Raw genomic sequence first — 60,948 nt, forward strand, 5'->3', positions numbered from 1 at the left:
AAGCGCATGAAAATAATTTACGCCTGTGAGGTTCTTTTGTTTCCGTCAGATTCTCAGACGATAAGAGCCTGGGGACGGAACTTAACCGGGTGTTTCACCAACACAACTCCTCAGAAGGATCAACTCGCGGGCCTTGTTACGCGGGCTTTCCGAAGGAAACGCCCGAGGTATAAATTCGGCTTGGTTTTTTTTTCTTTTTTTTTTGCATTTAGTCACAAAACGCAGTTCCATTACAACGCATGCGTAGAATGAACCTTAGAGCGTATGGTTTTAAGCAATGGCTGCCTTATTGGGCAATTCCTTGCTTGATGTACGCGAAAGAAATTCGATGGCTATAACGCTCAATATTCATACAAAGTCACACACCGTTCGCGGTAGACCCACACTAAAACTTGTGGAGCGTTTTGGAAACGGGTCGGTCCGCGAACTTTACGAGAGATCAGTCAATTTACGAGCGATCCTTTACGAGTGAACTTTCTATCGAGAAATATCAAGCGAGACCTGCTATATCAAACGAGCTATCTAACATTACATAACCGTGTTTACATTACATAACCGTGTAAATATTATGTTTACAATTACATAACCGTGTATTTGGACGTGATCGAGAACCCAGTAGAATACCAGAAGCTACCCTAAAACGTCTCAGAAGAAAGGGCAAAAAACTGAAGGAATTTGTTTTTGAGCGTATTCGTCCAAGCATACCGAAGTCCTCTTGACTACGTCGTTTTGTAAAGGTTATAAGAGTTACAAAGAATGTTTGTAAGCTTAATACGAAGAGGGTAATATTAAATAAAGTGACACAACATGAGAAGAAGTATTTGTTGCATTGTTCTGTGAGGGTATATCAAAGGATAATTAAATTGGAGTGTAGAGCAAGTCGGTATTTATCAATGTTCTCTTGTAATAGAACTATGTGTCTTAATAAGAGTCAGACACACGTATCAAACTATTGTAAATTTCTACTGAGTTCAGATATCGAGAAAAACCCTGGTCCTACTCCAATGTGCATTGACCCTAGCAAAACAATAACGGCACCATATAGCCAATCGAATGAGTTGGTATTAGAACAAAATTCAGGACAACAATGTGTTGCAATGAGTTTATACTCTTTGATTTACAATAACAAACAAAGAATCAATTCTGCTGATGATCTCGTGTCAATAATGAATACTGGAAATCGGTTGTATTCAAGTTTGTCTCAGTTGACCAGATAATCATTTTTAATGCAGACAGAATTACCCACACTATTAAACGTGTTCGAGACTGACTATGAACTTCAATACAGTGAAAGCTACACTGGTGCTATTCATCAAGAAGCTACAGTAGAAGGATACCAGTACTGTACCTCCTTAGATAGAGCCTTTCAATCACTTATATCCGAAAATTTCAACAATTTTGTATTGACAATAGGATGTTCTGCAGTTGCTATCTATTGTAAAGGTAATGTGGGCATTGAAAGTCCTTGAATGTCAACCTTTGGCATCTGTAGGAACCTACTCCTATATGGTAATATATTATTTTGATTGTTGTCTAGTACCATAACAACATTCATTACACTCCAGCGGACAAAAATAAACACAAGTAGACTTTTTCATGACCGGCAATGACGAAATTGCGTGACGACTGTAACAGTGGCAATATAGCAGTCCCTAAATATACCTCCAGATGTGCGATATTGAAAGCCCGAGTTCACGCAGCTATGCGTCTAGTTTGAGTATAAAACGAAGCTTCCTGTGAAAGTCTTTTGTTTCAGCGATCGTCAGCAGCCGTAATAGATCCCGGTCTTCGCGCTGCCAGCGATTGTTCCCCAGGAAGAGAGCCTCTAGAAAGAGTTTTATCGAGTTTTCCCTCATCCGTCCAAATATTTGTGAAGACAAGAAACCTGTTTTTACACTACTCTGATCCGAAATATTCTTCCTCTCTTTTATTCTTTCCTTCACCAGATTTTGGTAACGAAACGAATAGTTTCCTTTGCAACTTATCTGTTTAATGTCTGAATAAACCGAAGAACGTTCACTGAGGGGACCTCAAAACGAGTCGCTCTCTCTAACCTCCTTGTAAGACTTAATCGGTAGAAGAAGCACTCATTTCCACTCACGGTTATGTGCTGTGTCGTGAAATGATCTTTGCTACTAAACAGACAATGGTTTTCATGGTTTTGAGCCAAGAAGCGTATGTAATTTCATCTCTTTAGGACAGTAGCTCAGCTTCCACCGGGAAGAGTCTGGGAGCTACTAAAGGGTGTGTTTATGCGCCGGGTGTGTGGTCTTCCTATTTCATGCTCATCCTTGCAGTGGTCGTGCTCGGCTAGAATCAAGAGGGTAATAAATGTTACATAAATACATCAAATTGCAAACCTCGATTCTCAAAACCAGGTTTGATGGCATTCATATGATTTGAAGAAAATGAGCCTCTCCTTCACCTGTTGTATTCTCCAGTGAATTGTTAAGTTTTAGGGACATTTGACTTCCTCCACTTAACCCTTTGACTCCCAAGATCTGATTGATGATTCTCCCCTTTAGCTGCGACACATTTCCTCGTAAATAAGTTAAAAGAATTTGGTGTTTGATCAAGTCAACTTCTACTTAATAAGTTTTAGTATTCTCACCACCATTTTGTTGGATGATGTTTGGATATGATAAGGAGAAATTCAAAGTCAATCACCCCTGAGAGCGAAAGGGAAACTAGCTCCCATCAAATTGCAAAGGAACAAACCCTTTCAATAACACCTCTAATGGTGTTAGTGAAGAGGGAGTAATCAAGCTGTTTTGAACAAGTGGGAATGAAATTTAGTCAAGCTTTCATTTTCTTTCTCTTTCATATATATTAGTATTGTTTTAAAATGTACCTTTGGCTTAAGAGAGTAATTAAAGATAAAATAACATGTATTGCACACAATAGCAGAGCAATGTACTCTTATGGCAAGTAATTCAGTGTTAACAGCTGAGTTAAAAATGTAAATTGGCCACCGCAGAGAGTAAAAAAGCTGACGTTTCGATTGAAAAAGGGCTAACGCTCGAAACGTCAGCTTTTTTACTCTTTACGGTGGCCAATTTACGTTTTCAGCTCACTCACTAAATTACCCGCTATAATCTCCCACCGACGCAGCACCACAGTTCCTTTAGAAACTTACCCCCTTTATTCAATGTACTTTTATGGTCTAGTTTCAGCATATTTATGAAAGATAGCTGCTGTGCATATAGAATTTTTACGCAGAATCCCAATCAATATTATAAGACTTCAAGGAGTTATTTGTAACATACCATTAACTAAGGTACAGGCGAATTTATAAACATACTGTGTAGCTCAACGAGTCTTGATTAGCTTATGTTGCATATCAATTTAGATTAGAACACTGATCATTCAACTCACTCTCCACTATTAATATGAATTAATAATTAATCTATAATTATTTATTAATCAATTATGTTTGATACTTTGATGTTTAATAGTTATGTTTAATACTATGACAAGTAACCATTTATTTAAACATAAAATCGTTCTATTTTCTTTGTCCATGTCTTATCAAAACATTCTTCATTGCAATGCCAAGCTGTCAATTGACTTTTCAAATGAAAAAACTGTTCATCACACCACATCTCGCTGGAAGCCTGGACTCTAGTGTCCCATCTACTGTGTCCACTGTCCTCTTGCTCAGCAGTATGACCTTCTTTCTTCATCATTACTTGCCCTTGTATGTGAACCTTGGCTGAGCTTGGATCCATTTCTTTAATTGTGAAAGTTTCTGTATTAATCTCATCATAAGTGGTGTTTGTATCTTTCAGATTATAACATCCATTGTCCAGGGTGACAGTCAGTTTGTAATTGTCAGAGAGCTGGCCAATTTCAAGATCCCTTGAAAAAGAAAATAAAAAGTGATTACAGCAGGAGTAGGAAGAGAAGGAACCTTCAGAGCAACAAGAAGGATTGTTACCCTACCCTCCCCATGCCCCCCACTTCTCCCCCCACCCTCCCAAATGCAATCCTTGTCTATCCCAAGTAACTCCCCACATTTTCATCAGGTCTCTTAAAGGGCTTAGAGCAATTACTGGGGATTTTAAAGTATCCTAACTGATAGTTTTCTTGATCATTTAAAGAGAAGGAATCTGGGTAAAGGCTGAACACAACTACTGTTATCCCTCTAATAAAGCCTTCTGATAGTCCAAAGATTTAGAGCTAAAAATCTGTACATTCTAATATCTTCAAGGAGTGCATGGAATGGTGAAATTTTCATTTAGCAGCAATTAACCTTATTTCATTACAGTCTTCTCACTTTTATTCCTAATCAGGAGTTATGAGATTACCTTCCCTTATGAGGCATCCTCTGCCATTCAACAGGAAAATTGATGTGTTTATAGTCAGGCAATTCAAAGTCTTTTAGCTGAGCATCCTTTTCACTAACTTCTTGATTTGCAGTTCGGACAGGAATTACTAGCTTGCTCCTACTTCCTGTCTGTATTGATAGACATGACACCTGTGGAGAAGGCCAAACATATGGCCAGTGAACTGAGGAGAGAGACAGGCGAAGTTTATGTCCAGCAGCAACAGTGTAGGCTGTAGAGTCAAGCTTTAACAGTGCATGATAGTTTTTATTAGACTGAAGAGGCTGAATATCTTCTGATGAATGACCGCTCATATGGGTCAAATTCAACACTCCTGCAATAAAGACAAATTGTACTGGAGATAAAGCACCTGGACTTCAAACTTTTGCTCAGTTTGTGGGGAGTTGGGCTAAACTGTTGCTTGACATTCTGCCCAAGAGAGCTAGTTAAACAGACATCTGATGAAAGGCTAATGCTCTAAATGTCAGCCTCAGAAATTCTCTATGGTGGTCAACATGGTTGATGGTACCCCTCCAGCTTCAAAGTTTCTTTTGAACTTTATCCCCTTCAAAAAGCAGTGACATAAGTAAATTATGGTACAGTGGCATACAGAATAATTGTTTCCATCTTTCAGCCAAGTAATATTCCCATATTATCATAAAATGTTAGACACCTCCCATAAATGGCTGGATCTGTTTACAGGCACTCTGTGATTCGCCAAGAATGATCAAGTTACTCTTTCAATTAACCTATAAAATGCATGACAAGGAGTGCTCTAATCAGATTTGTGTTGTTCACTATTGCTGTGAAAGACTGAAAGAATTATTCTTAAAAAGCTGGAAGTACTTGGTTCTTCTTGGTCTGTTTGTTTAATTCATTCATTGAATTGTTTGTCTGGAAGGTAGATAGTATACCTCTTGTGATTAGTGCAGATTCGCCGTTTGGAAACACATCACATAGCCTGGCAGCTACCAGAGCACAGGGCCTGTCAGAACTTAGCTGCAGATGCACCTCAGGAAATCCCACTATAGCAGTAGGTTTATTGAGCGTCACTGTCTCCCAGCACTCAGACAAATTGTCCTCAAATCCCTGCTCAATTGGCAGTTCATCGAGACTAAAAGCCAATGGCAGACCACCCCATGATCCACTAAGAAATGAAGATTTGACAAATACATTGGATTCCACTGATTCTTGGCCAGTGGCTTGTTCATAGTTCTCTGTTGTTAGTGCCAGTCTTTGGTCATTGTGTAGTATGAATTCTTGTAGCTGAACATTGGGTGAGGGCCAGCAGTCTTCGGCTACCCACCTGCCCGGCCAAATATCTTCCTTGTGTGCCATTGAAATTCCTTCAAGAGAAGAAAGCAACAAGTTTTCTCACCTCCAAAAAATCAATATTCCAAATTCTGTATAGACAAAAGGATTAGCTTCATAAATTTGAATAGCTGGCTCGTAAAAAATAAAAATTGACTAAAGGACAGTCAAAACTGTTGGGAGCCTAAGACATCATACCATCCCTCAAGAACATCCTTATTAGAGGTTCCTTCATGACATCAGTGGAAAGGCCCTTTAAATGACAGTCCCACCACCTGACACACTCTTTAAGATGATCTATCCGAGGCCCTGGTGAAGAATCTGCAGGCCATGCATGGGACCATGGCCCTATGAGAGCGCGGACAGGACAGTTAAGATGTTCCACCATGCGGAATACTGCATCAGTGTAAAGATCACTATATCCACCAATCAGAAACACAGGACATTTTATTGAGGTGTAATCCTCAGCTATGGAACCATGCTTCCAGTATGCATCACGTGACTGATGTGAAAGCCAAATGTGTATCCAGGGTTCACTGGATTTGTTCAGACGATCTAGCCACATTTGTTTCCATCTGTGAATTTAAAGAATATAATGAAGTTGATTCTGATATATATATTTTTTGAGTCAGTATACTTCTTGCTTATTTTTTTCCAGCCCCTGACAATTCCCAAATGAGATCAACTTAGGCCCTACATTTATAGGAATACCAAAGACATTGGTCTTTAAAAAAATCACTAGGCTGAGCTAACTTTTTATAAACCAGTACAAGCTTATATCTTATTTAAAGGAGTACCAGTATGACATAATTTTTTTACAAAGGGGGAGACTAGGACAAGAGGGGGGCATCAAGACATGAGGTGAGCAGGTAGCAAGAAGAAGACCACCAAGGCTGAAAAAGAGAGGTTATGAAGAACTGGGTGGAGGGCATAGAATGAAGTGGTCATAGTTATAAAGGGTAGAGCAAGCTTGAGATAGCAATGGAACAGCCCTATTCTCTACTAAGAAAACAAAACCATAATAATGACTCTTTTCGATAGCATGCATGTTGAAAGCAAAAAAACGATTTTGAAAAAAAACCTTGGGCCTAAGCTGTCTGGATGAGGAGGACGTGCATTCCATAGGAACATGATGTGAGCCCAAGATAACATTTCCCTGCCAAGGACACAGCCACCACGGTAATGAATGTCATCAGCATATCGGTCATCAGTGGAATATGTAGAGATGATGGTCTTGAGTGCACAGGGTCGTCTGGCAGCTACCTGAAGTCCATTGAATCCTCCCCAGCTTTTACCATACATACCTGACAAAAACAAAATTAATTGTGAAAAAGCAGCACACAGAAGCAGCCAAGCGGATGTTCTTTCCACATTTTGACATTTTTTGCCATCTATTACTACACAGGCCCTGGAATTTACCAACATTTCCAGTACACCATGGTTGCTGTGAAATCCAGTCAATAACATCACAGCAGTCATCTTGCTCTTGCTTTTCATATTCATCATAATAAAATCCTTCTGAGTCCCCAGATCCCCGCATATCCACACGGACACAAACATAGCCATGAGAGCAGAAATATGAATGGTTTTTTTCATCCCTTGCAGCAGTCCAGTCAATGCGGCGATATGGAAGAAATTCTAGGGAAGGAAAAATTTTAATAGCTGAAATTTGACCTCCTATTTGCAGAAGACATTTTACAATGTGCTGACAAATTGAATGCTTTGAACAGTGCTTAAAAATCCTGACCTAGTACGGCTGGATATTTTCCTTCTTCTGCAGGTAAGTCAGTTTTATTAATTGGTTCTGGAATCCACAGTTTAGCTGCAAGTTTGGTTCCATCTTGCATTGGGATCCACTCTAAGGGTATGCGCTTCACAGTATAGAACATATTGGTTTATGGAATGAAGATTCTAAAATAACTCCTGAAAGTGATTAACATATAAGTTCTCCCTATAATATCCATACATCATTCAACTAACAGGTAACGAGAACACTCAAACTAATCAGGTAGAAGTTGTTATCTTGACTAAACATCAAATTCTTATAACTTATTTACAAGGAAATGTGTGCAGTAGCTAGAGGGGAGAATTAACAATTAGACCTTGGGAGGGAAAATTTTGGTGAAGGTTAAAGAGGTGTTGGAGGGAGGGGGGGTTGGGAGAGGTGACCTCATCAACTGTCCAATTTCAGGCAGGGGCTTAGTAAATGAGCCAGGCCTGCATTTCTCAGATTGATTGAGTGGTGAATCATATTAGATACAATACAGCAATAGAAATAAAATTTGGTTAAAAAATATATCTTTCAAAGAAAATGTTTAAAACAAACATTGCAGGAAATCAATTGAGTCCATAAATTTGAGATCTAGACCAACAAGTTGAATATATTACTATATACGTAATCAAATGGTTGCGAGATCAAGAGCATGCAAAATTCAATTTTCAGAGAAAAAAAAAAGCACTCACCTTTACGATGGCTCTTTCACCTTTCTTTAGTCTTTGAATTATTTACTTCAGCTTATTTTTGGCAACTTTGCTCAAAATAATTTGATTACATTTACGAGATGTCTTGATTTGAGATTACAATATCAGAAATCAGAACGACCAATGTCTTGCTGAAATTCTCGGCTGAGAGGATATAAATATCGCCAACTGCTCCGCTGGTTTTTAGCAAAAGTGAAGCATGTTTATCGGAGAAAACAAAAGTACCAGAAGTAAAGTATTTTCACTGGTCAGTTTACTTCCAAAGATCTCGATCCGATTATAATGGGGTGGAGACTGGAAACCACCAGTTCTCTGTAATAACCATTCTCGTTCCCAGAGCCACTCGAGCACTTTGAAGACCAGATGAAGGTGTAGTGTCATGTTGAAATAGATATTTTCGTATTGCGAAATCTATGTTTGTTATGCTCCTGTGAGCTAGATTAAAATATATGTGGGTGCTATGAGCCACAAATTTGGTTAACAGAAGTAGGCTTTGGCCATCCTTAGCAGCATGTCTTCATGGCAGACTTATGAATGCCTTATTTTGTTTGTCATTGCCTTTTCTTATCTTTTCATGTGTCCTGGAAGTTTCTCTGGATTGTTAAATACACCAGAGCCTGTAAGCATGTTCTCAATAGCGCTGTGGCACTAGGGGTAATGCCTGCGAGAGGTCTGTAAGGGGGCCTGGACCCTGGCACACTCACAAGGCTCCACCGCTCATGCCGCTGGGCCAATCAGAAGTCTGCTCACAGGATATGTACAATACAAACTGACAAAGTATAATAGAGCCTCTGCCATTGTCAGTCAACTCATTGATAGTAAGGATACTTTTGTGTCCTGGCAAACAGTGCCCTTTATTGCTGACATTGATAAAGGCAGTGAATTTTTTCTTTATGTTGTGTAAAACAAGTTGAGATAGAGCATACTGAACGCATGAAAAACTAACAGTCTTGTTTTATTTATATCTTAATAATCTTGAAGATCACAGCACAATTACAATCATTAATTACATTAGAATTTCACTTGTTGCTGGCTTTTTGTCCGTCAGTCTTTTTTCCTGAAATACAAAGATACGATAATCAGTTGATTTCAAAACAAACACAAGATGTGTTGCCTTAACCTTTGTACAGTGCTGTCCAATCCTGATAAATAATCCACAACCCATGAACCAAAGAATACCCAGGGGTTCATTATAAGAAAGGTCGGGTATGGGGAAAGAAATGGACTTAATGTTGACCTGTGAAGGCTGTGAAAAAAATTTGTGTGGTATAAATGAATGCTTAACTAACTTTTATCCTTGTGATTCCAAGACAACTTGATGGTTGAATCTTGGCCTTATAGCATTCAGAAAAGAGCATTTTGTTTTCAATAAGGATATTTTAGCCTCCTAGGTTTATAGCAGCCATAAGTGCATTGTATTTCATAGACTTGTTTGGTTGTTTATTCCTTTCCCACATTAATCAGATCAACATTCGTGATCTCAAAGGGTTGCAGTGAAAAAAGATCCTTCATTAGACATTCAAACACTTGAGTAGAGCTATCAATGCGTAGATATACCACTCATTTCAATTCATTCAGAATAAATTAGAGTCAATTTTAAGCAGCAATTACCTTGATTCTGTTTCTTCCCGCATCCTTCGAACCTGTTTCATACCTACACGTTTGGCAAACCTTAAAAAAATAAAATGTACAGGAGTTACTTGCACAATATTGTACAAGTATCATAATTTTCCGAGTAGAAAGGAAAGTAAAACATTCCAATGGACAGTTTCAATAGTGAAAATCTCATGGTGGAAATCTATGTGCAAGAACAGCTATGGCACCCCAAACCCTCCCCCCTTCCCCCCCTTCCCCTTTCTTTCGCAAGACACACTGACTTACCAATCATATAGTACAGGACAGTACTGACTGATGTAGATAAATAGCAGGACAGGGTTTGGAGAAATCCACACTTCATCAAGCTTGTTAGCCATCGCCACAGTCATAAGGTGAGCACATCTTGCTGGTTGCATTCTCTTACTGTCCCGTTGAACTGTTGCTTTCTCTTTAAATTGCTACACAGACAAAATTTACCGTTTCAATTTAGTTAACAGATGAACCCCCAAGCTCCCAAGAGTTAAAGAAAGAAATTTCTGTATACCATAACAGTATATATCCTCATAGAAAGGTGATGAGAAGAACTGTTATGTCCACTGAGGAAAATGTTAAATTTCACCCCATATTCCCAGAGACTCAACCACAAAAAATTTAAAGCACAAAGATAATTGACATGGAGATCTTAAGAGTACAAGGTTTAACAGGCTTGTCTGCAAGGAAAATTTTTACTTCTTACTACCTGAAAAAAGAGATTATATATCTTAAAACAACAGAGAGAGAAGAAAAATTCTTGGTTGAAAGAATACCCTTTGCTGTTGCTTGAATCTTTCAATTGCTCTCACAAAGGGCTAATACTTGAAGTGTTAGCTTTTAAACTCTTTATGGTGGCCAATTTTAGTTATCAACTTAGTTGATAACACTAAATTACCCTGATTCTTTCATACCTTGTTTACATCTTCAGTGAAGGCATTTGCCACAACATCTGTTTGAACAGGACCAGGGCATACCAGTGTCACACCAATGCCATGTTCATTCACCTCCATGCGTAATGTGTTGTAGTAACCCTGGCGAGTCACAACAGTAACCATCAATAATCTTTACCTCAAGAAGGATAACTTTACTTACAAAATATGCACCTGTTAAAGCTTGTTATAACCAATTATTTTTTCACAGCATTAATCACCAGCTAGTCAAGGACAAATTTCATAAATACCAAAACAAACAAACCACCCCCATGAAAGTAATAACCCTAAAAAGTTGACAAAAAGATTTCCTACTCTTAGCAATTCCTAGAGGAAGCAACCCTTCAACCTTTTGTTGGGCTAAGGACCCTTCAACACAACAAAATATTATTTACTAAAGGAAACCTGATATGGTGCCAAGTGATAAGAACAGATCATTTCTGTTTTCTCTTTATGTGTAGGCCAGACAAACTACAGAACTATTAAGCCAAACATTACTAGATTCTTGAACTTTGATCAAAGCTGTTGTAGGTTTGTTAAATGCAGGAAGAAGCAAGCTGAAAGTCCCAATCCCTGTGAAAAAATTATAAAATCTAAAAGTACAAAAAGGCTCTTCATTTAGGTAATTTTTGGTTACCATGATTATGTACAAACCTGAATAGCATATTTAGTTGCACTGTATGTAGCTTGTCCTGGAGAACCTGTAAAATAGGTGTAAAATAAGAGGAATAGTTAGAACAACAACCAAGAGCACAGTAACCAATAATTATAAAAATATAATATAATTATATAAATATAATATAAGATAAAAATCCAAACCTTGACTGACAATTCATTTGTGACTCTTATGCAAAAATATATCCCAAGTGAACAACATTAACAACTGCTATACAGGTTATCATGATTGTCACCATGGGTCCTCTTTATAACAATATTTTCACTGCTGGCATGAGATCATCATTTTCCTTAATGCATCTACCTCAGTAATACAAAAAGTAAAAATTGTGACACAGTGAGTAATAATATTTATCACATACCAACTTTGCCAGCCACACTGCTTGTAACAATGATCTGTCCTGTTTTCTGCTTGATCATGTGAGGTAACACAACCTTCGTCAATGAAATTTGTCCAAGGACATTTATAGTCATCATTGCTTTGTCAACCTCCACACCAGGAGTGTCCAGTACAAGACCACGCTGGGATCGGCCACTATTGTTGACCAGAATATCAATCTGTAAGGTGAAAAGTTCTATTTCACACAGGGAAGATATGTTTTCAAGATACATTATTTTGTAATAAAAGGGAAAGAGGAAAGCAAAGTCTCTGCAACCTATTTCTCTTAATGGTTTTTTGCAAAGACACTGAGTGATATGGTGTAAATAACATTGACGTCTGCACTCTCCCTAGAGGGGTTGATAATTGAATTAACATGCCAACCCTAAAATTGCAGGGGCAGATCCAGGATTTTTCTTTGGACATTTTGCACCACCAAGGAATGACACAACTGATGTCTGCTATGACAAATAGAAGGACTTATGTTTAGAATGTTAGTGCCAAACTGCCATTTGACATGGGCTTAAATATCAATTCTTCAATTTTTTCTTCCATTTTACTTAACATCACATCACAAAGTTTTTATCTTCACAACACAAGTTACATAAGAAAACTGAAGGTCATCTAAGGTGGGGTGTGCACCCCCTGCACCCCTCCCCTCAATCTATCCTTGCACAGTTACAATGAAAACCTGCCTTAAGACCTGCACTTAGTTGAAAAAGCCTTGGAAAGAAAGCAAATTTATTTTTGAGTCCTGTAATTTGGAAAAGGGAGACTACCAGTAGTATACATTAATACATTGGACTGCATATCAAAACCCCTGGATTCAAGTTTTAGTGAGGTCACTGTTTTGTGATCTAAGGTAAGCCCCTTTCCTCTCACAGTGAGTATCCCCACCCTAAAGTATAAATGGATCCCTGCAGACTTGCAAGGAAACCTGAAAAACTCATGGAGAAGAGAGGTAACCCTGGGATGGACTAGCATCCTATCTAGTACAATGTAGAAATACTCCTTATTGCTTCATGCTTTATAAATCATGTGATGCTCCTGCTTGATGGGTCTTCTGCCTTGTAATCTATCTTTTTCTTAACTAATGGTGTATTCCTAATTGGTGATATAGCTGAAAAAGTCCACAGTAAATTTATTTCATTTTAAATTATATCAGATCACATTTTGAATTATATTTAATTCACTGACCCTCTGAAAGTGATCCATAACAGCTTGAGCATGGTCCTTATGTGAATTATAATCTGTGACATCCATTGGAAGAACTAAAACATCAATAGCAGGTGACTTCTCCCCTGCCAGAACTGACAAAAAAATTTAAAAATTGCAGTTTATCAAATAGCACCAATATCAGTTTCAATGCGATGACTTTGAGGTCCCATCCACATTTAGATAGACAAATTTGAGGTTAAGTGACAGAGAAATTATGTGCTTCAGGCTTTTAACTTGCATTTGAAAAAAATTAGAGAAAAAATTAGCCTGAAAAAATGCAGGCTTCTTTGCCTTCTTTTTCTGTAATTTCTTTCATTAACAGTAATTTTAATTCACCTGTAAGAATTATTTTATTATTTGTCTTTATTTACATGTCAAATTGTATTTCTTTTATATTATTTGTGTTCAGATTTCTTGAGAGGAGGCAAAACCTTCCTGACTTAGTTGGTAGGCCAAGTTGATAGCAACATTCAACCACACTTGGAAGTCATGGGTTTCAATCTGGTTAGGTTTCTTTTTCTGCTGCTTCTTCCATTGCAATTTAGCTTAGAGGATCGCATCATTACTTTTTATAATCCAAAGGTCGCGTTGGCAAGCACCCCACCTGACTCAAGAGAGGGTAAGGTCTATAATCTGTACCAACCTAGAAGAGCTATGATATGAATAAACGAAGTGCCTTGTTTGGGATTAGAAATATATAATGAGCTTACCAATGCATTTTGCCTTTACCCTTTCTAGTTCTTCCTTTCTTCTTGCAGACAGCACCAATTTACAGCCGCATTTTGCCAGCTCATAAGCCAGGTTTTCCCCAATACCACTCGACGCCCCTGTGATCCAAACCACTTTACCACGAAGTTTTTCCTCCGGTTTAGCCCCAAACTGCTCGTGGAATTTGAGAATAAAATCACAGTCCAGGACAAAGATTATAATCAAAATTACAGCGAGGATTGCTACGAAGAGGAACATGTTTGGTGGGCCTAAAATGTGTCTTTTCTTCCGCAGGTAAGTTCTATCTTCCCTCGTGACGAGTGATTGTGATGTACTGATCTATTTACGGGAGAGGGAATTTTCGGCTTAATGTTAGTGTCCGAGCAACTGCGCACCTACCCTTCCCCTAACCTAACATTACCTCTAACAAAGTTGTTATCATTGTTGGTGTCTTTTTGTTGTTTCTACTTTCTATTTACTTGTTTGTCTTTCCCTAATTTTTTTCTATTTTTTTGTTTGTTTGTTTATTTATTTATTTTTTTTTTTAACATTGTAGCTGGCTTAGGGGAGGGGTAGGTACGCAGGTGTCATATACTGATAGAGGTATGCAAACGACGTCAGGCCTGTCGTGACATTATGCTTGTTCTTATACGACGTACACAGATCTTAAGTGAAAAGCAAGATGGCGCAAAATTGTACGGAGTTTCTGTAACGTCGTTTTTGTTAATAATAACCGAAATTTTAGCTTCTTCAACCATTTTGAGATCATGAGGACCTTGTTAACTTCAAGATTTTTTCTAAGAAATGATTGTTTAGCCTTGCGGTGGAGGAGAAATGTACCACCTTTAGTACAGCAGACAAAATTCACTGTGACAACTTGGAGTCCATTAGCTACAGCTTTTAATTCTCCCCACCCTAAACAGGACCGGTGTTTAGAGCCAACTGGTCTTTTTAGTGTGCAAGAGTTGACTAGTTCGTCTGGATTTTTAGTTCTAAAAAATCGAGCCTTGTCAGAAGGTGTTAAAATTGTTAACGATGTGTTGGAGTCAAACCCAACCCCTCGGTTAGTGGGGCTGTTTGATAAGCTGTCTGATACTCTGTGTGCCGCGGCTGATTTGGCAGAATTTGTGAGATTGACACATCCAGATGATCAGGTTAGAGGAGCAGCAGAAGACACTTCGAGGGGCATAAGTGGCTATGTGGAAGAGCTTAACACCAATCCTGGTCTTTACCATGCATTGAGGAAGCTTCTCTCCACTGACACACATCAGATGAATGAGGAAACAAGAAGAGTTGGGGAGTTATTTTTATTTGATTTTGAACAGAGTGGTATTCACCTAGAGGAAGTGAAACGCAGGCATTTTGTTGAGCTTCAGGAGGCTTTGTTAGTTGTTGGTGCGCAGTTCTCTCATGCAGCAGCATCTCCTGTTCAAGTTCCAATCTCCCATTTGCCATTGGGTGATGAACTTGCTCGAATCTACCCAGTGGATGGTGATCATATCTTTATAGACTCTGCATTTCTGGACTCTAATAATGAGAAGTTACGTGAATTGGCATATTTGACCTGCTTGAAGCCAGTAGAATCACAATGCAAAACTCTGGATTTACTTCTTACCTTGCGCCATCAACTTGCTCAGCTGGTAAACTATCCAAGCTATTCTCATCGTGCATTAACTGGAACAATGGCAAAATCTCCAGAAAATGTCATGGACTTTTTAAAACAAGCTGCAAATGTACTTCTCAAACCAGCACATACGGAAATACAATTATTGACCAGGTTGAAGAGAGAGATGACAAAAGATCAAAACTTAAAGGAAATCATGCCATGGGATCTGCACTACTACTCAGGTATAGCTAAATATCAATCAGCAAAGATAAACAGTTCATCTATATCAGCATACTTTCCACTCGGAGCTTGCATGGATGGGTTGGATTTGTTATTCAGGGCTCTGTTTGGAATAACATTAGAAGCTCAGGAACCAGCTGAGGGAGAATTGTGGTTTTCTGATGTCCAAAAATTGGGTGTGGTACATGAGACAGAGGGACTCCTGGGTTACATCTATTGTGACTTCTTCAACAGAGCAGAGAAATTACAGCAAGATTCACACTTTACTATAAGAGGTAGGATACATGTAGAAATACAATGACTTTAGCAAATGCATCCTAGATTTTTAAGATTTAGTTACTTAACCAGTGGTTTCTGAAATACATGAAGAAATGACGTGAGTATCTGTTTACAATGGTAACAACTGATGTAAATTAAAATCAAACAAAGAAAGGACAGCAAGAAGATACCTGGCAGTTAGGATACTTATACAAAGTGACTTATAGATACTCTAAAAATCTGACTCATAATTGACTGGTGAAGAAACTTAAATGTTAATGCTGCACAGAGATTGGAAACTAGGAAACTTTTAAAAGACATGGCTACAATTCCCTCTCATAAGTCTTTGATTTCTTGTAGGTAGCTTAGAATCCAGCTGTGTCTATATTGTGACTATTTTCAAGTTTGTTTCCATCTTGTATTTCTCAATATCTGTGCTCAAGAAATTTTGCCAAATTATCACTTTCAAGGCTTTCTGAGCTTTGTCTGTTTAGTGTAGAAAAGTGTGAGCTCAGAGTGATAAATCAGAATATTTTGGCTGACAACAGAGCTAACACACTGACAGCAAGAAGTACACGATACATGTATATCTACTTCTGTTAGCTAAACTTGTGTTAAGCTGTTAAGCACATCTCTTTCTTAAAGTGACTGCAAAGAAGCAGTGCTTCTTATCCTTGATGACTCCTTCACTGGAAGAGAGTCTTTCAGGAAATTACTGGTACTAATTAATTATTTCATTATATAATTGCAAAATAACTTTTTTGTTTTATGAAGTAATGAACACAGTGAGCTAAAGTTTTGCTTTCATGTTGTATCTGTGAAAGTTTATTGTACTTAGTGCATTAGTATTGTCTTTATCTTGCTTCTAGGTGGTCGAGAACTTGATGATGGATCCTACCAGCTTCCCATTGTTGTTGTGGTGTGCAACTTTCCTTCCCCTGGGGTGTCTTCCCCTCCACTTCTCAGTCATAGCATGGTAGAAAACTTGTTTCATGAAATGGGTCATGCAATGCATTCCATGCTGGCCCGCACTCAGTATCAACATGTGACAGGTACCAGGTGTTCCACAGACTTTGCTGAGGTTCCTTCAGTACTCATGGAGTACTTTGCATGGGACCCAAGAGTGTTGATGAAGTTTGCCCGTCATCATAAAACTGGGCAAAGCCTGCCAGAGGAATTTGCACGGCGCCTCTGTCAAGGGCGGACAATGTTTGGAGCTTTGGAGATGCAGCGGCAGGTTCTCTATGCAATGATTGATCAGATTTATCATAGTGAGCACCCATTAGGTGGATCTACTACAGATATTCTGGCCCAAGTTCAAGAGAAGTACACACTGATACCACATGCACCAGGTAGGTTGTGTGTGTGTAGGTTTTATTAACGGATTTAAGTGGCTTTCATTTTTAGCAATAATCCCAATACTTTAATTTCCAATTGAAACTTTGCTGTGATTGGTCCAAATTAGACACAATCTGTGGTTCTTTTGTTGATATCTCTCCATATACATACAATTGGGTGAATACTTTTAAAGCAACTGACTCAGCATGAGCCAGCATTTTGGACATTGTAACTGCCCTTTGTCAAGACTTTTTAATAAGATGGTAAATGCACTGTAAGGTTGTGCAGCTGCCAAAGTACTGCACATGAGGGCAGAATAACCCAAAATTTGTTATCAGTTGTGAGAAAACCTCCATTGATTGTCAGCTGTGATACGATCTTTTCTAAGGCAAGTTGAAAATTTTCAAATTGCTAAATAAGCCAGGAGGCCCATCCTGCTTCCAGTAACAATTGACAATTAATTGGAAGTCCTGTGGTACTACTAAGTGAAAAGAAGCAGAGTGAGAATGAGGTGTCTTGCCAAAGAACACAGCACAGTGACACCTGCCTGGGCTAAATATGAACATTTTGATCCAGTCCTCTATTCTAACCACCAGGTCACAATTTTCTCTCTTAACCCTTCTCACCATAACAGAATAATATATATATTCTCCACACTCTTCTCTTTACATTTGTTTCAGTTGTTACAATGAGAATTAGTTTAACAATCAAAGCTTCTTATATTATTGGCAATCTTTTCCTTTATTCTCATGATTGTGTAGTATTACTATAAGGACAAATTAGTTGCTAGTCACTCGAAGGTTTAAATGGTTAAGCCACAAAAGGTGTTGGTTAAGTCAAATCGTAGAGCTCTCTTTTAAAATATTCCAGGAGTAGTACATTAGCTGGGCAAAGAATACACTTTATTACATTCAAAGGCTGAGTACTCTACCAGAAATCTGCCCAAAAGTGTCCACTGTCTCCTTTTGGCTGACATCAACCTGAGAAGGTTCCAATTCTCAAGTTCATTTCTGGTACATGATCCTCCTTTTGAATCATATAATTCTAGGGACAGCTTGGCAACAGAGGTTCAGCCATCTCAATGGTTATGGAGCAAAGTATTATTCATACTTGTGGTCCAGAGCTGTAGCATCACGTATCTGGCATCAGTGCTTTGCCAATGATCCTTTTTCACGAGAAATGGGTGAAAGATATCGTCACACTATGCTGGCTTATGGAGGTGGAAGAGAACCAAATTTCCTTGTTGAGGACATGCTGGAGAAGAAATTTGCCACTAGCGACCTGGTGCAGTCATTGCTGGATGATCTGAAATCCTCAAATCCATTTTTTCAATCTTAACTTTATGTGAAGTTTGAACTATTTTTGTCACAGCTAAGAGTTGCTATCAGTTGTAGCTATCAGACTAGGATGGCAAGGTTGTGATGGCCTGTGCTAAAACCTGGAAAACCAGAACATGCTGGAACATGCCAGAACATCCAACAATGTGCCAGAACATGCTGGAACATGCTGGAACAGCGGAACATGCTGGAACATTGTGGAATTTCAAAAAAATAAGAATAAACATAAAAATTTGATAAAAATAGTTTTAAAAAACGTCAAAAACTTCAGTCTTTGATAATCTTTCTGTCTTTTGTTTTCGTTGTGACAATTGCTAGGCAGTGATAATTGCCTGACAGCTGGGCATGGTCTCAAATAGACTAAATGCCCTGCAGTCAGAAAGGTTCTTTCAAACTTCTTGAGAATATCAAATGTTTGTTTAAGAATGTCAAGCCATTCCAAAAATTAGTTTGCTGTTCTAGTGGATAAATGTTCTGAGCTTGTGCATACCGTAAATATTGCATGGTTGTTGACACCCAGAATTCTACACTTCTGGTCAGACAGCCAGGCATGGCCTCAAATGGACTTAAGGTCCAGCAGTCAGAAATTTTTACTACCAAACCAGGTTTTAACTGCTATGTATGTCACATCTTTGTATCTTCGTAATAAACACTTGGAATTGTTACATGTGGTATTTGTGCATTTGTTTTGTTGAGCACCGTAAGCTAATCTATGTAGCCATCATTACATGATGTTACCCTGTGACTCTCTGGAAGTCACAGGTTCTTACAGGTTAACTGCCAGTCTTTATCAGGTGATTAGGTTGAATGATGAGGCATGGCTATCTGAAATGTAGCATATTGTTTGATTGTGAGAAATTCACTTAAACATTCAGTGATCATAATCAGGAAAAACAATCATATCTTTGATTTACAACTTATTTTGTACTCAACCTACAAAATGCAACTGCCCTGGCCTTTTGACTCAAATCAATTTTATTCCAACTGCATTCCAAAAGAACTTAAAATTATTATCTTGAATTGCTGTGTAACAGCTATTATTTGCATTTAGAAATCAACCACAACAATCTGACCAACTCATCCTTCTGTCCAGATCTAGAGCTTAGACCTGTTTTACAAATGGAGGGCCTGAATGCCTTTCTCCTATAATTTATTCATAAATACAAGCCTTTCTGGTCAGGACGAGTGTTAAAGAACAGTTCAATTTTCATTCAAAGGCTTAAGGAGGTTTATTTTTATGTACCTAAAAGGATAATAATCATGAACACCAAATTAAAGGTCTATAAATGACATCACGTGACCCTGGCCTTAATTCTCCCAAGGGGTTTTTCCTCTTTTTGTTATTCTTTCCTACCCCATGAGTTGTATTGGGTAAGTTTGCATCGGAAAGACTGAGCTGTCTTTATTGCTGCTTTATCTTAATCTTAACAAGATACATGAAAAAATTAGTCGGTTCTGATTGGTTACAATGAATGCGGTTTTTAAGGTAATTCAATGCAGAAGAGGGTTAATTCAGTGCAAAGAAGTAACAAACCAGACTGAATAATTCCTTGAACTGTTTAGCCGGACTTTGAACCTTTTTGCGCCTTAAAGATGTGAAAATATCATTGTAAATTATTGTTTTGATCGTAAGCGGTTGTTTTGACCAAACGCACGGTTTGAATAATTATTTTTGCACTTGATACGCGCACTTTGCTTCTGCATCACCATAATAAGCTATCTCGTATTTTTCCATGTATACTATTAATACGTAATCACATAATTTTTCCCGTGCAATTTGGAATAAATAAGCATTTGTAAAGTCAGTCGTTGAAAATATTTACTCGTGCTTATTTGTTCCAAATTGCACTCGAAATCATGTGATTACCTCTACTTATCAACTTACTTTTTATTGTTTCCATTCTTATTCTATAGTCGCGTTGTTGAAAAAGCCTCTAGTCTTAACTAACTTTGAGGGGAACTAAGAAAAGGTTATCTCGCCCTCTCTCCGCCCCTCCCCCGCCCACTTTTTCGATGGTACTTAACCGGTAAACCTCACTCCAGGTTGAACAGTAAAATTATTTGGAGCATTTTCGGCTATTTTCACCATACCAACGCGTGGAATATATTCGTAAGAAGATGCATAGACATTGTAGCTCCATTTTTAGTAATAACTGATAATTTTTTTTACATGATCACTGCACAAAATTGTTCCCTGCCTCTCCCATAGAAGTCTTTGTAATTAGTAATGTTATTTCCCGATCTGACAGCTATTGTCTTGTGTACGAATCAAATCTCATTATTCATATCCTCAATGCTTGCTGGGGTGTTCGAACCATCGAATCACTCACGGTTATTTCTTCTTCACACGTGCTCTTCTCCTCACCGAAGCTGCCATCATAAAGAACTCGCTCTCTAGTACAGCAGTTTGTTAGTGCAGTCATGGCCAGACCAAAGGTTTATTTCGATATTTCCATTGATGGAGCGCCAGCCGGACGTATTGTGTTTGAGGTTTGTGGAACAAACTAGGCGCTTGACTATGTGAGCGTTTAACACGCGACGACTAAATCCGACGATAATAGCGAAAGAGAAAATTGACAGGAAACCGGAAAAAGCATCGTTTGAAATATCTTAATCAGAATTCTGCGTCGAAAAAGCATGGAAACTTACTAATTGAAGAATCAATGCTCCTTATCTTTTGTCAACGTAAGGCCAGACGAATTATATATGCTGATGATAGGTTCAGCTGTTTTGCTCAACTCTTTAATCTATTGCACCTCACGGACTGAGGAGTTACCACAGCGAGATATATACATATATAGATCGATCTACGATATTTTAACTTATATATCCTCTAACATGAGTACAATTACTTTACATCTTTGCCTTGCAGCTTAGAGACGATGTAGTTCCGAAGACTGCAGGTATGTTATTACAACAACTAGTTTGAACACCTTCAGGTAGAATTTTGTTCTTTCATTCTCGAGGGGCGCTTGAAATCCGAAGGAAGGCGCGAGATGAAGAGTTTGTTCAGTCGCAAACCAAGGACGTTCTGCAAATGATCTAAATCGCCAATTTAACACCTTTTCATGCAATAAATTGTTTAAAAAAACCCAGGGCTTTCTTATTTGGCGTTTGATAGTACAATATGGTTTTTACAAATAGTTGTGAACCTCGTTTAGCACAAAGGATTGGAAAACTTTATGAAAACTCTCTCTCTCCCTCTCTCTCTCTTTGGGAACTCGGTAACTTTACATGTGTTTACCAACCTGTTGATCGTTGAGGGTACCTTCGGTGAAGCACACCGTAAAATTGTTTTTGTATTGGCCACAGGACACGCTCACAAGTAATGACATCGCCTGAATATTTGAAATTGAGAGGAAATGTACGGTAATATCCAAAAGCATTTTATTATACACTTACTGAGAGAAGAAGAACCCTGATAACTTGCAATAGGTGGTAGTGTTAATCTTTAACAATTGTTGGGATCTCCTGTTAGAGTAGCAAAGAAGTGGATTGTTAAAACTAACTAATCATCTCCATTTTTCAGAGAACTTCCGTGCTTTGTGTACTGGAGAGAAAGGGTTTGGCTTCAAGGAGAGTAAATTTCACCGTATTATTCCAGGCTTCATGTGCCAGGTTAGTTTTTCCGAGAGAAACAAATTTTTAATTTCTGTCTTTATTCAAGGGCTCAGCTTTGGCAATTTAGCTTAACCCTCTACACTCAAAGCATCAGTAAGCATATTCTCCATACTGTTCTGCACTCCTTTCCCAAGATGCTGAAAAGGAGATTTTATTTAACAATCAAGAGCTTCTTTGGTTGGTGATCATTTCCTTTATTCTCGTGACCTCAATATGTGATACAGGGGAGATGTTGTCAGGAGAAATTACACCCCTAAGATCACTCCAAGGGGTCAAATAGTTTAACCCTTTAACTCCTATGAGTGACCAAGACAGAATTTCTCCTTACAATATCAACACAATATCAAGAAGACAAGTGATGAGAATAAATAAAAATATTAATTAGGGAATTATTAGTTGATGCAATACCAAATTCTCAAAGCTAACATCACAAGAACTATTTGGCAAACAGTAAGGAGAATTACTAAGGAGATCTTAGGAGTTAAAGGGTTAAAGATCTCATTCTGCCTGTGGAGTCTCCAAAAGCATCAAAACTCTGGCTCCATTTTCAAAGTGTATTCCTTTTTGTCATTTTGTCCTTAAATCTCCTAGGGTGGAGATTTCACCAGAGGAAATGGAACTGGGGGCAAGTCCATTTACGGTGAAAAATTTGCAGATGAAAATTTTTCACTGAAACACACTGGCAAAGGTTAGTTATGGTGTTACCCTGTGAAGGTAATTTTTTTAATTTTAAAAGTTTATGTTTAATACAGTTACTGCTTTTGTCATTACTTAAGTCAACCATCTCCAGCAATCATTCTTTAAGTGACCACTTCATTGAAACAACTACTTTGTAAATACTGTTTAATTCTTTTTCCCATTTAATCTTCATCGGATTTATTTGTTGCAAGAATAGGGCAAAATGTAATTTCCATTGATACTTCATAAGCATTTGTATGGTATTAACCCGTGTATAATATGCACAATATTTCTATAAAAATTACCATCAAAGTTGCAGTGTGTATTATGCACAGATTCTACTGTTTGTCAGGTGTGTTTTAATGTGCATACATTAAAAACACAACAAAAAAAGTAACAAAAGCTTGGTAATAATTGGTCTTTATTAGCTTAAGTTTAATAATCTACCAGTGAAACATTTTCAATTTCGATCCATGAAAAGATTTAGTGGAGTATTTAGCAAACAGCTGACAAGATAAACATCATGGTCACACTGTATTACTTTCATCACAAGCAATCGGAAATTCAGTATGGAAACAAAACTTACCATGGCTAAACGTTAAAGCTACACAGTGTCTGAAAAGCTCAGAATTAGCCAGTTTGCAGAGCAAAATGGAAACTGTGCTGCTGAATGAGAATTTGGAGTCTTGGAATGTTTAGTCAGGTTGTGGTGAAAAAGTAAAGAGAACTTGGAAAATATGCCTTGGCTCAAACAGGCAAACCATGGCAAGAAAGCTGCATGGCTTGAGTTGGAAATGAATATGTTAGCCTGGATTACATTTTGCTGTGAAAACTTTTTTTTCTGAAAAATTTGGTTAAAAACAAGGGTGTGTATTATACATGGGCGCGTATTATACACAGGTAAATACTGTAAACAGGCACTCATGACAAATAGCACATTCTTCAGTTGTCAGATGGAAAAAATGGATCTTTGAAATGTTTTATTTATAAGGTGTTTGCCTCACAGCCAAATATGAGAATGCAAATGTTTAACATACTCTTTTACTGAAGGAATTTACTGGAGGAACACATAAAGAATATATATACATTTATTTTCAGGGAGCTTAAAATACTTCCATGCTCTCTGAACGAGCTCTGAGTATGCTAACCAAACTTGCTCTCCTTTTTAACCCAATTTATTTATCCGTGAGGTTCAAACCTCGGCAAAGACAATTAAGTTAAGTTTCTTCATGGAATGCATGCATTAGGTCTGGTCATTTGAAGCACTGGCTTAAAACATTTCACAGAGTGATAATTAACAAAGAACATAATTAGTAATTAGTAACCATTAATTAGCCTTTCTCTAGATCTAGGCAATTCAGAAAGCCACAAAATTCTATAACAAAAATTTTTCTTTCAAATCAACACTCTCAATCCCCATTGTATCAACAAGTGCTTTTCATTCAACTTATTTATTCTAACTTGTTTTTTCACACCAGCCACAATTCCTCCAATCGCTCTGACAAAGGGCTACAGATCAAAACGTCAGCTTTTAAACTCTTTACAGTGGCCAATTTACATTAACAACTCAGTTGACAATACTAAATTACCCTGTTATACTCTCCCACCAATGCAGCACCATAGTTTCTCAGAAACTTACTCTTTTCATGCATAATTAATTGTTTGCCTGTGAAAAGCCTAATCTTTGTTGCATCTTTGACCAAGATCCAGATAACAGTTATATTCATTCATTGTTAGTCTTACGTTGTATGCTTTTTTTCTATAACTTGAACCCTGCCAAAAGAGCAGTTTTAAATCAAGCTTGGAAAGAAATCCATGATAACTTTGGTTTTGCTTAACTTTGGTCTGTGATTGGTCCAGGAAACTTGCTGATCTCAACCTTAACTTCCATTGGCTACTGTGATTACTGTGGTTTTGGCTTTTCAAAACTCAACCGAAAACTGCTCTGACTAGTTTTTTAATTGAATAATACCCCCAAGTTTACATTACATCCTTCTTCTCATCACTGGTTCTATAATGCTACAATATTCTGGCACTAATCCCTGAGCATACAGTGGCAAAATCAGTTTTTTCAGAGATTACTTACCAAACCCAAGTATTCTGCAATCTGTTGTTAATCTGTAGTAAACAGTATAGTTTCTATTCACTCTTTCCTGTATACTTTTCTTTCTTTTAGGAATTCTATCCATGGCAAATGCTGGTCCAAACACAAATGGGTCTCAGTTCTTCATTTGCACAGCGAAAACCGCTCATTTGGATGGGAAGCATGTGGTGTTTGGAAGTGTGGTGGAGGGAATGGATGTTGTAACGAAAATGGAGGGTGTTGGTTCCCGTTCAGGCAAAACTAGCAAGACAGTGGTCATCGCTAATTGTGGTCAGCTGTCATGAAAATTCTGCTCTTCATAGTAAAACTGTAAAACAGTAGTTTGTAAGAAATAAACTTTCATGCTCCTTTGCATTTTGGGTTTGACTTGTTTGTTTGTTTATTATCATTGTTTAACCAGGCTGGCCTAGTTCAGCTGTAAGCTGGTCTAAATGGGGGCCACATTGTATTTTGCTATCCAGTATCAGAGAGCCTGCAAAACAAGCATAAAATTTTTGCATTTCACAGGCAAATGGAGACAATCATTAGGCCATCCCAAAGCACAAGTCATAAACGAGGGGAGGAAGGTGAAAGAATACCTTAAAAATAATTTTTTACACTCCTCCAATCACGCATGACTTGCACTTTGTGCTTGCCTCCATTCCACTGAAAAATGCCAAAATATTATGCCCGTTCTACTGGCAAGTGTCAGAAGTAGGGTCAAGTAGTAATTGGATGGGCAGAAGGTGAGGAATGATGGCTATGTCACCTGAAGAAAAATTATCCTGGGGTGATATGGTTGGACATGAATTAGGAAACTTGTTAGGGTGCATGCTTTTGTCAATAACACACTTGAGGAATATTTATTAAAGTTATGGTGGAGTTAATTCATCAAAGAATTGGTGCTCAGAGTGAACAAATTCTGTGGGATAATTTGGTTTTATAAACTGAGTTGATAATTTTCCAAAGCTGACATTTTAAGCATTAGCCCTTGTTTAGAGTGAATTTTATTCGTCATTCCCTCTGAAAAGGTTTAATGCCTGAAACGTCAGCTTTGAAACTTTTCATGGTGGCTAATTTATATTATCAACTTGGTTAATAAAACCAGATTTTCTTGTTTTACTCTCTCACTAACACAGCACCACATTTTGTTCAGAAACTTACCCCCTCTTTCAAAGTACCTCTTGCATGTGTACCATACCGATATTTTGACTATCAAGTAACACTGTTTCGAGTTAAATCACTTGGCCTCATTTTAAATTATTATTGAATCTGACGTTCGCACTGTCCATCAAGAAAACATGATGAATGACAAAGCAAGCTTGCTGCCAAATTCTCACAATGGTTATGGCTCCCAGTGACAAGCAGTTTGGGGAGTTAAAAATATTAAATTAAATGAATACTGAAACAACAGATCACTGTAGATAGGTTGATATTTAAGCTCCATTTATTGTAATGATATACTTTTTAATTCATAATGTGTATGTAGATTTCTGTAGTTTTTTCAATTCATTGTAACATAAGATATGTAGTTTTATCTTATGATGGAATAAAGACTTTATATATACTGTGACTGTGAGACTCGGAGACTGCAAACCTGATTTTGATTGGTTGATGGATCTACCATAATCAGGTTTATGACCTTAGAGAAATTGAAAACCACATACTAGTCATATCTATTGTATGCAGTTTAGTTTTTCCTTCTTGTTGGCTCGTTCCTTGGAGTAAAAAAACAAAGGTAAAGAGAAAGCAACCAGTCAGGATTATCCACACAGTGCTGTTGGCAAAGTATCAGAGAAAATGCAGGGTTTCTTTTGGAGATATGTTGCGGTTGTTTGTTAGCATTATCACATAAAATAATAAGAACATAGCTGAAAAAGTGAAGATCCACTTAAATTGTCCTTCAGCTCTTTCGCTATAAATTGTGCAGTGATAATTATATTGAACTGTGAAGTCAGAATTAAAAAATAAAAAACTGGGAAAGTTGTGGCTTAGAGACACCCAAAAGTACATGTTATGTTCATTTTTTCTAATATTGGCCCCAGTGTAAACATTTCCATGTTATTGTGGGTCAGCTTGCTACCTTGTTATTCTCAGAGAAAGCTTTGCACTCTGATCTCATTTGCGATTCTCCTTTCCAGCTGCTAAACATTCCTTCTAAATAATGTCAGAAAATTTTGTTTTAAGTCAAGATACTGGAAACACCCTCCAGCTAATACATTTTTCTTTTTCATCAACTGTCGGCTGGAGAATACATTATTAGGAGTGGATACATTTGTATCACGTCCAAGAGTTATCGGGTTGGGAAACTGTTCTAATAGCTTGGGGAGCGCCACCAATTGGGAGTGAGGTAGCCGTCCGGAACTGGAATCTTTTGATCTTTAATACATGTTTCCAAAAACACTTTAAGTCTCACCACAGGTCCACTCTGTGCCTTAGCTGTTACCTTCTCTATCTTGGGCACATATTCTAACACAAGTATATTCAGCAGTTTTCCAAATTGTTTCTTGTACTGCCTCATCAGAGCATGTCCTGCCACAGCCAGGAATTCATAGAGAGCTGTAGCAGTGTAATCAGGCCTTGGGTCTAGGTTCAGCATTCTTGCCAACCACGTCCAACCTTTTTCAAGTCCAAAAGGGTGTTGTTGGGATTGTCCTTGTGGAGGTAGAGATGAGATAACAGCTGCATATAGTCGCACAATGCCAGTCATGCGCTTTAGAAATTTGTCTTGTTCTTCAATCTCACCCTCAGAACACTGATAGCCAAGTGATGCAAAGTATTCTACATCTGTCAATTCAGCTGTCCTTGGTATGTAAAACGGCACTAGGAATGGACACTGGTCACAGAACTGTGCCAGAATGAGATCACCAATGTCAGGAAAACTGGACCAGATCCCCACAATAACAGCAGCAATAGGAAATGCAGAACTATGACTAGAAGAAACCTGCTGTGATCCTTGCTGCACAAGTTTCTTTGCAAGGAGATCTTTACAGAATGACTGCAATTGAAGTTCAAAGTATTACGAACAGCTAAAAGCATGAGCCAGTAACGATTTTTGAATTATTTTCAAAATATAAGACATAAAATATTCTGCACAGTCTGACTGGTGGAGCAGTGAGTTAAGCAATCATGATGAAGACAAAGAAATGGTATCAAAAGTCTTTTTCCACCTTAACTGTTGGTAAAAAAAAATTAAAATAACTGAAAAGTCATCCAGGTTTAGCTCTATAGGTATAAAAACTCAGGTACTACTTCCACTTGTATCATTAATCCTTCAACTTCCTTAGACTAGTAGCTAATTTCTCCTTTCAGGATCACTGTTGAATCAAACATTAGGAAATGAGAGTACATGTAAAATAAATTATCTGGAGGAGCTCTTAACTGTTAAACAAATTCTCCTTGCAGTGCTATGGAGAATATGAACACAGATCTTAGGATGAAGAGAGTTGGAAAATATGATTTTACCTTAGCTGCAGGATGCTTGATAATTGAGATCTGTTTTCCTCCCATTTGTACAGCTTGCCCAGACAACAATTGAGCCAAGCGCTCAATCTTATCACGCAGGTGACGGGGTGACTGGTCAGATATAGCATTGATTGGTGTTGTGACAGCCTTGTGAAGGTCAAATTTATATTGCTTCAATGTCTTGTCAGTATTCAGTGGCTCTGCTTCTTTGACAATAGCACTTCTGTAACTTGCTAGTCTGGAAAACTCTTTCCATGCTGTTGCTGAAATACAGGAAGCAAGATCTTTTGATATCCCAGTCTTTGATTGATCGCTGGAGTTGGAAGTTGGTTTTGATGTGGAGGAGCTGACGGTTTGTTTTTCTTGTGAAGTTTTCAATGCTTGTTGTTTTTTTTCCTCTTCCTCTTTGGCTTTTGCCTCTTCCTTGATTTGTCGATCAGCTTCATCCTTAGCAGCCTTGGTATTTGACTCATTAACAAGTTCTTTTGCTTTCTGTAACAAGTCAGGAATAAGAATTAAACATTTCTGCATAATCTCACCAATTCCTTCTGTCACTCGCTCATTTTCTTTTGCACTATTAAGATTGCTTAGGGACAACTTCAACACCTCCTTTGTCTCACTGAGGATGTCTGAAGCAGAGGTAGACAAATATGATTGAAATTTGCATTCTTTGAAAATTTGTTCTATATTTTGTGCAGTTTCTTTCACAGTTATGCATGAAGCCTCAAGCTGTTGTAGCCCTCTCTTAACTTGCTGTTCCTCTTTTAATAATCTTAACCTTAAATCTTCCATTTCTTTAACTTTTCTAACAACTCTCGCAGCCGACGCTTCGTGAGACTGTTTAAGTTCCTGTTGCCGTTGTTTGGCTTCTTCAGTTTTTCTCTCCTCGTCCCGCTGTAATGCCTGCACAGATTTGATCATTTCGTCCACCCTTTCGTGCTCTTTTTGTTGTAAATAACGATTTTTCTCCTCCCACAATCTCTTTGAATTTTCTGCCATCTTTTTTTTTCTTGTAGCTATCTCCTCTTCAGCTTGGCGTTTCTTTTCCATTCCGTAATTATAAACAGCGACATGTGTCCAATCGAAGCTTGCTTGAAGTTCTTTCTCCAGCAACTCCTCATGCATAGGTACTTGTACATTTGAAGCACGTGTTTCTTTTTCCGAATCGCTTTCTGTGTCCGATCGATAGCTGCTAGAGGACATGCCATCGGTTTGGTTTGATTCCCCTATATCTTTTGATTCTGCTAATTCGCCACTGAAGATTACATTACCGTCTCTTTTGTTACTTGTACGTGTGGTCGATGATGGCGAAACAGGGGACAGCTTTAGTGACAAGGAAGGGGGCTTTGATAATTCCTCCAAGTTTTCCCTTGTCGGCTTCCAGTGAGGGTCATAAGTCAAACGACCCTTTGAACAGGATTTTAAACTTCTTTCTACGCTGCACAATGTCATGGTTGAACGATTAGGTGAGGGAGAAGGTTCTCTAACTCGCGGATAAAACGGCACTGAAGAAGCCGCCATTTTGGCACTCGCACGACCTGGTTACCTAGCTTTCCAAATATGGATAATCCAATGTTCCCTTCGATGTTCTGTTGATAGGGAAGCAGTTCCTGAGCGCTTTGTTTGTCTTACTCACTAGCCGCAGTGGTTTTTATTTAAAATATAAACTAAAAAATATAGAATTGACCTTACAATAATTTCTGTTTTTGTTTTTAAACTGTGAATACCCTAACGAAATCTTAATCAAACGTTTTTTGTTGTCTAATGGTCTGTTGCTAAGACTTAACCGAATTGGATAGACTAACCAATCAAAACGGAGCAACCGGCGTCATCTGCAATTTAATGTGCGCTGTACATACCAAAGCATATCATCGTTGCAGAGATTGTAAAATTGTAAATAACACTGTCTTTAAATCGATTGCACGATGGAAGACTTCATCAGATGTATGTGCGTGAATCAGAGGTGACAAACCATCTACATTCGAACGGGTTCGCCTTCCAATATTCGTTGTTTGTTTCTTGTATCCGATCCCACTCGATGTCAAGTAGAACTAGCTGAACTGAATACCACATAACCAATTTTAGAAATATGATGTCTTTTAAAGTTCGTTGGAAACTAGAAAGGAAATTTTTGTACATCTACATTTTACTTATTTGGAACCTTTCTTCAACATATGGCCAAGGCTATTTCCCGAAATTAGAGGATCTTGCAGTGCTAAAACCGATCACTTCTTCTTCAACTTGTGGAGCAACATCTAGTAAATATTGCCAGTCGTTGGCTAAACAGACATCTTTGACGACTTGCGTTGAAAAGAACTGTGAATTTGCTTGTTGTACAAATTGTGGTTCAGCCAAGCCTGTTCCCACAGATTTAGCGCTTACTTCGAATAAAGTTGGAGTCACTCAAGATGGCGATCCGAGGAATGGAACTATTGTCAGATCATTTCGATTTCAAGGTAATTCATACCTACAACCTTTGAGGGTTCCATTTATAAACGTCCAGAACCCTGGGTTCACTATCAGCGTTTGGATTAAACAGAAGGCAGGAAACAAAGGGTAAGTTTATGTTACCATGTTAAGGTTACTTTCCAGCTGGGGGGCACATCAACGTTAACATCGATAAATTGTACTCCGTCGTAAATCCGTTTTTATCGAACTAGATGCAACTCTCTCCGATTAAGTTCGATTAACAAAAATAACATTTTCAGAGGTACATGAAATTAATTAGCTCAAAATAACTTCGAACAAGTCAATCAAGTATATGTAATCGATCCTGGAAATTAATTGATATTTACATGATATCCTAGGTAAGTTATTTATAATAAGAGTTCGTTTGCGTTCTTGCCCTATGATTTTAAAACATTGTCAGATCAGAGAATGAGAAAGAAAAGTAATGTAATTGAGGGAATTGTACTTAGTGAGAGATAAGTTTAAAAAAATTGACTCATCCTCTTCTCCGGTAGTATTCTCATAATCGATATATTGGATTTTCTGTCTTTAATTTCACCATGCACATTAGAGCTTCATTATTTCCTTTCTCTGGAGTGGACTTTGTCTGGTGGTTTTGCTGGTTTTGTCAAATTTAAATATGGCACAAAGTTATTTTTGGAAATTTCAGGGTTTGTTTTATTTTATTACATCCTCAAATACTTTACATCTTCCATGAGAGAGAGATTTCCAAAAGTTTGTTAGAACTGTTGAGATTATTGTAATGAACCCTGATGGGGTACCCTGTAAAATACTTGGGGTTTTCAAAGATCCTTGAAAGATCTTTGGTGATCCTTGAGTGTTAAAAGAAAAATCAGTTTTTATTTCATTGTCACATTCAAAATTTATTATCTTGTTTTAATTCTGTCTCACTGCAGTCAAAATATTTGGAAGGATTTTTGACATTGTACAATTAATCAAATTAAAAAGTCATGTCAATGTATGTAAAATTACAAATTTTTGGATGTGCATTTTGATTTTTTCATTTCTTGTGTTTATTCTGAACAGCACAATTATTTCTAAAGATGAGACTACTCCTCCAAATTTTGCCAATGTCTTTCAACTTGTTATCAAGGACTATAACTTGATGTTTTACTATCGACCTGCCACTGGGAATGCATCAGTTGCTACATACAACCTTCTGCAAAGCCAAAGTGAAAAGCTTCAACCGAATGAGTGGCATTTAATAACTGTAGCAGTTATTGATAAAGCACTGTCATATTACATTGATGGTGAACTTATGAATGCAAATTTTGTGACTCTGAGTGATTATATTGATGACTCTGGAGGTGGTATTCGAATTGGACAGAAGTATGGAGGTAAGGAGGTGACCGCTCTTTGATAACAATCAACTGTCAATTACCTCTGCCATCAATTGAAGAGATGTAATTGTCAATAATTCCCCCCTTCAGTTGAATTTACATATCCTTGAAAATTATTTGAGAGTATGTAGTATAAATGTACTGAATGCCGCACTCCTTTTCCTAAATCAAAACTACTTGCTTCTGGGAGGGAGTTATAGTAGACTGTAATTCATTGCATTTGTTGAGAGAACATTGTGCAGGTGTACTGTAGGCTTATATAGTGGCTGTTTTTGCATTTTGTTTTGAGTAGAAACTAGCAAAATATTGGGACTGCTTGAATTCTTATGTATCTGGTGATTCCTTGGGTAAACCTCAGCGTTTACCCTGAGAGCATCCAAAGGAATCAGGGATATTTCTTGAGGTTTGTGGCAGAAAAACTTTTTTTGGCTCAAATGGAAGTGGGAGATGACAGGACTTCAGCATATTCTTGCTGACAGATATTACTTGAGGTTTAATTAGGTTAGACAAATCTTTGCTGTGTCTCATATCAGGATGTGTGGAACTGTTTGAGAAAAGAAAGAACTTACAGTCTTTGTAAGTCTTTCAAAAGATTTGTCCAAGGGATTCCATCAGATCCCATGGTATCTTTCTTTAGTCCTTGTGGGATGGATTTAAATTGTACAAATGTTTTGCCCGCAATACTACCTATTTGTCAAGATTTAAAGGAAGGGTCAACAGCACACAACCCTGCTAATGAGGTGTACAGTCAGATAGTCACATAAAGAAGTATTGTCATTGTCAGTGATTTCCTCACTTTTTGTAACCCTTCTGTGTCGTGTTTAGGTGATACTGAGTGGCAGTACGAAGGCCTGATGCAGGATATCTTCATGTATGATAGAGCTTTGACCAACAGGTACAGAAAGTTGGGACAATAATGTCTGTTTGCAGCCTAACACAAGTTAAAGATGACAAGGAATAGATCCTCAATTATATTGAATAATCACTGAATATGTCCTTATATTTTTCATCAGTAACCTTACAATAATCAAGATTAGAAAACCAAGATTAGAAAACCAAGATTAGAAAAAAAGACCAACTGTGACATAAAAATATAAATTGCTTGTTTTTTCTCAGGGAAGCAGAAGAAGCTTTCACAGGTATTCTTCCAACTGTTTATGTTGCCAGTAATTGTCGATGTCCTCCAACTCATCCAAAAATAAATGTTGCTGAACCAGCCAAGTGTCTGAAAAACTTAGATGGAGACACCGAAACCTTGTCTCGACTCAAAGACACAGCTCATCCAATTGAGTTTGCCACTGATGGTGACACACTCAGTTTCTGGCTGTCAGAGATCACAGAAAATGCAACCATTCGCGTAAATTTGGCATATACTGGATTACAGGTGGGTTCTGCAACTGTGAGTTAAGATATTGTGAAAAAAAGAGTTCTTTTTGCCGATCAAAATTTTATTTAGAAAAACACATCTTTCCCCAAGGGATGTCAGCTGAATACATGTTCCACAAGCGTTGTAGATGAGTTAGTTGTTTACATAGCTAAAAGTTCAGGGTGGTGCTGGAGATTCCTGAATGAATCCATTATTAGGGTGAATGTGCGTTCTTTTGTTGGGTAAGAAAATCTTTTTAAGGATGAATTCTAAATGAAATTTGTCAAGAAAATGTTCAAGTTTACTATATCAGAGTTCATCAATAACCTTGAGTTCTGTAATATTAGTCACCACTGATTATTTCTCAGTCCTTGACTTTTCTTTTTTTAATGAATTCATAAATTTAAATCAGTTTTATTACTCTATTATATTTGTTACGGCAAACTAATTAAATAAACAAGTGGTTTACTACAACCAAGCCCCTTTAACAAATGTCAAATGCACTTTAGTGAAAAATGAGTTGTTAACTTCTGCATTAGGTGTTCTACATCGTCTTGACTTTCTATGGGCCTGTGCCAGGAGCAATAAAGATTGAGCGATCAGTGGACAGTGGACACACCTATGAGCCATGGCAGTATTTTGCTGAGGATTGTGTAACCTCATTTAATTTACAAAACAATGGTCCATTGACTCAACCTGACTCTGTGAACTGTGTCCAATACATAAAGTAAGTTGTTGTTTCTCATTAACAATAGCATTATTGATTCAGGAAAAAATGAAGCAAGTTTCAGGCCTTTATTGATAGATTGCAGTTAAACTGGACTTGGAACTTGTTTGGAAAATTGTGGGAAAATGCTTGGTTCAAATTGTTACCTGGTAGTAATGATTGTTTTATTTCAGACCCTTGCAGTCCAGCCGAGAAGTGTTGACCTTTCAGACAGAATATCCACCACCTCCTGGCTCCAACATTCCAGTGCGGCCATTTGGTTCCGGGTGCAGTAATCTTTACTGCTCAGACAGACTGTTGCAGTTCTTAAAAGCTACTCATGTCAAGTTTAATTTTTACAATCACACTTTGGTACAGAATCCTCTGCACCGATACTATGGCTTGGAAAGAATTCTTGTTACTGGCAGGTTAGCAAATTCATGAAGAGTTATTTGTGGGCAATCTTTTTATTACATCAGAGTACAATTGTAAAACAGTTGAAGCCTTCATAGGAAATCATTCTTTGTCAGAAAAAGCACTGTGTGGAATTTTAGTCAGCTGCCTGGTAACAGATCCTAAAAATTTGCCACCATCTGTTTGAGACTTGAAAATAGATTGATTATTCACAAAGCCAAAAATGGGCAGAGTTGATGGTGTCAAAGATTGAAAACTAAACCTATAAGTAGTTTAAACTTGGTTTGGCATGTAGTCTTGTGCAGTGTTGAGGTAATTTGAATTAATATGTGCAGACACCAACTTTGATGTCCTGACCAGATATCATATTTTGTAGGTGTGAGTGTTTTGGTCATGCATCATCCTTCAGCTACATTGAAGGGAATGATACTCATATTGGACGATGTATTTGTGACTGTCATCCATCAACTAACACAGAGGGAGAAACTGTAAGAATTTTTTGATGAACTAAGATGTGTTTTTCCTGCCTTTTAGTTGTGCAATTCAATTTTGTTTGAAAAACCTGTTAGTACTTTAACCCTTTCACTACCAAATAATTCTCCCTGATTTCTGCCACGCAATGCTTATAATTAGAGTTTCAATAATTTTGTGTTGAATCTGATGTTAATACTATAATTTATGCTTTTCTTTATTCTCATCTCTTATCTGCCCGATATTCTATTGAAATTGTAAGTAGAGTGTCTTGTTCACTGCTCGAAGTGAAACAGTTGAGGCTGAACAAACACCACCCATTGAAAGTCTGTCATCTTTCAACTGCTGTTTTGCTAGATGATCATATCAAGTGACAAAGCTCTGTTTTACTTACCATGACTTGACATGGAAGACGATTCTTTATAATCCTAGACAATAATAATAACAAAATTTTGAAAAATTCTATGATGAGTGATGTTATTTCAGGTATGATTTTTGTTTTCTAATATGTGTTGCCTTTTATCTATTTCAGTGCAATCGTTGCAAGCCATTATACAATGACAAACCATTCAGAAGAGGTGATCATGATGACTCATACCCCTGTGTCAAGTGCGAGTGCAATGATCATGCCAACAGTTGTGTTTACAATCAAACTCTGGACACCAGCCCTGACTCGCGTACCCAGGGGGCAGGGGGTGTGTGTATAGACTGTCAACACAACACTACTGGCCGTTTTTGTGGTGTGTGCAGGGAGAGATTCTACAGGGAGTCTGGGAAGAGTCTAAAGTCGCCAGACGTGTGTTCACCCTGTGGGTGTGAGGGGCCTGGGGTAGAGCCTGGAGAGTTGGATTGTGTAAAGGTTAGTAATGATCAGTTTTTGTGTTGCTTAGGAGATGGAGTGTGTAGTGCTTCATGAGCAGGAACTATGTTATAAATGGGAAATGCTGGTTATGGCTATAAATTGCAGTAAACATCAATTTCGAAGTATTTCAGCTTTACATGAGTTGGTTTAAACAATATGATAGTTTACACAATATGCTTATTTAAAAAAAACCTATTTATAGCATACATGTAGGGTGAGATGTTTTTCAAGTATTGTGCAAGAGTCAGTTATCTAATTACAAGTCTGGTATACACATTGATCTAAATTGTAAAAGGGATTCATAGCAAATTCACAGAGTTAGGAAATCAGTTGCACTTGTCTCTGTTTAATGGTGCAAACCTCTGCTGAAGACTGTGGGCAATTAACTATGGAGTTTGTGGAGTTTATCCTGCAAAGCCATGTAGTTATGTCTTTGTTTCATTATTAATAGAAAATATAAAAATAGGCACTTTGCAGTCATAGCTATCACATAAAACAAGAAACACCTTAATGGTGAGCAGATTGCATGTTGCAGTGAATACATCCAAAGGAAACAATTTTTGAATCAAGATGTGTTGTTTTTTATGTTTGAGTCTGCAAATCTTGTTATTAGCTGAGCATTGCATGCACCATGTGATTGGTGACTGCAAAGGGCCTATTCAGGTCTCTGACTGTTTTGAGAATTTATTTTTGATTAATGTTGTTTTTGATGGATAGGATGATTCTAATTCAAGTGTAGTTGCTGGTCAGTGTGTATGTAAAGACAACACCCAAGGCCGTCAGTGTGATGAGTGTAAAGATGGATTCTATGATCTCAAAGCCAGCCATGCAACTGGATGCATCTCATGTGACTGTGTTCTCGATGGCACCATAAGCCGGAATATTTCATGTCACCGAACATCAGGACAGTGTTACTGCAAAGATAGGGTGACAGGGAGAACATGTAACACATGTAAGGCAGGGTTCTGGGGTCTGTCCGGGCATGAACCTTTAGGCTGTAAGACGTGTGACTGTGATCCATTTGGAACAACAGCTGGGAATGAAAACACTTGTAACTCAGTTACAGGGCAGTGCTCTTGCAAAGCTGGAGTGATTGGGCGCAAATGCGATCAGTGTAAAGATGGTTTCCACAGCCTTACACCAAATGGTTGTTCATCATGCAACTGCTCTATTGCTGGTACGCCATCATCGCTTTTGGATCAGTGCGACAAAACTACTGGTGAATGTACCTGTAAGCTCAATGTGGAAGGCAAAAACTGTGACCAGTGCAAACAGGGATTCTACAATCTGTCACAGAGCAATCCACAGGGGTGTACACAGTGTGTTTGTGACACTAAAGGAACTGTGGGAGGGTCAGGTCAATGTGAACAGCAATCTGGAAACTGTACATGTAAGCCATTGGTGATTGGTCAGACATGCAACCAATGTAAGCTGGGAACGTTTGGTCTTAACCAATCAGATCCTAACGGATGTCAACCATGTAATTGTTATCCCAAGGGAACCATCAATGGTGACAAAAAGAATCCAGGTCAGTCAAAGTACAATGTAAGATATAGTATTATTGTCACAAGTCAGAGCAACATGAGCTTACATGTATGTCCTCACTGCAATTCAAAATTTTCATTTTGTGGGATACCAGTTTCATTGAAATAGATACCTTGTTGTATCCATTTACCTTCTGTTGCTCATTTTTTTGCTGTTTGCTTTGTTGTGCCAAATAAAAATAGTTTTGTCATTGAGAACTTTGGCGTCAATTCATGTAATGGATAGAGGATCAGATGATTTAGGAAAATGTTGTAGCGGGTGACACCTTCTAAGGAAGTTTTTCTTAACCCTTTACATCCTAACATCAGTTTGTACACTCTCCATACTGTTCTTTATACATTTCTTGAGGTGCTGACAAGGAGAATTTGTCAAACAATCAAGAGTTTCTTTTGTTAGTGATCATTCCCTTCATTCTCGTGAACTAACTGTTTAATACAGGTGTGATATTGTTGGGAGAATCTAGATGTTAGTCACTCTTAGGGGTTGAAGTGTTAATTGATTTATCGTACGTTGAACGGAAAAACCTTCAAAGTTATTGATGACAGTTCTCCTCTTGACAAAGTGTTATTCCTCTAGATATTGACCAATATTTACCAACCAATTCCTGTTAGCCCGAGTTGCTTCTCGGGGGAAACTTGTGTGTAATAATCAACTTCGATTTATACTTGTTCATTTACGTTCGCTCTTCCTCTCCAGATGAACTCCAATGTTCGAGCAATAATGGACAGTGCTTCTGTTTGTCCAGTGTGTCTGGGCTGCGCTGTGACTCCTGTGCAGCGGAATACTTCTGGAATCCAGCAGGACAGGGCTGTGTCCAGTGTCAGTGTAACCCAACCGGGTCTGTTGGGAAAAACTGCAATGATACTGGCCAGTGTACCTGTAAGGCAAACATTGGTGGACTGCGGTGTGATAGATGTGTAGATGGTTTTTACGGCTTCACAACAACAGGGAGGTGAGCAAAATATTTATCTCTGACAACTGAACACAATGTAATTCAGCCCATTTACCCTTTCACTTAGTTGCTAACTCAATGATATTCTGTTCGTTACACCCTCAGCTGTATTCCTTGTAACTGTAATGTGGCTGGCAGTCTTACCAATCAATGTGATGAAACTGGACAGTGTACATGCAAAGTTAATGTCGAAGGGAAACAGTGTGACAAGTGTAAAAACGGAACCATAAATCTTCAACAGAACAACAAGTATGGCTGCAGCGGAGGTAACGGAAATTTATGGCCATAATAAGAATGATTTTAATAGTGTGTCGATAATCCGAGATTATTCTGATTTCAATTTGTATTTTACCTCATACTATGGTGTGTTCTCCTTTAATTTCAGCCCCATCTGAGCAGCCTGCGCCGTTTGTAACAGTTCTCTCGTCCCGTGCAATAATGTTAACATGGTCTCCACCAGACAATCCTAACGGCATCATCCTGCGCTATGAGCTGTACAGAAATGATACCCTGGCTTACACTGGACTGAACCAAACATTCAATGACACTGGTCTCACTCCTGACACTTTCTACTATTATTACATCATTACCTTCACCGAATCCGGTCAGACAAGAAGTTTAGACGACGGAAACGTGTACCGCACTTTCCAAGACGCGCCAGGAGGCATGTCCGCGCCTGTTATCACAAGTATTCTGCCCAGGAATGCAACTGCTTCATGGCAGCGTCCCAGTATGCCAAATGGTCGTATCACCGAATATCGTCTGGTATCTACCAATAGCCGAAGTTCAGTTGAAGTTGTAAACTGTCGAGGTGTTATTTTCATGTGTAAGTTGGGGAATCTTAAACCCTACACTGTCTACAATTTCTCAGTGGTGGCTTGTACCAATGGTGGATGCGCTCGTAGTAACGTTACAACCATCCTGACGCTGCCAACACTTCCAGATTTCCAGCCCGCACCAAATGTGACGTCACTTCCGGGAGGCACTGCAGTGAGGGTGGCATGGGACGAGCCGTCCCAGCCGAACGGAAGAATACTTCGTTATGAGCTTTACATGCGAGCAGACGGAGACACAAGCGACGGAGTCTTAAAGTTCAACAGCAATCCTGCGCATGACCCAACTACCATCAACTTTAGAGAGACGAACGTGACAGGACTTGTTCCATTCAAGGTTTATGAGTTCAGGGTGCGAACATTCACTGCGCAAGTCAAGGGAGACCGAGATAGTAATTGGACAAAGCATAAGACTGGCGAAGGAAGTAAGTTATTGGAATTGGTAAACAACAGATATGGAGTGTTATGAAAGAACTGAAGCACAACGGGCTTTGATTGGTAAAACAACTGTGACCTACGAGACCAGTAGACTCATATGAAACACCCATAAGTACTCCTTTTCATCTTGGGTGGAATTCTAATAAACCTTCTCAGCCAGTTCACCGATAATATTTCTTCCTCAAGAGCACAATTGAACAATGAGAACTGGCTAACTGCACAGTCCAACCTAGACCTCTCTTTCCCAACTTCAGAGCGGTCAACCTCAGGCCACTGCGTGCACAACTTTTTTCTGTTAGGAACAACTGACCTTCTTTTCGCTTTCTAGCATGCTGTCTCACTTAAGACGCTGTGAAAATACACAAAGAATTATTTACATGCTTAGATATTTTTTCAATTATAGATAAACGTTTAAAAATTGGCATGTTTTCAATTAATGTAGCTCCAAGAGGGGAAGGTATCATAAATGTAAGAGTTTCCATGGCCCCTGAGTGTGTTGGAGGGAACAGAGATATTTAAACACGCTACGACGATGAAAATATTGACGTTGTTTTGCTTTTCAATTTGGATTTAGCTCCACTCGGCGAAAATGTCATGAACACTGGTGCTAATGCCTTTAACAGTAGTGCTGTAATAGTTTCCTGGAGTCCTCCTCAGACCCCCCAAGGTGTCATCACTCGCTACGTCATTTACAAGTACCAGCCTCCCTCTAACTCAACGGACGTGATGGCTGTGGAGGTGCCTGGATCTGAGCGACAGGGCATGGTCGTCGGGCTGCAGCCGTACACTCAGTATAAATTTACAGTAACAGCTTGTAACAGTTTTGCATGCTCGGGGCATAGTCCGCAAGCTCTTGCGCGGACATTAGCAGCAGGTATGTAGTCTACATTTTGAGTGCCAATTACCGTATTGTGACGCAGTTAAAATTTGGTAAGGAAACTTTTAGTGTAAGCCAAAACTGAACTTAGCCAGGATAAACTTAAGTGGTTAGAACAATTTAGCCTTGATGTACTGTAAACCCCTTCGAAAGTAAAGGAGAATTAATACAGCTTCAGCCCTCAGTGTACTGGGTAAAGTAAAACTAAATGTAAGGTCAGAAACAGACTTCTGTAATCTCAGAAACTTTTGAGGTTGAGCTTGACGTTGGAAAGAAATTTACTTTTTCAAACTCGTTGATTACTTTACTCTTTCTCCAACTCGAAAATTAAGGGATGATCTTGTTACTAACAGTTTTATAACTGACTTACTGTCTAACAGCTCCCGAAGAACAGGGACCTCCCTCGGTCCTCTCAGTTGATTCATCAACCGTGTACCTCAGATGGCCTCAACCCCAGATTCCTAACGGTCCTCTACCGCCAAGTTACAACCTGAGCCGAGCTTACTCAGCCTTGTACTTCCCACCCCCTGTGGTGTCAGAAGGCGTGCATTTTCCGGGTCTTGGATTCTACAAGTTTCCTTCGGACTTCGTTCAAGCCGGTGCGAGAAATGACATCCAGTTCTGGTTTCGCACCAAGTATTCGTCTGGTTTGCTTCTCTTTCTGGCCTCTGATGGCTCACAAACTGACATGTTAGCAATTCAACTAAAGGATGGAAAGCCATGGTTGATATTTGATAGTCAGGATGGTCCTGCAGCCTTCACAATTAACCAGCCAGTCCGCTTCGACGATGGTGAGTGGCATCTATTGAAGGTGTCACGTGTCAGCCGCCGGGGGACACTTACGGTGGATGGTTACCAAGCCAGTCAGAATAGTCCAGGCGCCGCCACCGTGATATCGGCAAACACTGGGGTTTACATTGGGGGTCTCCCTTCCTCCTTTACAATTCTTCGAGCTGACACAGGAAACTCCAAAATTGAAAAGATCAGTTTTATCGGCTGTATACGTGGTGTCACTTCAGAACAGGCTGCTTCTGTTTCAAAGCAGCTTGATTGGACTTCTGCCTTAGAAGCGGTCAGTGTCGAGCCTCAGAGAAATGGATGTCCAGAGAGAGACAACAAAAGAGCCTTGTTCCTCAGAGGCGGTGGCTATGTCGCTGTGGACTCAAATATAGCGGACATTTTTACAAATAACATATTTAGCTTTACTTTGAAGTTCCGCACTCAGCTTTCATCAGGGTTGCTTCTATTTGCGCACGGATCAACAACCATTTTTTCTATTCAATTTTCTGACAATCGAGTTGAAACAAAGTACGTTACGACTAGTGTGCGAGACAATGTGACAGTTCAGCTGCCTTCCGGTGAAATTTGTGATGGACAATGGCACAACATGACTTGTACTAATTTCAACAACAAGTTAACTGTCGTCCTCGATGGTAAAACTGAAGTTGGAACTGGAATAACTAATCTAAAGATTCAATCCAGCATATTCATCGGAGGGGTACCGTGGGGTTCTTCGACCGAGACAATCGCCCGACAGGCTGGAGTGACTGTAGAGTCGTCTTTTGGTGGTTGTATAATTTTTCAATCTGCGGCGAAAGAGATCGATTACGTAAAGGCAGTAACGGACATGCATAATGCGGACCTTGATGGCTGCCACCCAGCGTCCACAGTAGCAACCAGCGGTCAAATAGGAACATGTTTGCCCTTTAATAGTTCTGTGGTGTATTCTGGGAAGACAGAGATATTTAATGACTCAACCGCGAACGTTTTCACCGGTATGTTGATAAAATGAGTGAAGAATTAATTTTCTTTTTTCGTTTAGGCCAGTTGCTGATCAATATTGTTGTCATGATCCCAACAGGAAAATGGAGATGGAAGAAAATTAAACCCCCCTCCACTATTACACTTCAAAAGTGTTGTGTACTTTATTTTAATTAATTTTGCATCTTTTTCCCCGTTGAAGGAGAGAAAAAACACTAAGGGGAAAAGAAACTGTTATTCGTGAAAAAAATAGGCATGTAATCTATCTTTTCCTAACAGATTACCTGTACCGTGTGGAAAGTTACCATGATGGAACTTCAGGTTCCGCTAAAAGCGCATGGATGTCGACACGTAGTGGTCAGGGAGGTAAGCGGATGAATGGTTATTCGAAATTTTCAAGGTTAATGGAAGTACTTGTAATCTAAGGCACTTTATTCGAAAAACTTTGAGGTTACTTGTGCTTGATGTAAGAAGGTGTACTGTCTCGAGTAAGCATCCTATCCGTCAAGCTTGAGGTAATATTCCTCTTATTTAATTGCTCAGCGCAGCAGAAAGTGGGTTATAGTCTTATAGTACATCATATCAAGAAATACGAGAAAGGATCAAACAAACAAGAAACAAGAGTCTTTGATTTGTGAGGTTTGACTGTGAATTGGTTTAAATTGTTAAAATAGTCAAAGTAGGTCAAATGGTTTTACTTTATAAATGGTCAAACCAGCTTAAATGACAAATTGCGTAACTTGCTGAAATGGTTCAACAGGAGAAAATGCGTAAATAACTTAATCAGTTCAACTGCACAAACTTTACTAACTGTCTCAATTTCTTCAACTGCTTAAATAGTCAAACAAGCGGACACAAATAAACTGCACAATTTGGGAAGTCTATTTTATTTGGTCGAAGTAGTTCACATGGTCAAAAGGAGCCAATGAGAATCTATCTAAAACAAAGGAAAACTGCTTGAAGTGCGGGAAAACGCCATTTACCAAATAGCGAGTGATTTTAGTTTGGCATCGGATTTCTTACGACACCCAATTGACTTAATTCTTCCCTTGTTTCTACAAAAGCCCCAAGTGGTCTCCAGGCTCCTATTCAGTTAGTGCCTCTACCCGGTGGCGAAACAGTGATAGTAACCTGGTCACTACCGGAGCGGCCCAATGGAGTGATAACAGAGTATAGGATACTATCCTACCGTGTGAACCCTCCTGGGACGCCGACAGTTGAGACAGTCATCACAGATACTAGTGTACTTAACGCTACCATCTCTGGTCTTCAACCCTATACCACTTATGACATCAGAATTCAGGCCTCTACGGTCGGGGGAAGTTCAGTGGGGCCTGCTAAAAACGTCACGACTGAAGAATCAGGTATTTTTTTTGTTTTTCTGTTTTTTGTTAAACCATGTCCAGTAACCCGCAAAAAATTATTGTTTGCAGTTTTTGGCGAACATTTTCTTTCACTTAACCAAAACTTTAAAAACTGTCCATTCCTTCTAGTTCCAGAGTATGTCCCAGGCCCTACCGCTGTCCGACGTCCCAAAGAACTTGTAGTGCATTGGACCGAGCCCGGACGTCCAAATGGAGTCATTACCCAATATAATCTGACCCTGGATGGACAATTGGTGTTCAGCGGAACAGACAACAACTTCACAATACGGAACTTACAGGTCTATACAGAATACCTCCTACAGCTAACAGCCTGCACAAGAATCGGCTGCGCTCAAGGACCGGAAGTCCGTTTAAGAACCGGGGAACTACCCCCCGAGGGAATCTATACCCCAGTGGTTTTTGTGCGTGGTACAACGGAGGTTGAAGTAAACTGGCGGTCTCCTAATATCACAAATGGGGTAATTGTACGTTATGAAATACTGTTCGCAACCAGTGACGTTTTAGACGCATACGTTTCGAAATTTAACGCCACCCCTGATGTGTTCAGCACAGTTATTACAAATCTTACGGCAGGGACATTGTATTACATTCGAGTGCGCCCCTTCAGTGGAGGTGGCGGGACATTTAGTGGTGCGGCTCAGGTAACGACACACGAGGATGTCCCTGATGGTATCCCAGCACCTCTTGTAATTGCTCTCAGTCCATATGCTCTATTTGTGATTATGTTGCCACCGGAAAAACCGAACGGTGTCATCTTAAACTATGAACTGTACCAAGATGGAGTTTCAGAGCCTGTGTTGAATGAATTACAGCTTACGAATTATACAGCGGATCGATTAAAACCATACAGCCTTCATACTTTCCGCGTTCGAGCTTGCACTGCAAAAGGGTGCGCTTATGGAAAAAAAGCTGAGGCTTATACGAAAGAAATCGCACCGAATGGAACTCTTACTCTTACTGCTCGTGTGCGCAATGCGACAGCGGTTGACGCTAACTGGACACGCGTGGCTTTACCGAACGGAAAATTGTTTTATAACTTAATGGTGTATGGAAAATTTGTCATCTTCGACTCGGGTGACTTGAGAACTGAGGATCGTATTGAAACTGCTATTTCTGTTGAGGAAGCTGAAAAACTGTTCACATACAATGGCCTTCTACCATTCAGTGATTACAGACTCTGGGTGAATGCGTCGAATTCTGTTGGGTTTATTCTTAGTAACAACGTCACCGTGTCCACCCCTGAAGGAGGTAAGTGACCATTTTGTCACGTCTAGTATCAGAGGGAAGATAAACTTTGAAAGATCACTCTCTGGGTTTTAAGTCTTGAAGAAGATGCAAATATGTTTCAACAAAATGAAAAGACTGATGCATTGAATAATTATTGATTCAAACAGTAACTTAGACATAGAGGAGAGGATATCATTTTGTTCGATGTGTTGACTTTGGCATGGCCTTGACTTAATACTGAAGCAATGATACTTAACAGAAATATTTATGATGTATTTTACAGATGCTTTTGAAATCAGTAATAGACATGTTAACCCTTCAACTCCCAGATCAAATTTGTAATTCTCCTCACTCCAAACCATACAAATCTTATAATGTTAGTTCAGAGAATTTAGTATTGGATCAACTAATTTATATTATATTTTTCTTTACTCTTATCACTTATCTGGTTGATATTGTGTTGATATTGTAAGGAGAAATTCTGTCTTGGTCACTCATGGGAATTAAATGGCTAATAGGAATGATTACTTTTTTATGTACTTTTATTCTAGTTCCCGGCGGTCTGAAAGCCCCCAATGTCACTGTGTTGAATTCGACTGCCGTCCATGTCACGTGGGAACAACCTGCATTGCCTAATGGGATTGTTCTTGGCTATGGACTTCATCAGAAAACTGACGGCTCTGAAACACTTCGGTTCAGTGGAATGGGTTTTAATTTTACTGTCACTGGCTTGGACCCGTTTACGGACTACCAATTCCGTGTAAATGCCAGCACTGTAGCGGGGTCTGGGTTCAGTGAGTGGACTCTGGTCAAGACCTCTGAGGATGGTAAGTCTTATCTCTTTCGACCCACGTTTGACCAGCTCTCTTTGGGTCGTTTGTAAAGACAGTGAAAATGAAAGGATTCCCACGGTCATTCACAAGTAAAGAGGTCGTTTGAAATACTTGAAAAATGGTGATGGGACAGTGTGATGGCATTGCTTGTTCGAGTTTGCTCTTGATTTTTTATACTATCATAAGGGAAATTCAGCGCTCAGTGTTGCAGCTTCCAAACCCTTTTTTCCATGAGAGTTTTGTGTCGTATGTCGCCGGTTACTTATGAATAGTGCATTATGCACAGTGCATTTGGTGACTGTGTCCGTTCTTATTCTATCAGTCCCAAGTTCCCCGGATGCACCAGATTTTAGAAATGTGACTTCCGCATCTGTGACACTGGTCTGGGACGAGCCAGCTGAACCCAATGGAGTGCTCCTTTATTACGTCATTTATCAGAATGGCACTGAGATCAAGAGAGTCACGGGAAATGTCACCAAATATGTAGCTGTTGGTCTCCAGCCCTTCACTGTCTACGTGTTCAAGCTGAGTGTGTGTACAGCGGTAGGCTGCAGTAACAGCTCGGACTCAGTCCCCATGAGAACTCTGGAGTCAGGTGAGTGCGTGGCTAAATCTTCCATTTGTTATTTGTTTTCGTTTTTTTTTTTTCGCAAGAATATGTTTTCCATTCAACAAGTTGCGTTGACGAAGCTGCCTTACTAGAAATCGCTTCACGCCTAAGGTTGCTAAATTCGTTTCCTACGATGTTAAAAATGTATGTACCAACTGGAATTTAAAAAATTATCAAAATTGAAGTAGCGATCAACCAACCACATCTCTTAAACTGAAATAGAAAAGACTGGGTGACCCCTTTGTTCCTGCGCTCCAGATTTTGCTTTCACGGTAGTAATTCAAATGCACTGTAACGAGCTATTATAAGACTTACACTAAGATTTGCTTCCTTCTCGTATTGTAATTTTTTAATAGGTCCACAAGGTTTGTCAGCTCCAAGGCTGTCATCTCTATCAGGGAGAACTGTGGTTATTGAATGGAACCCACCCTCCGTGCCTAATGGCGTCACTCTCAAATATGTGATTCAGCGGCGAGTCGTGGGTGGTGGAAATCTAAGCGATGTCGATGAAGTGAATGCCTCTCTTCCACTGCGTTACGAGGATAATACAACACAGCCAGTGACCAATTATCAGTACCGCGTGATAGCGTATAACAGTGGTCCGGGAGAACCCAGTCCATATGGTAACATTACTACAGGCGAGGGAGGTATGGAAGCTAATGAAATCAAACACAAATGCTTGCTTCATTTTCTATTTGAAAGCTGCAGTCGAAGACTACTTGGTTGTTGTGTATTATACAAGTCTGTGGTAATAAGACTCTTAAAAAATCTCTCTCCATAAATCAAGTCCCGCCAAACTTAAAGAACCGATTCATGCAGATGTGAATTATAAGCGAAAAACAAATCTTCGGGAATGCACTCATTTAAGATTCAGTCTTTCGCCTATTTTCAATGCCAGAGGGATCATGAATTATTTTACTCTCTATCATATTTGGCATTCACACCACTAACATAGCATTTGTACCTTTGTTCCAGACCCTGAAGGCATCGTAGCACCTACTGTTGTAGCACTCAGTCCATACGCCATTCACGTGACTTGGAAAAAACCCAGCGTTCCCAATGGCGTAGTGATGCAATACGTCATCAGAGTCGTGGACCAACAGCAGTCACGCAACACCACAGTGAATGCTAATGAACCGTTTGCGCTAAACGTGACCTCACTCGATCCTTACATCATGTACAACGTCTTCGTTAGCGCATGCACAGTTGCTGCATGTGGTAGCAGCCCGCCGTCCCAAGTGCGCACGCTTCCTGCCAAACCTGAAATGCAGCCAGCGCCAACTGCAAAGACAGATTCACAGACCTCTTTGAACGTGACATGGGAGCCTCCCCTCAGGCCAAGCGGGGTGATTCAGTCTTATGTGCTGTACAGGAGAACTGTTGAAGACCTTGTGGAAAATAACATTTCAGCACCAACAGATTATGTACAGGTGTATCGGGGGCTGGCTTTGATCCGAGAGTATCGTGATACTGGACTTGGGATCTTCTCTTTGCAACAGTACAAGGTAAATATGAAAACACCAAATCTTATCGCTACACTAGGACCTTATCAATATGCCAAGAAGTCAATTTCTCGATCTACTCATACACATGTCTTCTAATGCTTTTTCCAGGTCACTGTGAATACTCGTCAAGGCAGCACTACAAGCAACTCCTCCCTACCCTACAGAACCGGCCCTGCCCCTCCCCTAGCGGGGGTATTCGTCAATGGAACTGCCCTAAATCACACCTCAGTTCTGGTCACGTGGTACCCACCTGTTATTAAGCAGTTACGTGGCTCTGCTGTGTCGTATACTTTGGACGTTGAAGAAAGATCTGTCGTGAGTCGCGTGGGCACTTACCCCGGAACACAGACTCGTGTTACAGTTAATAATCTGAAGGCCAACACTGTGTACACATTTTATGTAAGAGCCTTTTTTTTATTCTTTCTTTCTATCTAAACATCGCTTCCAAGTTGTCCTCGGTAAACTACAGTTACTCGAAAATTATAAATATCCTCGGATCCAAATTTGATCCTGAATATCGTTTACTATCACTATTTGTTTCAATTAGTAAAAATCTTTTCTCTCTTTCTCATCAGGTTGAACTAAACAATGGAGCAGGAACCTTCAAGAGTGCTGGCTTTGGAATCAGAACCTTGGATGGAAGTAAGATAAACCTTTCTGAGCTTTTATTAAAAATAAAATAGTTCTTGCTCCGCAAGAGTGCAGGGGTTTCCTAAAAACAAAGTGAGATAACATTTGAAACATCCGTTTTCTTCAATGATTCGTTGTTTTTGTTGCCGCTTTTTTACTGATTGGTCCTGGTTAGCATCAATTTATCCTTCTCCGAACGATCTCACGAAGCTAATCAGAGTCAGACTGTTTCATTTAGCAAACATCAATCGAAGATTGAATACCTCACCAAACGCAACTCTCGACTTTCCTCACGGTATCCTGTGGCAATTTGTCTGTTGTTTATTTTAGTGCCTGAAGATTTCGATCCGCCTGCACTATACGTGGTCAGCAGCACTACAATTCGCGTGAGTTGGAATGAGACAGGAAACCCGAATGGAGTTGTAATATTGTACAAAATATATGTGTAAGTAAATCACATACTAACTCTACTCTTGTTAATAGTACAAAAATGAATCTTTGTTTTAAAGGAAGCTACGCTCCCTCTGGGATAGTTGTTAACCCTTAAACTCCCATGAGTGACCAAGACAGAATTTCTCCCTACAATATCAATACAATAAATATCAATACAATAAATATCAATACAAAATCAACCAGATAAGTGATGAGAATAAAGAAAAATATCAATTTGGGGATAATTACTTGATCCAATACTAAATTCTCTGAACTAATATTATAATAATTGTATGGTTGACAGTAAGGAGAATTGCAAATATGACCTGGAAGTTGAAGGGTTAAACGTTGACTGATATACCTTTTTTTGGTTTTTTGCACAGAAACAACACGTTATGGGCTAACACTACTGGCGATCAACTACAAGTAATCGTGTCTGGACTGCAGCCGTTTACCTTCTATAGCATCAAGGTTTGCTGTTCACCTCTTTATTTACTATAATTGTGTGACCTAAACAGTCGTCATTAACAGCTAAAGGAGCCACTTGGAAATATTTTGCCCGAAATTTCTAGTTAGTAATTTACAAACGTTGTCAATCGTCGATCCTCGACCATTTATTCCTTCAATTTTTGGTGATAGTGTTCCTTACCAAACCAGTATTTTGTGGTTTCCTCCACTTTGAAACTAATTTTATAAGTCGCCAGAAAAGGCTTGACTTGTCGTGACGTTGCGCCTAGAGAGGCCTGGTAACCAGATAAACTGACTATTACTGTCTTGAAATAAAAAGTGTAGTTGAGCTTTGATAATTCTCGTATTCACCAAAATCAAACAAGTTATATGCAGGCAGGGTGCATATTATTGGGGGTGAAGATTAAAGGCTTGTGTGCGTTTTTTTCCTCTCCAATGAGAGAAAAGAACTTTGTATTTGTTACTCATCGTTTGCGACGATTGGGTATTTGCTAAGTTCCTCAGGTTCGTTTTAGATGTTAGATCATGATTCGAGCTGAGCGATTCTCTTTTTATTTTTATTAAGGTGGCAGTGTGCACTACACACGGTTGTACTCTCAGTGATGCAAGACAGGCGCGGACAAATGCTGCAGGTAAAACTTGTGTTTTTTCGTTGCTTGTTTGTTTTTGCTGTTTTTTTTTTTTGCAAGTCAGCGAAGTGTTTAATGATGGGTTTTCTTAACTGATTTATCTGTTATTATCTCAATTAGCACCGACAGGTTTTGCTGCTCCGCGACTCACTGCAGGATCAACTTTTATTGTTGTCCAATGGGGTAAGTTGGAATTTCTTGTGTTTGTATAAAAGTTTGAAATAGTAGAGAAACTACAAGTGAGGCGTTTGAGAAAGGTTTATGAATATCTCTTCGTAATGTCTTTTTTCACTTTTTTAGAGCCACCATCTCGTCCAAACGGAATCATGTCTGGTTATCAGATTTTTAGAAGAATGGTGTACTCATGTCCAACGAGGTATGAATTACATTTTTTTAATCAAAGCCTTTACGTGTGTCGTGTAAGAGTAGTTTATGCTCCAGTTATCTAGTTTCAATTAATTTAGAATTCTGAACCTCATATCGACCCCGAAATGACTTTTTTTTTCCAGTCCCCCGCCAAACTCTAAATGCACTTTCATTGAGTGTCTCTTGTCAGAGCAGTTATGTGGAGTCACGTGTTACAATCCAGCCAATCAGGTAGGTCTCTTAAAAGTGAAACCGTGTCAAAAAGTTTCACATTTTTCAAAAGGCATTTGATTCTCTTCCAAGCTCTCTTGCTGACGGATGAAAGAGGCCTTGAGCTGTCTTCATCATACAATACTTCGTCGACGAAACGCTCAAGAAACATTGACTAAAATACAATTTCTACTCCAGCGAGTTGAATTGTGTGAATGCAGCTTAAGAACGTTATTTCATTCAAAATGAACCATAGCTCCGTGTCAAAAGGCTACCCTGACCCTGCATTCCAACCAACTTCTTGTTCCGAAAATTATTTCCAGTATTTGCTATTTTATACAAAAATGCGAGGTGATGTGGTAAACAGTCATGTACTAATTGTACGTTCAAAAACCTTTCTAGGTGTGTTGCAGTGGTGTTCTTCACCCACGTGACCCATCCAAGACTTGTTGTGGCGCGAATTATCTGCGTAAGAACCAGGCCTCTGATGTTTGTTGCGGTAACACTTTCCATATTCAACAAGCCGACTATCAATGTTGCTATGGCAACTACATCAGTGTTGCTTCGGGACGAGTCTGCTGTCCTAAATCTCAGGGAGGTAGTGTGGTGGGTCTTGGTAATGCCTGTTGTGGAGACACCCCGTATAACAAGAATGACCCCACTAAGGTTTGCGTGTGTGGAGCGCTGTACGACCCCATTCCCCCACGAAAGTGTTGTGGCGGCAAAGTTGTGGCGTCTGCTCAGGTTTGCTGCGGCGATGAAAAGAACGGAGCCGCCTACGATCTGGAAGCTAGCAAGACTTGCTGTGGAGCTCAATACATTTCTGAAGACACGAGCCTTTGTTGTCAAGGATCAGCGGGAGATGTCGTGGTAAGTGCGCAGTCATATTTTACTTGGTTTAAACACTGATCCGGGCTTGGGGTATTTGCATTCAGGGACCACCTACCCAACAGGTTGTTAGCCTCTGCCTGAATCCAAGATCAAAGTTGATTAGAGTTAAGGAACCCAATGATATTTATCTTAACTTGGAAATACTTTTTGTTCTTTTTAGGTTTATAACTACACCAGCGCACGCGATAAATCTACATCCAATCACAAATGCTGTGGTAAAAAACGAATTTCTAGGTTTCTCACATGTTGCAACGAACGTGGCTATAACTCTACTTACCAGACTTGCGCAGACATTTCCAGCAATGGAACGTTAGGCTGTGGAATGGGAACCATTTGTAATAAGACTGATGCACTCGCAGCAATGTGTGATCGATGTGATTTTGATAATTCAACGATGAACTGCGGATTTGTAGCTGGCCACTACGCTCCAACTCCTTCGACTGTTGTACCAAGAATCTGTGCCACGGATTACGAAGAAATACTTAAAAATCAGTACAATGCTGATATCCGTGAATATAACGACACTGGGCTCTCTCCTCATACAGAATATGAATACTACCTTGTCGCAATCAATAATGGATTTAATGTGTCAAGTCCAGAAGCCAAGAACCGAACGCTGATGGGTCGCCCTGAAGGTCTTTTACCGCCAGTTGCAGTTCCAATTTCCTCGACTGAAATCCGCGTTACTTGGAGTAAGCCAGCAAAACCCAACGGAGAAATCCAAGAGTATAGGCTGACTCGGGTCAGCGGTCAAATTAAGCTGCGTCAAGTGGTATATACCGGTCTTAATTTAACTTATACAGACCGTGGATTGGAGCCGTTTACTGGATATGGTTACGTTATCGAGGCATGCACGACGCACTGCTCATCAGCGGAAATGACGTCACTGATCTACACCGACCAAGCTGCCCCGGCGGAAGTGAACGCAGCCATTTTACTTCCGTTAAACTTCAGCGCTATAAATGTTTCTTGGATTGAACCTTCCAAACCTAACGGACAGATTATTCGTTACAATGTGAGCCGTGTAGTAAACAGCACGTACAAGATCCATTTGAACCCGAATGACAAAGGTTTGTCCGTAAGGAGCCTGGTAATTGGGGGTCTTAAACCCTATACTAACTATACCTTTGAAGTGATAGCTTGTACGCGCGTGGGTTGCACACCAGGTCCGCTGGCCTCCACGCTAACACTGCAGGCGCCGCCTGAAGGTGTCCACCCACCCAATCTCACAGTCATCGGGGCCAGGGAAATCGAAGCCACATGGATTGGACCAGACGTTTTAAATGGTGTGATTGTTTCATACTCACTCTACCGCGGAGATCTTGTTGTGTACAACGGGACGAATGCATGTTACAAAAATCAACACGGTAAAGACATTTGTATCTTCCAAGACCGAGGCAACGGTCTCCAACCAGTGACGACTTACAATTACTCAGTCGCTGCTTCGACTGGCGGGGGTACCACTAGGAGTGCTGTGTCTACTGCCACTACCCCAGAGAGTTCTCCAGAGGCCATTCCCAAGCCTCGTTTGACTGTGAAAAGCGCTTATAGTATTTTAGCGGAATGGAATGCTCCAGGTCAGCCAAACGGTAACATTACAAGTTATTCTGCAGTCGTTAATGGCACAGAATATGTTGTCGCTCTCAACATGAGCAAGTTGATTACAGGATTGAATCCTTTTACTATATATTCTGTTCGCGTGAAGGCCTGTACCGCTAAAGGCTGCGGACTCGGGGAAAGAGAGCATGCAAGAACTGGCGAGGCTCCTCCCATCGGACAGGGGGCACCTACCCTGGTAGCACGAGAATGGAATGTTGTACAAGTCTCTTGGTCGCCGCCCTCCTTTCCAAATGGAATCGTCGTCCAATATGTAGTTTACCGTAAGACAGGTAACAGTGCCCCGCTTCCAGTTTGTTTCACGCTCCAGCGGTCATGTCTGAATAGTGGTTTGTTAGGTTACACGGATTATTCCTATAGAATAAGAGTTGTAAACAGCGCAGGCTTTGAAGAAGGCCCTTGGACCGACGTGCGCACTCCTCAGGGGCCTCCTCAAGGCATACGACCACCTTCTCTTACAGTACTCAACTCCACTGTAGTGTATCTTTCATGGACTGTACCCTCTCAGCCCAACGGTATAGTCACACACTATGAAGTGCGCTATCACAAAGGACTACAAACTCCCGACAACAGTAACGTCACAGTAGCAGCTCGGTTGCCTAGCAACGTACTGAACGCCACGGTGAGCGGGCTAGACCCTTATACGGACTATCAGTTCCTGATCGCTGCCATGAACAGCCGGCGTGAGGGGGTGAGCGCCTGGGCGACAGCAAAAACCAAACAAGCACCACCAGCAGACCTTCCTCTCCTTCGTGCTGACAAGACGAAAGATGGAAAGAGCATGCGCATGTTGTGGGATGAGCCCGGGTCTCCTAACGGGGTCATTACTCACTACAAACTGTACAAAGACAGTGTCTTGATTTATCTCGGCAGCATCCGAGAATACACGGTCTCAAGACTTGTTCCTTACACTGCGTACGAGTTTCAGCTAGAGGCCTGTAATGTTGCAGGGTGCACGCGGGGTCCCACGCAAATCATTTCCTCCGCAGAGGTGGACCCACAAGGCCTGTCCCGACCTACAACAGGGTTTATCAATGCCACAGCTGTGGAGCTGAACTGGAGATCGCCAGCAATTCCAAACGGAATCATCATCCGTTATGAGATTTACATGACGGTCACGCCGCTTCAGAAGCGACGAAGGCGCGCTGTAACACCTCCCTCCGGTCAACTGGTGTATTCCACCAATGATACAAACAAGACAGATTTCAAGCACACAGAGACGGGATTGAAGCCTTACACAAAGTACGGGTTTAGTGTACGCGCGGTCAACGGTGGAGGTTTTACGGAAAGCGACCCACTGATCGTAACCACATCTCAAGCTGCTCCTTCGTCCGTCGATGCACCACTAGTCTTGTTGATGACCGCGTATTCCTTGAATGTGACGTGGAAAAAACCACTAGAACCCAACGGCGTTGTTCAGTTTTATTTTGTGTTCAGGAACAATTCTATTAAATATAAAGGAAACGAACTGAGTTTTGTAGATCAAGGTCTAGAGCCATACACCGTATACAGTTACACCGTGGAGGTGTGTACTAGCTGCAATGTTGACTGCTGTACGCAGAGCTCTCCATCAAGCCGCCGAACAACTCAGGCTGCACCGTCGGGTGTGTATCCCCCGGCCTTAGAAGCGGAAAGTGCTTTGGCTGTAAAGATATCTTGGGTGACGCCTGACAAGCCCAATGGAATCATTACCCAGTACCAAGTGTATGAAGTTGGTGACAGTTCTCCGATTTATACCGGACAGGACATGACGCTCACTGTAAGCGGGAAGGCACCTTTCTCTAAATATTCCTTTTACATTAGTGCTTGTACGAGCGAGGGTTGTACACAGAGTGCACCAGCTGAAGTGCGCACCAAAGAAGCTCCTCCGAGAGATCTCCTCGCCCCTGTTGCCACAGTCGGTGGTTCTTCGTTTGTGCGAGTAGAATGGAATGCACCGCTAAAACCATATGGTGTAATACTCCACTATCTCCTTACACGTAATGGCTCCCAAGTATACAACGGTACTGATCTGAAATTTAACGACCTTACTGTGGCCCCACACACCGTGTATATGTATGTTGTGACGGCAGTGAATTCCGCAGGCCGCGTGTCAAGTCCTCCTGGATTCAGCGCTGCTACTAATCCTGGTGCTCCAGACAATGTGAGCATCCCGACTTTATATGTTCTCAGTGCAACATCCATTAAAGTCCTGTGGACAGCCCCGGGGGTTCCAAACGGTGTCATCTTCAAATATGAAGTATTGTACAACTTCATGGGAGCGCAAGGCGTTGCACAGGTGAATGACGCTGGTATTGCCAAGGAGATTACCCTAAAAGACCTGTTGCCATATACGTTGTATGAAGTCAGAATCCGCGCTTGTACACTTAAAGGCTGCAGCATAGGAGAGGCGAACTATGCCCGTACATTTGAGGCTCCGCCAGAGGGTCAGAATCCCCCAGATTTCCCAACATCTAATATTGGTGCTAGGAGAGTACTTGTCACCTGGAATGAGCCTTTAAAACCCAACGGATTTATGCTGTCGTACAGACTTTACAGGCGTGGAGTATCGTTGTATGGTAACCAGGCGACAGTGTATGGTCCGGCAGAGTCTGTAGTAAACGTAACTAATGGATCTGCTCTAGCTTACAGTGATACAAACGTGAAGCCGTACTTCAAGTATAATTACCGAGTTATCTCTGCAAACAGCGCTGGTGAAACGGTTAGTCAGTGGTCGTTGGTTCAAACCTTGAGTGCAGCACCAGAGCAGCTTAAAGCGCCTCATGTGAACAAGACTTACCCTAACAGTTTGGAAGTGTTCATCTTCCCACCTGGTGAACCTAATGGAGAGATAAGAAATTACATCCTCGAAGTTTCTGGACGAAATGTATCTCAAGATCTAACCACTACTCGTGAGGTGGCGGGCCTTGAGCCATTTACGGACTATGTTCTACGTGTGTACGTCTGCACGGATGGAGGGTGCGCCGCGGGACCCACTGCAACCTGGAAGACCTCTGTTGGAGTGCCGTCAGAGTTTGCCGCCCCACGCCCGGTTGAAATAACCAATAACTTCGTCACACTTATATGGGACGAACCAGGAAAACCCAATGGAGTCATCCAAAGGTGGGCAAAAACTCTATTTACTCTGTCCTGCATTTCCATCATCCACCGAGTTTATTCATGTTAGTGAAAACTGGAGGCAACGCTAATGAAGCTTTACTTTGATTCTAGAAAATTTTCATTTTTTTTTTTTAGATATGAGGTTCTGTTTCATGAAACTTGCGCTGTCGGTTGTCCTACTGCAATGCCCGAGAGTGGACTGAACACGAGTTTGTCTCGGCGTTATACCGTTCGAAGCCTGTCACCCTATACTATGTATAACTTCAGGATACGAGTTCACAACTCACGGCATTCGAGTTTATCGGATGAACAAAGAGTGCGAACACTAGCTGCAGGTACGTTAATATCAGTATGATAATGTCAAAATGTTTGCGTCACTGTATGTAGGCAATGACCACGAGATAAACTTTTATTTGAGATCGTTAGTTGTTCAGTCACCTTTGATTTAGGGAGAAGTGGCGCCATGATGGTTGCTGCACTGTACTTCAAATCGCTCCTAAGCTCGAGCTCAGTCCAATCTCTGTTTAAAAAAATGAAATTTATTTAATTTAATTGTGTTCGGATCATTACATCGTGTTTCAAACAGTGCCTCTCTCTACCAAGGTGTACTACTACAATTTGCATGAAAGTATTTTTACCTTGTGCCTCATTGGTTCGTATTGTTAATTTAACGGAAATCGGTTATGATGCGTTTTTCGAAGAAATTCGTAATGATACTCTTTGACGTCCGAAGGTTTATATGTTTATGGTTTCAACCTGATATATTTTGTATTTTTGTAACAGTAAATCCATGAAACTAAAATTTAAATCAATGTTGGAGCAATTTCCGAAGTAATAACTTTGTTAGGCAAAAATTCATTTTCGTCTACCTCCTTAGCAAATGTTTTGCTTTAATTGGTTCCAGGTCCACAGACGACAGAACTGAGGCCTCGAGTAAATGTGTCCGTGTTCCGAGTGGCCGTGGACTGGAGCGATTGCTTTATTTTGAACGGACCGCTGGACTCCTATGAGCTGTTAGAAAATGGATTGCTTGTCTATGAAGGACAGCAAAACAAAATGGACTTGGGAACTAGGAATAAAGGAGGTTAGAGGCGAAATCAACCAATCACATCCTGGTTGTTAAATGATCTCGTTTCTCCTAGAGTATTTACGCCACATTATTTTGAGTTGAATTTTTTCGCCACTCGCTGAAATAACTTCAAGTTAAAGAGACTTCAAAATCGTAAAGTCGTACGGTAGAAAATAATTTAAGAGGCAATGATAAATTTAGAAGGGACTCGAGATTATTCACTCTACAATATTCTCTATTCGTGATCTTATCACTTGGAATTTTCTCGAAACGAGATGAGTAACTTCTTTTCTTGGGATTTGTTTTTTAACGACATTTTAACCGGTTTATCTTTGTTACAGAGTACACCTACGAAGTACATGCCACAACTTTAGTGCAAGGAAGCAAAATGACTGTAAAATCACTTCCCAGTGTTACTGTTGAGGTGCAATGTAAGTTGTCCGCCCAAACTTATTTATTGCCTGGTACAGAAAAACCGATCGCCGTTCTTTTTTACGTGAGGTTAAAGGCTGATAGTAACCTGCATCTAATTTACCTTTCAAAAGTACCATTCAGCCAATTAAATACAAGTCACAAAAACTGAAGGATATGATCAGCAAGTGAGAAAGGTCTTCATCGTCAAACAAATTCTCCTCATCTGTTTCATATGAAACGTCAGAAGAACAGTGTGCAAAATTCGTTAATTGATAGCAAGGTTGAAATGATTAACCCTCTGGCTCCTAAGAGTGACTAACAATATTACACAGTCTGAGTCACACGTTAAGGTCACGAGAATAAGGAAATGATCACCTACTAAAGAAGCTTCTGATTGTTTAACCAATTCTCTTCATCAGCACCTTAGGAAATGTGTAGAGAAAAGTGTGGAGAATATACATACTGATGTTAGGGTGTAAAGGGTTCACACGCTATCTCTATCTGTTCTCAGCTGAAGTTATTGCAGCAACATCAGCACCCCGCACTGCTTCGGATGAGTGGCAAAAGAGTGTTTGGTTTATTGCTGTCATGGCACTGGTCGCCATCATTATCCTGTTTGCGTTGATATTCTGTTGTATGCGGAAATCCACTGGGAGTAGAACAGTATTTGTGCGGGAAAGGGAACCTTTACCTCCGCGCACCAAACTGCGTTCCAGGCCTCCATCCATGTCCAGTCTTTACACGTCCAGCGACAGAAAGAGTGGAAGCATGACTGTAAGTGGTTGATGATTACATCATGGGAAAGGGGGAGGGGGGGGGGGGAGCATGATTAACGTATTACCGTTCATCAAATATTTTCTCCGGCTCGCGATGATAATAATGCTTCTTGGTAACTTGGGAATATGCGCTGATTTTCCTAAAGCGACATTCCCGATTTTTTCCAGACTTACTTTCGATGCTATTAAAGTTTACGGTTAGAGTTTTATTGAAGATGATCCAGCGTTTTGTCATTTTTAAGAAGGAGGATATCGTTCTACTTAAGAACGCTTGGGAGTGGACACCAGTTTAGTTTGGCAGGCAGCTGTTCGAAAACATTGTCTCGCGGGCTGCAAAATATTTGAAGGTGAATGAACTGAACGAAATGCCCTCCATTTAGGATACAGATATGCTCTATTATTTGTCCATAAATGTGATCTGTTCCTCGAAGTTTATCGTTTTCCTCGAGGTTCGCTCTTAGAAAACTGTTCGCTCTTCGGAATAGAAAATGTCCACTGGCAAATATCCACGCATATTTTTGAGCCAATTGTTTGTTTTTTGTTATCGTCGTAAAATTTAACTGAGCCCGCATCTTTGCTACTTTTCGACACGTGGCGCCTTCCAAGGGGTCAGTAGAACTGGTGACTAGCGATCAATTAGGTAAAGGGAGTAATTAATTATTGGTTGGTTTGTTACATCTCGTTCATTTCATATAACTTTGTTTATGTCACAGACTACAAGAAGTCCACGCATAATCCTTGATTAACAAAGGCTTTCGATGTAACTTATTTTGTTTCAGGAGATGCATTTAATGAACCCGTACCACAGTAGTACCACAGCTTTGTTTGACAGCACAGAGAGGCTGAACAAGACTCCCGAACAATTTGACTTTTACAATGGCAGCATGCACAAAGTTCCTCCAGATATGAGTCAAGACTGGGACCATTATGTCAAGAGTTATAGCAACAGGGATTCTGGACTGGTAAGGACTCGTGGCTGATCTTTCTCGCTATTATAGTCCTTGAGAGTGTTTTCCGGTTTAACATCTTCGGCAAATCTCTGGAGTCTTTAGAACATCTTCGGCAGTGTTCGGAACTCCGAGTAATTTCTACTGACTTACCGACCAACCTACGTAGCCAGCTATCGACTTAACAACTAACTCACCTTCTTCACAAACTGCCTAGCCATCTGCAGCATTAGACTCGGTTTAGTCTGTGTTACGTCGCTAAACTACTTGTGTTTCTATTCTTGCAGTACGATGACGAAAAACTGGACTTCTCGGACAGTGAACCAAGCACACCATATCAAAGCTTTAAGAGGGAGCAGTACTTTACGGATACACACTTATAAGAACAAATAGTCTTTCAAAGTAGCCAAGATTTGACTTTTATATCAGATTAATATTATTAATGAACAATGCTTGTAGTTTAGGTAGTGTATTTTCAAATTTTGATTCCAGTTACGAGTGTGAAACGACTGAATGTATTCCTGAGAAATTTTTGTACAGGGTCTGAAACCAAGGTACATAGCTTTCATAAATAGTGTGGGACCAACTTCCTATTTCCTGAGTTATGTCAATGCCACTTTCGTTGCTCTCATTGATCTGTTTTGTGATATACTTTTTCTCTGGAAAGAGCGTCAGGAAAAACGTTGCCTAACACTTGTGTTTGTATATAAAGCTTTGATGAGTGTGGAAATTTGGCAGGGACTTGTTACCTCGTAGTCACTAAATCCCACTACAAGTGTGTGATGATCTCGAAGTCGAGATTTAGAAGAATATTTCAGGATATAGCACTTAGTAAAATCTCAGAAATAGATATTATGTCCTGAGGACACTTTTTGTATCTAATTGGACGCCACCATTACGTATTTCATTGTTTACGTTAAACTTCTGCAACCTTTTTTTTTTTTTTATTAAGACCCGTTCGTGGAAATTACAACGCATGTATGCGATTCTCTTACCCCAGTTTCTTTGAGAATATAATTATATTGGCTTCGTTCAAAATTCTGGGCTTGTATATGTGTATACTACAGTTGAACTGTATATAAGCTTGAACGCTGAGCTGAAATTAAAATATGTTTTTAACAATACAAGTTATTTTAATGTTTTTATCCATGGGTTGATCAACAATACAAATGCGACACCTCATCAAAAACAGTCAAATCCTCAAATCTGGCCTTTACGAAGCCCTTTCAGTTCGCGATCAAGGCAATGCTTGACATGAATCGTATTACCATAGAAAGGCGCATCCACGTGCAGCGTTACCAAACACTTCTGAAGACACCAACGATCAGCAAACAGCGAGAGAGCCCCGTTGCTATAATTTAGTTGATTGTAGGCATCAATCTGATGAAAAGCGAGATGAAGTTAGTTCTTCAACACACCACAAAGGTACTCACACCTCACTCGTTCGTGAGAAAGGCTGCCAGTGAACAAGTTCGCGAAGCTTACCAATTTGGTTGTGGGTGTTGAAACAGTGAAGGGAACAAGT

General features: G+C 39.8%; 7 protein-coding genes across 9 annotated transcripts in view; 3 read left to right on the forward strand and 4 right to left on the reverse strand.

The window, feature by feature from the left end:
- Window positions 1-230, reverse strand: part of LOC149041934 (uncharacterized) — a 9,318-nt gene extending 9,088 nt beyond the window's left edge. Inside the window, exon 1 of one of the 2 annotated variants that reach the window (XM_089211707.1) lies at window positions 1-230. This exon is cut by the window's left edge and continues 59 nt beyond it. The gene's annotated coding sequence lies outside the window, so the exon portion shown is untranslated. The other variant, XM_089211709.1, reaches the window with a different exon arrangement.
- A 2,889-nt stretch (window positions 231-3,119) lies between these two features.
- On the reverse strand, window positions 3,120-8,406 carry LOC113686913 (uncharacterized). Of its 2 annotated transcripts, none has more exons than XM_089211714.1 (8): window positions 8,100-8,406; window positions 7,384-7,559; window positions 7,056-7,274; window positions 6,718-6,940; window positions 5,835-6,211; window positions 5,240-5,671; window positions 4,308-4,659; window positions 3,120-3,858 (listed from the first exon to the last, which is right to left on the reverse strand). In XM_089211714.1, the coding sequence occupies exons 2-8, from the start codon at window positions 7,523-7,525 to the stop codon at window positions 3,489-3,491; spliced, it is 2,115 nt and encodes a 704-aa protein (XP_089067840.1). In that variant the 5' UTR covers window positions 7,526-7,559; window positions 8,100-8,406; the 3' UTR covers window positions 3,120-3,488. The 2 variants fall into 2 exon arrangements, with proteins under 2 accessions (XP_089067840.1, XP_089067841.1); XM_089211715.1 differs by having other exon boundaries at window positions 7,384-7,507; window positions 8,100-8,396.
- Window positions 8,407-9,053: 647 nt separating this feature from the next.
- LOC113686920 (dehydrogenase/reductase SDR family member 7) lies at window positions 9,054-14,018 on the reverse strand. The gene is made up of 8 exons (XM_027204604.2): window positions 13,658-14,018; window positions 12,927-13,039; window positions 11,713-11,908; window positions 11,330-11,376; window positions 10,658-10,777; window positions 9,999-10,171; window positions 9,729-9,788; window positions 9,054-9,174 (listed from the first exon to the last, which is right to left on the reverse strand). The coding sequence occupies exons 1-8, from the start codon at window positions 13,911-13,913 to the stop codon at window positions 9,162-9,164; spliced, it is 978 nt and encodes a 325-aa protein (XP_027060405.2). The 5' UTR covers window positions 13,914-14,018; the 3' UTR covers window positions 9,054-9,161.
- Window positions 14,019-14,158: 140 nt separating this feature from the next.
- LOC113686917 (mitochondrial intermediate peptidase) lies at window positions 14,159-19,099 on the forward strand. The gene is made up of 3 exons (XM_027204601.2): window positions 14,159-15,776; window positions 16,629-17,111; window positions 18,146-19,099. The coding sequence occupies exons 1-3, from the start codon at window positions 14,423-14,425 to the stop codon at window positions 18,433-18,435; spliced, it is 2,127 nt and encodes a 708-aa protein (XP_027060402.2). The 5' UTR covers window positions 14,159-14,422; the 3' UTR covers window positions 18,436-19,099.
- A 1,380-nt stretch (window positions 19,100-20,479) lies between these two features.
- On the forward strand, window positions 20,480-25,191 carry LOC113686922 (peptidyl-prolyl cis-trans isomerase). Its single transcript, XM_027204605.2, has 5 exons — window positions 20,480-20,924; window positions 21,307-21,337; window positions 21,964-22,052; window positions 22,647-22,743; window positions 24,910-25,191. Exons 1-5 carry the CDS (start codon window positions 20,856-20,858, stop codon window positions 25,119-25,121), a joined length of 498 nt encoding a protein of 165 aa, XP_027060406.2. The 5' UTR covers window positions 20,480-20,855; the 3' UTR covers window positions 25,122-25,191.
- Window positions 25,192-26,693: 1,502 nt separating this feature from the next.
- LOC113686916 (uncharacterized) lies at window positions 26,694-30,024 on the reverse strand. Its single transcript, XM_027204600.2, has 2 exons — window positions 28,282-30,024; window positions 26,694-27,814 (listed from the first exon to the last, which is right to left on the reverse strand). Exons 1-2 carry the CDS (start codon window positions 29,800-29,802, stop codon window positions 27,131-27,133), a joined length of 2,205 nt encoding a protein of 734 aa, XP_027060401.2. The 5' UTR covers window positions 29,803-30,024; the 3' UTR covers window positions 26,694-27,130.
- Window positions 30,025-30,105: 81 nt separating this feature from the next.
- Window positions 30,106-60,550, forward strand: LOC113686885 (usherin). Its single transcript, XM_027204566.2, has 37 exons — window positions 30,106-30,837; window positions 31,777-32,087; window positions 32,916-32,985; window positions 33,207-33,474; window positions 33,996-34,183; window positions 34,357-34,590; window positions 34,953-35,064; window positions 35,580-35,906; window positions 36,627-37,437; window positions 38,151-38,406; window positions 38,512-38,672; window positions 38,792-39,664; window positions 40,252-40,551; window positions 40,935-42,329; window positions 42,595-42,681; window positions 43,380-43,679; window positions 43,809-44,948; window positions 45,479-45,754; window positions 46,083-46,355; window positions 46,727-47,017; window positions 47,346-47,875; window positions 47,984-48,274; window positions 48,451-48,517; window positions 48,836-48,950; window positions 49,321-49,408; window positions 49,971-50,037; window positions 50,155-50,217; window positions 50,335-50,410; window positions 50,544-50,631; window positions 51,013-51,480; window positions 51,662-56,220; window positions 56,353-56,552; window positions 57,122-57,301; window positions 57,628-57,717; window positions 58,212-58,474; window positions 59,256-59,438; window positions 59,711-60,550. The coding sequence occupies exons 1-37, from the start codon at window positions 30,371-30,373 to the stop codon at window positions 59,804-59,806; spliced, it is 15,564 nt and encodes a 5,187-aa protein (XP_027060367.2). The 5' UTR covers window positions 30,106-30,370; the 3' UTR covers window positions 59,807-60,550.
- The last annotated feature ends 398 nt before the right edge of the window (window positions 60,551-60,948 follow it).

The sequence above is a fragment of the Pocillopora damicornis genome, chromosome 7 (genome assembly GCF_964200805.1).
Source record: "Pocillopora damicornis chromosome 7, jaPocDami1.2, whole genome shotgun sequence".
NCBI lineage: Eukaryota > Metazoa > Cnidaria > Anthozoa > Scleractinia > Pocilloporidae > Pocillopora > Pocillopora damicornis.

Bases quoted from the DNA above. Each gene is read 5' to 3' on its own strand.
- LOC113686916 (XM_027204600.2), bottom strand. From the start codon at position 29,802: ATGGCGGCTTCTTCAGTGCCGTTTTATCCGCGAGTTAGAGAACCTTCT. The intron at 27,815-28,281 runs GTAAAATCATAT...CTTCAATTGCAG, and splicing joins TCAAGCATCCTGCAGCTAAG to TCATTCTGTAAAGATCTCCT.
- LOC113686885 (XM_027204566.2), top strand. From the start codon at position 30,371: ATGATGTCTTTTAAAGTTCGTTGGAAACTAGAAAGGAAATTTTTGTAC. The intron at 30,838-31,776 runs GTAAGTTTATGT...TATTCTGAACAG, and splicing joins CAGAAGGCAGGAAACAAAGG to CACAATTATTTCTAAAGATG. The intron at 50,218-50,334 runs GTAAGTTGGAAT...TCACTTTTTTAG, and splicing joins TTTTATTGTTGTCCAATGGG to AGCCACCATCTCGTCCAAAC.
- LOC113686913 (XM_089211714.1), bottom strand. From the start codon at position 7,525: ATGTTCTATACTGTGAAGCGCATACCCTTAGAGTGGATCCCAATGCAA. The intron at 7,275-7,383 runs GTCAGGATTTTT...TTCCTTCCCTAG, and splicing joins AAAATATCCAGCCGTACTAG to AATTTCTTCCATATCGCCGC. The intron at 3,859-4,307 runs GTAATCTCATAA...TTCTTTTTCAAG, and splicing joins AGGATGCCTCATAAGGGAAG to GGATCTTGAAATTGGCCAGC.
- LOC113686917 (XM_027204601.2), top strand. From the start codon at position 14,423: ATGAGGACCTTGTTAACTTCAAGATTTTTTCTAAGAAATGATTGTTTA. The intron at 15,777-16,628 runs GTAGGATACATG...TCTTGCTTCTAG, and splicing joins TTCACACTTTACTATAAGAG to GTGGTCGAGAACTTGATGAT. The intron at 17,112-18,145 runs GTAGGTTGTGTG...ATATAATTCTAG, and splicing joins ACTGATACCACATGCACCAG to GGACAGCTTGGCAACAGAGG.
- LOC113686922 (XM_027204605.2), top strand. From the start codon at position 20,856: ATGGCCAGACCAAAGGTTTATTTCGATATTTCCATTGATGGAGCGCCA. The intron at 20,925-21,306 runs GTTTGTGGAACA...TTTGCCTTGCAG, and splicing joins CCGGACGTATTGTGTTTGAG to CTTAGAGACGATGTAGTTCC. The intron at 22,744-24,909 runs GTTAGTTATGGT...TCTTTCTTTTAG, and splicing joins ACTGAAACACACTGGCAAAG to GAATTCTATCCATGGCAAAT.
- LOC113686920 (XM_027204604.2), bottom strand. From the start codon at position 13,913: ATGTTCCTCTTCGTAGCAATCCTCGCTGTAATTTTGATTATAATCTTT. The intron at 11,909-12,926 runs GTCAGTGAATTA...TTCACCTTACAG, and splicing joins TTATGGATCACTTTCAGAGG to ATTGATATTCTGGTCAACAA. The intron at 9,789-9,998 runs GTAAGTCAGTGT...TATTTTTTTAAG, and splicing joins TGTCCTGTACTATATGATTG to GTTTGCCAAACGTGTAGGTA.